This window comes from Channa argus, chromosome 1, assembly GCF_033026475.1.
Source record: "Channa argus isolate prfri chromosome 1, Channa argus male v1.0, whole genome shotgun sequence".
Lineage (NCBI taxonomy): Eukaryota > Metazoa > Chordata > Actinopteri > Anabantiformes > Channidae > Channa > Channa argus.
Window position 1 is genome coordinate 35,721,480 of NC_090197.1, and position 72,089 is coordinate 35,793,568.

Genomic DNA, 72,089 nt, shown 5'->3' on the forward strand with positions numbered 1-72,089 from the left:
AGTAAAAAATAGAGGACACAGGCATGCAGGATGTGTGGAAAGCTCCTTTGAGTAATGGGTTTTTAATTTTCCATTTTATTTGTTTGCGGTCCCAGCAAACATTGTAAGGCTATTAAGGGACTGTCTACACGCTCCAGAGGTGCAGTAGGCAGACCTTGACCTTTCTGACCTCCTTAAAGCAACCTAAATGAGAATGTATTTACAATTGAGTTACTTTTCCTGCAGTGACATTACGATTGAAAGCTTAAACAAACACAGCCTCCCTCTGTTTTTAAACCCACGCTTTTGACGTGACCCCCATCGCTAACACTGCAGTTCACGTTCAGCACGTCACATTAACGCACCAATCACCAGGCTTGTTGTGATTAAGTGAGTTGCCTCTATGACGCGGTGCAGTAATTGGTTGCGCAGTGGAGTTTCTGTTAAATGCATTTCCAGCTGAAGTGACTCCTCTTAGCACTACTGAGCTCTCTCATCCCAAAGCACTGCAAGCAGAGACTGAGCTTTTTCAACTCTTTTAAACTTTCTATTTAAATCTTTAAAACTTTGAATCATGTTGTGGTCAGTGTTGTGCGTAATCACAGCTTTTGCTTTCGCGCCGGCAGATGCACAAATCTCCAGCCGGTTTGTTATCGGATGTCCAGCTCGGTGTGACAAGTCCATGTGTCCCCGGATACCAGCGACCTGCCAGACGGGACAAGTCCTCGACGCCTGCCGCTGCTGCCCGGTGTGCGCCTCCGGGGAGGGCGAATCCTGTGGCGGCAGCGAGAAGCTCGGGGACCCCGTGTGTGGTGAGGGGCTGGAATGCTCTGTCTCCGACGGGGTGGCATATTCCGCCACGGTGAGGAGGAGAAGCAAGAGCGGGATTTGCGCGTGCAAAGCCACCGAGCCCGTTTGTGGAAGTGATGGGGTGTCCTACCGGAACATTTGTGAGCTGAAGCGGGTCAGCCGCCGGGCGCAAAAGCTGCAACAGCCACCTGTGCTTTTCATTCAACGGGGAGCCTGCGGCAAAGGTGAGGCTGGGTTTTTTCATTTAGGACATGATCCACAAAACCCTAAAACAAGCAGAAATGTGGATAAGAAATGGTTTGTGGTTGGGGGGTAATAGCGGATTACAAGATCGTTATGAAGAGTCATTATTACTGTGTTTGAAATGCTCTCTACCGAGTTAAAATAAAAAACACTATTTGGGAAAGCATTGATAAAACAATAACTTTTGGTGATTTAATCTCCATTCTTCACTGATTGATCTTGAGCGTGATCCCTCACTGGACGTTTGTGGCGTAACCTTCAAACAGATGTTGTGACTTAAAGCCGCATTCAGTCGCGCACAATTCCCATGTGTCAGGAAAAACAAGAGCCCCTATTCAAGTGTGATTCCCCCTTCTTCCTGCATTTCAATTAGACTCCACCAGAGAACTGTTTTTACTTTTGTCCAGCTGAATGAAGTCATGAGCTCTGCACTGATGCAAAGCTTTATGTAAAGCTTTGGATCCTCTCTGGCATGCTAAACCAACAATCCCATGGCCTTAATCTGCTGGGTCGTTTTATATACAATTCAGTGTATACCAGGGCAGTCTGGTGAAAATTAGCTGAACAGAGAAGAATGTATAAAGCCAGACAAGTATGAAGAAGCCCGTTATTAACAAGATACGTTTGTAACAATAGGTATGGATGTGTGTTTTAGTACAGTCCAGCGCTTTATCAGTGACATGTGAAAAGTATTTTACCCTAACAGACAGATATCCTTCATTCACAACCCACATGAATGCACACTCTGTACATTTTGATCAGCGAGTGATTCATTATCGTTAGTGTTTATGTGTGTGATGTGTTTCAAAATGGCCAGGTTCTAAATACACTTGCACTCGTGCAGGCCACATGTGGTAAAGACATCTTATTAGTTTTCAGTTTTGGTGTCTGCCTTTGTTTTTACATATGTCCATCTGTAGAGGCTACAGCGTGTGCAAACTACTGAATGAATTCCAACACCTGCTACCTCAAAGACCTATAACTTTGCTCAAGGCTTGGAAACTTACAGTGCACCCCCTCCCACAACCCCCGTCTCCTTCCTTTCCCTTCTTTTTTCTCTCACAAGTGTCTCTCTCCCGCTCTGTGTGTTTCTGTTGTCGCTCATAAATCACACCTAACAGTTACATGAAGGAATGCCTGGCACTGATTCAGAGACACAGATCCTCCTCTGTTGAAGACATTTTAAAACAGACAGTAGACAAAGAGGAAAACACGAAATTAGCAACCCATATTTTGGGGAAATGTTTGCATTTACATCAAAAACCATTGCGGGCAAGATGGTAGGGCAGACTGTATCACCACATTTGTTTGTAAGCAACTCAAATGGTTAAGTCACCCAGGCTGGTAACCATGTCTGAAACGGAGCAAGACTGTGGTAAGAGCTATTGATTTTCCAAGGCACCCAGTGAAAATTTCCACAGCTGCAATAAAATGAGTCACATTTCATTTGGTGCATCCAAAGTTCCCCTGTTTAAGCTGTTGGTGAATAACACTGTCTTCATATAGCATCTCTCCTTTTTTTAAAATAACTTTAGTATGGGATGTGATTAAGGCTGTACACTTAGATTTCCAGGCGCTGACACTGAAAAGAAACTCAACCCCCTCTGTGCGCCTTTAACTACCCTGCAACTTGGCCCCATTTTAAGAAAACACATGCGAGTACTCTTTGCATGATGTAATTTCACGTCTGAACTGTAAATATGGTCATTTTGCAGACTGTTCATTTTGGCAAAGAAAATTTAGATTAAATTTTGCTACAATTTTGATAGTGGAAAGACTGATATGAAACGTGTTGAGACTGGAATTGGACCAAAAGTTTTGCACTCGCATGGCATGTGGACCCCGCAAATTATTAGTTTTTGCACAGAACTGCATTTAGTGGCTGCAGAGAAAAAACTAATTATTATTAATCGAGGTGAATAGAGGTGTGATCATTATTTGTAAATATTTTAATGCAGGTGAAAACGTATTTCCATGTGTAGCTGCTGAGCTTTGGGGCTCTGGCTAGTGGCATTTGCTGAATATGCACATTCTTCCCCGACTTGTCTCAGCCACTCATAATATTGAAACATCATCTTTGTGCATTCGACCTGATTGTTCTATCAGTTGGTCTGTCTGTTTTCCTCATCTAGTCTCCTTCCTATTCACAATGCCTGTGATTCTCATGCTTATACTATAGGCGTCCTGTAGTACATTTATGTGTGTCATCTACCTCGGACGGCAAATCGAAAACATTATGTTTGTGTGTCAGCTTTCCACAAATAACACAGATAAAGCACACAAACCTGGTGGTCACTGGCAGACAATCTTACAAGATGCTGCTTTACATTAGCATTAGGGACAGGTCCTGATACACAGTTCCAAATTGGACCTGGTTTTGTAAAACTCTGCAGTGAAACAAATCTGTTATCAAACCTTTCATTAACTTTTTTTTAAGAGAAAGTGGTTGAAATGACTGTTTCCTCCAGCTAACAGATGTTTTCATTCCCCAAGAATTACTTAAAAAAAAAATTCGTAAGGCATTCAAAAGGACTCGGTCTAAACAGATCTAAAAAGATCTTGTTATATTCAATCAATCTCCATCCCTGACTGGCATCAATATTGGTGAAGTACTCAGCCTAAATCAGTAACCCAACTGGAAATTATTTAAAGCTTAAAATGAGAAAGGAAACATAACAATATGTAATATTAATAGAGGAGCAGAGCTTACCGTATTCCCCTCTAGTTTCTTCAGTCTAGAAGAGAAGTTGCTTCCGCCTGCAGACGCCAATTAAACAGTGGGTACTATGTATGGGGAAAATTGAAAACGAAAAGAAGCTGCGATCTTTAGTTGGGCCCTTGTGGTGAAGGTCAATGTTTAAAGAGAGGAGGGGGTAATGTGTAAATTGGGTGTTGAGAATAGGAAAGCATGTGTGTTTGTCTCTGTGTTTCTCCAGTCAATGGTTAATTTGCTTTCAGAAATAATATTTGAAACATTTGATTATTGTTAGCTGCTGGTCTTTTTTTAACATGACTCACTTTTCCCTATAAGCCACCTCCAGCTACCGGTGTCTCCACTTAAAATGTTTAATTTATTAGACCACAGTACAGTAATGCAAATGTATTACTCTACATATGTAAATATGTCATTCAAACTTTGTGGTTTGTAACAGCGTGTTTTGTCAGTATAAGTCTGCCAAAGCCCACAAGAGACACATTTAGTTATTGCAGAGTAAGGATTTGATAATGTCCCACTATAGATTCTAGTCTTTTGTCATCATTCACCTTCCATGGTGTGGTTTCCTTAAAATGTACCAGCAGTCCATACAGTATTACAAACCTGCAAACACTGACACATTTAGAGTCAACTTTATACCAGCTTCTATTTTCAGTACCATCTCCAAACTATTTTTTAAATTGTACCTTAACAGCTGTTAATTTGTTAATCTTTAGGAAACACAATACTTATTAAATTCCAGCCTGGCATTCACCAGAATCACGGCTCAGCATAAATTATTCTAAATCTAAAGGGAAATTTTGCTGGCTAGTTTGCCTTCTGTTTATTATTATTTATTAGCATTAATTACAGTACATTTCCATTTTGAGTTTACTTTTGCAAGTCTTTTTAGTGGAGTTCCTCAGGGCTCAGTTCTTGGTCCACTGGTTCATCAGCCGTTCTGGTTGCATTTTCTGTTCTTATTTGCTGTGATTAACTGGTTGACGAACAGTCTTCAGGACTCTTTTGCGAATATGCCATAATGTTCATAGAATGTAAAGGTTATGTTTGATCAAAAAATGCTGGCAAAATGTAACTTTTTCGGTTGTTCATGCTGCAACTTCAAATACTGTAGCACTATATCCAAATGATTTCCAAATGTCAGTTATTCATGCCTTGGTCTGTTACTTGTTTACATGCTTAAATAAATCATCAAACTCTAACTGATGAAACACAGCTGGTAAATGCTGAATTGCTGACAGCATAATAGGGCTTTGAAGACCTTTTTGTATGGATGGACCTTTAATACATGTTTCATGTGCTGCCCATGTTAACTTAGTTTTATCATAGTGACGCACTTTGTGATCGTACAATATATGAAAATCTTGAGCTTTATTAACTAAGGTAGCCACAATATTTTTGAACCGGGTGGTCACTAATAGTGATGAATCTCCCTAGAATATAACCATTGTCATAATCAGGAAACTGCTTTAATTTTTGAGTTTATTTCATCAAAATATACTTATCCTTTTCTCTAATTGACCAATATCTCAGTCAGCAAATTATATTCACACTAGCATGTATATCAAGTAGAATCTAGCACATTTTTAGGCCAGTTATACACTAGACATTGGTTTATAATTATAGCTCTCTTGTTATGTCAATAGCAATAAATAATGGGTTGTCAAAGTGCTTGTCCACGGACACTTCAACCTGCGGCCATTTAGAGCCGAGGATCAAGCCACCAATCCTGCAATTAGCTGACGGCCTGCTTTACCTTGTGAGCCTTAGCCTTTCTTAGTTAAAGCTGCATGCTTTGCAAGTGCAGCTGTGCACTCAGAGCAATGACCTACAGCTGGAAGTAACTTTGTACCTTATCTTTCACATTTCAGAACTTTCCATCACCTACACTTTGTGATGTATCTCCTCTTTTGACACCTTATTATAATACATTCATATTGTACTTACAATGGTTGCCAGTTATTTATTTGCTACATTGGCTGCAACTACAGGTTTTCCAATGTAAACCTCAGGCAACAATTACAAGTATAAAAAAATTTCAAAAGCAATATACTGACTGTTACAGTGACTGAAAGCTATTCACTGACAGATTTCACTTTCTCTTCAGAACTTCAAAGTGAAGAATGAGTCAGTTTTTGCACTTACTGTAAAGTGACAGCTGCTTTTCAGTTTGACTTGTAAGTGAACTGAATTCTAAAACAGTAAAGCCTTTCTAAGCTCAGCTCAATAGTGAATTCATCTGCCACAGTAATCAGTCAACAATGGCTTGTTACTGAGCTCTGATTCATGAGTTCCCATCTCCAACAAACTGTCAACAGTGGACCTCTAAGTCCTATAAGTCTACTCTCATATTGTGTCCCTGGCCATGTGAGGAGGCAGAACTCGTCACAGCATGGTGAAGTGGAAGAAAGCGAGAGCCTGTATGAATTGTCCAAAAACAACACAGGTCCCGAACACTGGGCTCGCTTTTTCCAAATGTAATTTTATCAGAGCTGACTACAAACACTCTGGGTGTGAAGCTATAACAGAAAGAAAATGACAACAACCTGTGGTGAGAAACACTACAGTAAGAAAGAGACATTGATCCAATTCTCTATTTGATTTGTAGCTTTTATGTTCACAAGGGAAACACAGTATATGTAGAATGCTTGGACAAAAGTGGTTTAATTTTGTTTATGGCAGGCAGCGTCAATCTCGGGGTGGCAATGTCAGTCCATTTGTTCAGCACAGGGCAAAAAATTCTCAGTAACCTTTTAAAATACATTTTAACATTCATGCTAACCAGAAGCATCCAGGCTGGTGATCTGCGACTTTTTATTCCCTCCAGTTTTCATTTATCCTATAAAATATCTCAGCATTACAACAACATTTACCTAAGGGCCAGAGGAGGCCCCCAGCTTTTACAATTTTCAACTTGTCCAGCACCTATAAATATGATGACAATCCCATCAATCTCTGTACTTTGTGTTTAGTTTCATAACAGTGTAAAATGCCAGCACGCTAAATACATTTGTTAACACATGATAAATACTTATGACCTTATCACATGTATATGCTTGCATGCTATCATTTAGCTAGATGAAGAGATTTCCCCTCTGTGGGTTGCAAATGTCCATTAAAGCAAGATGGTGCTCATTCCCTGCTTGTGTTGTTTCCCTTTTCAATAACCCTTTGCTATGGGTGCCTCTGACTTTTTGCAAAGTCTGCACTCCAGGAGAATGTAATGATGGAAAATTGTCCTTGTGAGACAAAATAGTTGAGGCACGTGGCAAAATAAGGGGTTTGAGAGTACAAGGATTAAAAAGATTCTGAGAGAAAAAGACTGAGGAGTCTTGATTCATAGCTTTGGCTAAACTGTCTTCTGGGTAAGACCTAATTACCAGGTAAAGCTGTCAACATTTCCTGACTTGCCCAGCAGGGCATGAATGGTTGGTGAGATGGGTGATTAAGTGAATTTGGCAGTCCCCACACATTCAGTGTCAGACTGTGCATGAGAGAGTGGGCTTACACTCGAGAGGAACAGTTTGGTCTTGACAGAAGACCTGCTGATGTTTCAAGAATTTAGAGTCTGTGTATAACCTCAAAAACTGGATAAGGTAAAGGTAAAAGGTGAAGCTTAAGTATTTATTTAGATGCTTTATGGCCAAAGTTAAGCACTGCTAAGTGTGTCAGACCAGGCCCAGACAGTCTCAACCGCAGATGAGCTTTGATATTTTATTCTTTGTCCGCACTGTCTTATGATAAAAGACAGTTTCATTTTTTGGGTTTCTATTCTTACACTGCTCGTTTATTTGCTTGCTCTGACATCCTCCGTGTGTGTGTGTTTTTTCCAGCTCAGGACAACCCAGACAGCCCCAGGCACAAATACAACTTCATTGCCGATGTGGTGGAGAGAATTGCACCTTCTGTGGTTCATATTGAACTGTACCGCAAGTAAGAATCATGCATCTGTGTGTGCCCGTGCGTGCGTGCTGTGTGTGTGAGATTGGGACTGTTTGAAACACACTACGATTTAAAGCCCACCTGTGAATTTACCCAGACCGCACCTGTTAGTAGAGCAGCTCACTGTCCTCTTCACTTTCTTCCTCGCCATCTTGTATTCTGTTTTATCTCTGCTTCTCATCCTTCTTCCCTCATCTTTGTCGTCTTCCCTCTGTCTGTCACAATGGTTTATAAAGTGATTCTTTGAATGTCGGCAGCACTCTGATTTCACCTTAATGTCTCAACCTCTTCCATCACTCAGATCTCTCGCTAGTTTTATTTCTTCCTCTATCGTTGCTGCCTCAGGTTTACTTAAAAGGAGTGTTTAAGTGAGGTTGTGTTCTGTATTTATGCTAGAGGGTCTGTGTGTTTCCCCTCTCTTGTTTTTGTTTCATGTTTCCTTATTCTGTCCCGCTCACATTTGAATGCTTACCTTTATAGTTATGTCTTTAAAAAAATATATAAAAATCTTACAGATGCTTTAACGTTGTCTTTCAACTTTCAGCTTTTCAAGTCTTACACGGTGGTTACATCATCCATGCATTTTGGTGTGTTCTTAGTTTGTTTTTCTAAAACAGACTTGTTGAAACAGTGAGGTGAATTCCAATACTCTAATTACCTGCTCCTCCCTCCAACCTCTCCTTACCCCTACAGGATGACATATTCCAAGAGGGAGGTTGCAGTAGCCAGCGGTTCAGGCTTTGTTGTGTCTGAAGATGGCCAAATTGTGACCAATGCCCACGTAGTCGCCAATAAGCACCGTGTGAAAGTGGAGCTGAAGAGCGGTGCTTCCTATGATGCCAAAATCAAAGACGTGGATGAGAAATCAGACATCGCCCTCATTAAGATTGATGTACCGGTCAGTAAAAGTGTTAAATAGTGGGTAGGACAGCAAAGTGTATGATGTGTTTTCTGTTCACTTTAATTTAATGCGATTTACTGTATGTCGGACAGGTGTCTCATGAAGGTAAAGTTCAACTTTCTGGGAAATACACTTATTCACTTTGTTACTGATGAGAAACTCAAAACCATGCATGTGCCCTAATGATAAGCCTGCGATAATTAGTTTGACTTGGCAAAACAGTTTGTGCAGAGACTCCAGGACATCATTGGTGCAATTCTGGTCCAAATAATTTCCTCCAAAATTCATGTTGAATAAATAACCTTTGTGTTGAAGGTTGCCGAACTGCCCTGTTTTTAAAATGAAAAATAAATGAATAAATAATAATAAAATATCTTATTTTTACAAATTATATTTCATATGATGTAGTTTTCTGCTCTCTCAACCAGTGCAATAACATAAAAACTTAATATTTCTTAGTTCAAAAGCTGAAATTTTAAGGTTAGTGATTAATTTCAGAGGTAATTCAGAGTGTAAAGGAAGTGAGAATGCAGGTCTTTAAAAGACCGCTGGACAGCAATCAGTCCAGATAATGTTGGTGTTCAAACACAACAAGCTGCAGTTCAGACAGATGTAACACAATTCTGTGAATTAGAGCTGTGCCAGCTGAAAGCCAGAACTGATATCTAAGGAAAGGGATAAATATGTTTCACCATGCCACTCATTCCCCCATTTACACACATGCACACACACACTCAGACACCAATGGCTGTGTCTGCCATGCAAGGTGCTCTCCCACCGGAAGCAAAATGGGGTTCGCTGCCTAGGGACATGTAGCCAGGAGGGACCGGGAATCGAACCACAGACCCTGTGGACCATGGACGACTGCCCTACCAACTGAACTACAGCCGTTTTCTCCCTTGTCTCTGTCTGTCTGTGTTCATTTGTACTGAAACACTGGACAAGAATAATGAATCTTATATATGTTAATCACAGTCAACAGTCATGTGAAAACAATGTTTGGCAGACAGCCTGAGCCCGTTGATTTGGAGGAAAAGCAGAGTGAATTATGCAGGGCTGGTTATTATAGGCTTAATAGATGATAATGACAAAAATGTCCAATTCTGACCAAAGGCTGAAAGATTCAAGTTTTGATCAGTAGACAATGTGAGCAAAGAAGTGACAGACACTTGTTTGTTGTTGAAGATGTATTAATAATATCTATTCATCCCGGTCAATGTGCAGATGTGGCGCTTGTTTTCCAGCTTTTCATCTAAAAGGTATTTGTACCTGTAGCATCCCTCTGCATGACTTATTTACTTAGTAAACAACAGGCAATTGTAAAGAAGCACGAAATTGTATTCAGATGAGAGTCAGATGTTTCCAGGGTGTCACAATGATAGAAAACACATTCAGCATCATCAGTATTCTTGTTTTGATAGAGTGCCAGTCATTGTGTGAAGCCTGAGCAGGTCACCACGGCCATGAGTCAGTGATGAAGTATCAGAAAACCTGTTTTCCCTTTTGGAATGGCCCCATGATTCGTGTGGAATGGCATTTCTGCTAATGAAGGTGGTTTGGTGTGTGTGTGTGTGTGTGTGTGTGTGTGTGTGTGTGTGTGTGTGTGTGTGTGTGTGTGTGTGTGTGTGTGTGTTTGTGAGAGAGAGTGAGAGCTACTTGGAGCTTGTGAGAGTTAAAACATGAGCAAATTAGAGGAAGACTGGGCGTAATGAGAGGGCAGGAGGGCAAGCAAAGTTGTCATTTTGCATTACATTTAAAAGGTTAAATATAGTCATCCAACCTTCTGCTACAGGATATTTCATCTCGGTACCTAAAGAGTAAATGTGAATTGGTTCTTTACTCAAGGACAGCACTGAAGGTAAAGATAACTCAGTCATGTCATAGCAAATCACGAGTTGGTTGTCTGTAAGTTTTTGGATATCATCACACTGTTTGGTAACTCTTGAACTTGACACTTAATATTTCACCTCACAAACAACACAGTCTTTAATCACGTGCTCATGACTCTCCTAATCTGGATTTTTCAACTGTCAGTCCTGTATGTGAGTTTTTAAAGATTATCTTAGTTTAAAAGTGCCTTTAAAGGAGGCCAGGCACTTCACCTTCAGAATAAACAACGTTTTAGGACAAGTCTTTATATCTCCACTCTATCTCCTTCTGCTCTTCCATCAGTGTTTCTCCCTGCTCTTTGTTCTATTCCTCATAGCGTTGTCTTTATTAAATAAAAGCTGACTGCTGATGAAGTCAGCATTTTCAAAGAAAGCACATATAATCAACAAACAATTGCAGCAGGTTATGAGTGAGAACGTTTAAAAAGTTTCCCAGAAAACAATGACTTGTTTCTTTCTGTTTTCTTTTTCTTTTTACATGTGAAATTGGAGTTTATTGGTAGTAAAGCCCAATCCATTCCTGGGGCTGTGGTCTACCCCTTGCTCTGGGGAATACATTAGTCTGTGCACAGCAGCTAGAACTTCAGAGAGAAAGAGAAGGGGGGGGAAATGCTGTATTCACTTGTTCCTGTGTAGATAGTGTGGAAGGAAAAGAGAAAGCAAGAGGGAGTGATGTGGTCAAGGCCTGGCAAACGGATCCATATGTTTAGAAGACTGCAATTTAATAGGCTAAAAGGAGCACTGTGTGATGTGGCAACAACACAATAAGCTCATCATGTTTCAGGTTTTAAAAGGCCTCTTCTTAACCTCATTAACTTACCCAGAATTTGCACGTGGTCACATTCGCTAGAAATTTGTTTCGGTGAGTTGGACACGCTTGCTATTACCTGGACGTTTTGACTCTGGCCTGAAAGCTTGTTCACTTGGAAAGATGCTTATTTAATTATACAGACTTATGTTGACCCCCACAGATTTGGAGGGAGCCCCATGGTGTTGAAGTGAGTTCAAATGTACAGTTTAGAAAATGTTCCACATTGTTCCACATCATTTTATCACATGGCTCATTCGGTTGATTTGGCTCATTTGTTTTTGTTTTTTTCACTCTACTCTACAAAAAATAATTTTACTGAATTATGGCCCCACTGAAACTGACAATTAACTATTGATTAAGTGCATCGTCTAAACAAGAATAGAGCTTTTTCACCAAATCACGTGATTAGTTGCTGTATTGAATGTGTCACTGACTGGAAGGGAGTGCAGATGTGTCATTGTCTACTGAGTAATTTGGCCTTGGGCAGGGAAATTGTCCCTCAACATACTTGAGTGACAGTATTGGAGTGTTGAGTTTTATGACATTGTTGAAGATCAACAATGCAAACGAGAGCCAGGTTCTAATGTGAACACAGGGCTTCTTCTTCTTCTTCAGTCCTATTTAAAGTGTTAAAGTGTTGCTTCTGGTTAAGTGAAGACACTGTACAAACTAAAGTCCATCTGGCTCTGGTTAGGTTCGGTTCACCAAAGCTTTCTCTTTTGTAAAACGAAATCATAAATCAAACATCTGTTTTGCTTCTCCAGATAGGCTATAGTTAATCAACGATTTACATCTAAATACTGTATTAGCTGTAATAACAAGGATATAACAGTTTGATCTGTCATCGATAGTTGTGATGTCAGTGGGGAAAACTGACATTTACAGACCAAAAATGAGAAACAACGTTTGTCTACTGCAATTTGCAAGCAAGGACTTATTATTTTAAAACTTACAGCAAATGATGAGTGTTGAAACTCCTCATTGTAAAATGCACATATACTGTGTGACCATTGAAAACTTCCTTTTTCAACACCAGACACATACAAACTTTAAAAAAAAAAAAGACTACCCATTAAAGATGCTAGCTGTGACACCAGGAAAAAGTGCTGCAGTGTGACAGGGAAAACTGACTTCATGTTATATGGTCCCATGAATCAATGGCACCATTTGTCTAGTAATAAGATTCTCAAACCTTTCTCTCTGGGAAATTTGCCTGGTGCTGGTTTGGGCTCAGCTATTATTGGAATATGTATGTGTGTCTGAGTTGCAGAAAGAAAAACAGGAATGCACCTCAATGTAGCCATGTGTTTATGCATTTATCTGTCACACCGGTTAAGTATTTACCTATAGGCAGTAACAAATGTGTACAATTTCCAACATGATCACTACCAACAGAAAAAAACAATCATCTCGTCAGTTATTTTAATCGTTAAATCAGCGTGTGTGTGTGTGTGCGGACATCCACACATGAATGGGTTTTTAACTGGCCCATCCCCTTCTAATGGGGGATGTGAAGGACACGCTCATAGCCAGTGGAAAGACACTGAATGTTATTCTTGTGAGACAGGCAGAGGAGAAATGAATCACATCCTCCTCTCTTCCATCCTCTCGTCTTCATCCCTTGCCTCCTTAACTGAAATGGTTCCCATGCTTCAGGATGCAGTTGGGAGGGAGAAAAGCCAAGGAAAATACACACACTCATCTGCCCTGATGCGTCTTGATGCACTTTCTCTTGGCCTACATTTTGTCTGTTTAATTGTTTTCCAAGCCCATTGGACCAGCAACAGCCTTGTTAGAAACTTTTTTCGCCTGCCAGTCAGTGACATTAGTTCAGATGCACCTAAGGCATGATACAGCAGCTTGTGGTTCTGTTACATAAAAACATTATGAGCAACAAGTTTACTCTGCACTGAGCAAACTTTTTTTTATTGGCCACCATGAATACAAATTCTTTTCACCTGTTTGCACGGCTCTGCTTTGACCTGGATAGATCAGTTGGTGCATCCCTTTAATTATAGTTACTGTGTATGAATGTGTGTCTGTCATAAAGGACAAAATGAATGATATGTCTAGGCTTGGTTGTTAACAAATGTGATGCAGCAACATGAACCTAAGGAGACAAAAGAGTATATTGTAACGACCTTAAAAAATTAACCATATGTAAATTTTTGGCATTTTGTGTACTCCAGATCAGAAAAAAAGTTTTTTGTTTTTACCCTATAATTACCCTTTAGCAAGTGGTGCATTTTATTATCAACTAAGTCGTTTATTGCAAGTGTCACAGTCCACAGTTTGGGTGTCGACTTTAGGAAAGTAGTGTACAACACTTACAGGCAGAGGTACAACCGTCTGATTCTGAAACGGGAATCCAGGGACTCTTTGCGTTGCCTGAGTCAATTCCAATGTGCTCCACCAAACATATAAAAGATAGACTAGAGTACACTGCCCTAAACATATAAAACCTATAGGAATTGGTCTTACTTTCATAGGTTTCAGCCTTACCAATCTGATATCTCCATGCAGAGTACAGACAGTGAGTCATTGATCCATTTTTACACCTTTCATCCTTTTTAAGGTCAGTGCTGGAAAATAACCCAGCACACGCAGAGCAAGATGTGGGCTAAATGCTGAAAAGGTGGCTAGACATCACAGTGAAACATTTCTGAGCTGTATGCTGTAACCCCTTGTATAAAAACATGACCTAATACTATTGAAGAAAAGAGAAATGCAGCACATACTGCTGGAAGTTAAAGCACACACAAGACCACATCTCCTCTCGTCACTGGGATTTGTTCAGTTTAAAGTTTTGTGGTGTCTAGCCAGAGTTCTCTGAGCTCTTGTGCAAAACTACACAGAACGTGACATACACACTGAGCTAACAGACATGTGTTTGCTCTTATGCAGACAAAAAAAATAAAACCTAAAACCATATGGAAACCATAGTGGTTTCTGTAGTGGTGTCAGCAAGGATATGGTTTGTGTCATTCGAACGTGTTGATGTTACCTACAGTGTGAGGAATTGCTCAGTGGAGCAAAGACCAACTTGATGTGTTGACTATGGCTTTTGATTACTACCAATGTCTGTGTATAGTCTGTCTTAAAGTTACTGTATTCCCTTATTTGTTTTTAACAAAAGGGCACTAACAATCATTCATTTACACAGTCACTTATATATCATACAGGCACCAGGTCTCTCTCTCACACACCCACCCACACACACACACACACACACACACACACACACACAGTGCCCCCTCTTTCCCACCTCTCACCTTAATCTACTGATCCCCAAACCTGGTTTTACGTACAGTATGTACATGCTAAATCCTGCCCCGTTTTTATTTGCATTAGCAAACCCTAAGGGCTCAGGTTCAGATGTCAGCAGTAAAACTCTATACCTTAGTGTACTTATGAATTTTGTAAAGTAGAACTTATATTAATATGTTCCCTGCTTTGAAAGCAAAAAGGAGCCTAAGTGACTGCAGTTGAGCTTATACACAGCTGGAGTCACATACTGTCCCAACCAGAGCAGCTTCTGTGTCTGAATGTGTGTATTTTTATGTGGTCTGCCTGTATACTGTATCTAAGCAGTGCTGGGTGTGTGGGTTTTACATTCACATTACTAGTGATTTACACACAGCACGAGCAACTTAGGGCTCAGTGTTTTGCCTAAGGACACGTCGATATGTGGACCCTACGGTTAATGGACAAAAGCCTTAACCTCCTGCCACAGAACTGGTTTTAATTTTCAGACTTCAATTTCTGAGAGTTCATGCTCAGGCAACTCTCTCTCTCTCCCTGTCTTTCTCTCTATCTCTCATTTGTTTATATATCTATCTGTATGTTCATGTGCCGCAGACCCTTTCGAACCATAATTCATCCCTTCTTGACTGGAGAATGCACCTGTTCTTCTAGTAACCAGTTTTAAATTAAATGTGTTTATGTCGGAGATTCATTTAAATACCTGTTACTACAACTTATTTGGTCAAGGCAAAAATAGCTTTCCTTCTTTCAATCTGATACCCCACCAACACTCAAGAACCTGGGAAACATGTTTATTTTGTGTTACATGATAGAGAGAAACCTTTGGCACCATGCTGAAGTTCAAAAACAACAATGTGTAATCTGCAGTGAAGTGGTCTCCTGCCTAACAAAACAAGGTTTAATTTGCAGAAAGTAGATGGTGTCCTCCTCGACCACATCAGATCAGGCTTCTTTAGTAAATGCAGTGCGTGTGGTTTATTTTTCTGAGCTTTTCTCAAATTGGTGCTCTTTTGGTTCTCTAAACAAAAATAGCTTTTGGTCATAAGGCTGCAAATGTAATATTAAGCAAAACTGTCTCATTAATCTCAGACTCTCTTCCTGTGGTCTGTGGTGTTTGTTCTTCCCTTCTTTCACCTTTCCTCGTTCCTTTAAGTGTGGCTATAGTGTCTTTGGCCGAGGCACCAGTGCATCTTAACCTTCATCTGAAATAGCAGGGTGAGTCACTTGGGTGGTCAGGAGAGACAGACTCACATGGCAAAATGATTTTCCACAAGTCACTCCAGATTGCTGACTAGTCATGATTAGTAAGTGATATGTAAGCTGGAGCTTTTCACAAAGGTGGGCAGTCTGCATGTTCAGTCTTTGTTCTGTCTTCTCGCATTGGTGCTGTTTGGTTTTCAGCAAACGGATGCATTTTGCACCGTTTGTGATTTTGTGTAGGTGTGTGTGAGATGGGTAGAGACCTCTATAAGCGACTGAGCTGCTGCAAGGCCTGCCTTGCTCTTTAGGAACACACTGGGATTAACTGCAGTTAAAGGTAACATTTTGGACATACATGGTTTTCACATGATAGCAACAGTTGCCATGAAACCACCAGTATCACTGACTGTTATTGCAATCATGCTGGCCAGCAGTGGCCAAGTCCTAAATGGCACTGACTCAAATCCACCTGACGTCCACTCTCTCTCAGCTGTGTGTATGTTTCTCTTGCAACGTCTCCATCTGGTGATACTCTTATCCCACCATGTGAAGGGAGAAGTGGGGGTAATAAAGCTGCTACTCCTATGTCAGGTGTCTGTTCTGTGTGTGTGTGTTGCCCAATGCATGCTTCCTGTTTTGTTTTGTTTTTTGTGCACATTACTGTGGCCAGTGTATGCATGTCTACTTTTACATCCTCATAATGTTCCCTAACAGCCACCAGAACATTTGTGTTAGTGGAGTATGTGTTTGTAGATTACAAGTGTATGTTTATGCATTTGTGCATGTGAGGTAAGGTGGAAACTATCAATGTCATCTTCTAATATTAATACCTTAAGTGTCAAGATGGCTTACAGCAGTGTGTACTAAACAGTATGTTTACCCACAACCCAAATGTTGATGATCATTTAAAGTTTTTTAGGAATCATGTCATCTATTCATTTATTTATTTTACACCTGCAGACTTTTATAAATTCAGAGCAAAATGTGTGCTTCTATGGGAACAACAAACGTGTCACATTCACCTGAATGTGCACATTTCACATTGATCTTTTTGTTTGCATGTGCGAACCTTGTGTTTCTGTCTCAGTTATGTTGTACTCTCCTCTGGCATCTATTTATAACACCGAGTAAACAAAATGGAGCACTTGGGAAGAGACCTTTTTTTCTGACACACTGCTCGCCTGCCGTCAGAATGTTGGGTACAGTGTGTGCACAGACTCAACACGATGTGGCAGCGCGTGGGCTTTGACTGCCGGCTGCCCAGCAGAGATGATGTCATTCACAGAAGGAAACTGTCATTGTGGAGGGATAAATATATCCTTTCTGTGACTGTCTGAAAAGGCAAGCACTCACTAGCCGAGTTTCCATTGGCCAGTGTAGCAGGGAAAACGTAAGGTAGTCATTATTTACTGTATCACTCAGTCTTCCAGTATCAGTGGGTTACTGGCACACATTCATTATTAGGAGGGATTTGTCAGCTGGAGTACACTTTCAGTCCATTAAATAAGCTTTTGATCTTGATTATTAGCTTTTCGAGTTGAGTTGTTTGGGATAAATGTCACTTCCCTCTGTGGTGGTAGCGGAGTAATTGTTTTATATGGGAGCATTGCCATGGTACTGAGTGAATTTTGTTTCAAAGATTTGTGGTTTTACAGCAATTATTTTCCTAGTCTCCACTCACGGAACACATAATATAGAGACGTCATAAAAGCTTTGCAGAGTAAATTAGTTTTAGTTAGATTATATTACCTGCTAATTAAGCTGATTTACAATGTTACAAAACCTACTTTCTTTTTCACATAAAGACTATAGCCAAATATAGCCAGTTTTTACCCTATTCAGAAAACCTCCATGGAGGATCTTGTAAGGATGCAGATCTCTTATCTGTTGCATAGATAAGTAAGCCGATGGCAGAGGGGTTTTCCACCACCTCTCATAAGCAGCCACCATGTTCTGATTAAAGACTCTGACTCTGCGAAAGCCTTTGAAATATATGTGGGGTTTCTTTAATATATAGTCATATTTACCTGCTCGTGCATTCATTATGTTATTTACATTTTTCACTTATCTGTAATTTAAAAAGGCTGACCCTATGTCTTTCTAACATGCAGACCACGCTCCCTGTCCTGTTGTTGGGCCGCTCATCCGATCTGAGACCAGGGGAGTTCGTGGTCGCTATCGGCAGCCCGTTTTCCCTCCAGAATACAGTTACGACAGGAATCGTCAGCACAACTCAGCGAGGGGGGAGAGAGCTGGGCCTGCGCAACTCTGACATGGACTACATTCAGACTGATGCTATTATCAATGTAAGCGGAAGGAGATGCAATGACAATATGCATACACTTTGTTCCTAAAAACAAAAATAATTACTTTTGTACTTTTTTAGTATGGCAACTCTGGTGGGCCTCTTGTGAATCTGGTAAGCTCTTGTTTTTATATTTCCGTAACTTGTAAAATCCACATTGTTATTTGTCTGTCACTAGATGCTAAGCTGAGGTTTTGCTGTTTTAGGACGGCGAAGTGATCGGGATCAACACTTTGAAAGTGACGGCTGGCATCTCGTTTGCGATACCCTCAGATAAAATACGACAGTTCTTGGCAGAGTCCTACGACAGGCAGTCCAGGGGTATGAGCTCTCACTGATGTAGATTATTATGTTTTCATTTTATTGCTTCTGCTTAATCACCAAGACAAATTGTAGGGGGCAACTTTTAAACACTGACTGAAGATTTGGACCCAGACCTGACGTGCATATTTACTTTAGTACATAGAGTACATCATTCAACAAACCCTTTCTGCTGTTATTTTTTAGCTCTGCTGTCTTAAAATGTAGTTACTTTATATTTACTTTAATAAATCTATGCCTAGCATTACCTAACAGTATTATAGCTCTGCAGATAAACTATATTGAAGAAAATGCCAGTATATGTCACGTTGTTGTTGTATTTACTGTTTGTGTGCTTTTTACCTCACATACAGTAGCGTTTTGGAAGAGCACACACATTTATTTTATATCGTTAGTGGCTGCCAACATGGCTTCTCAGTTTAAATTGTCTGTAAGATGATATAATTAAACAACACTTAGGATGAGACACATGGTCTAAAGTAATGTTTCTTTACTCACATTCAGAAAAGGAACACACTGAGGGATTTTATTTATTTATTTATTTTTGGTCTACAAAACAGCCTCCTAAAACTTGGAACCCAGACTTTTGCAGACGTGAGGACTCATGATTGTATTTGTTTTGTGTTGTCCATCTCTAGGGAGAACAGCTGCTAAGAAGAAGTACATTGGTGTGAGGATGATGACCCTCACTCCAGCGTAAGTTGCACAACATCATCATTGTTGGCATAGTTTTAAATGCTGAGAAATGTAATAAATGATCCCCTTCACTGTGATTAGGGCAAAAGCAAATTGCAAAATTCATGTTTCCTATTTTCTGCTACATATAAATGGCGATAATTGACTGAATTGTCTCTCCTATCCTTTACCTCTAGGCTGGCCAAAGAACTGAAGACTCAACACCCTGACTTCCCTGACGTCACCTCTGGGGCTTATGTTATGGAGGTCATTGCAAAGACTCCAGCTGCAACGTAAGGAAGATATCTTGCCCAAAAGGCTCTAAAAGCACAAGTGAACTTAATTGTAACATTATGGTTTTTCGAGAAGCACAAATGCAAGTTGACCCTGACTTACTCTCAGCTATGAAATAATGTATTTGGCAGTTTATGCTACACGCAAATGCTTAATTCCCACAGGATTCACATCACTCACCATAGCTCCAGCTCCATCTCTCAATGCAAACAGACAACATATTTAATTTCTTTCCATTATTTTCTTTCTCTCCTTCAACTGTCAGATCTGCACATAGATACACACTCAAACACATTCTCAGCCTCCTACATAAATGTCTTTGTAGAATTTAAATTCATGCTTCACTTCAGCATGCCTGGCCCTCTGAAATATCCCCCTCCTCCCACAATTGCAGCCCACTGTAATCAGCCACCACCACAGCTCCGGCAGAGTGGGGCTTGGGAGACGCTGAGGTCAGCTATTTCATTTAAACCTCTTGCAGGGAGGTTACTAACTTCGCTGTGGTTTTCCTATGCCTGTTCACCCGGCCCACTCCAGAGTGGTCTCCAGTACAAGACCTTGTGAGAGTTTACCCGTTGCTTAAATCACCCTGCTTTTTGCATAATAGCATTTCTGTGGCTCTGTTTATACACTTTTATGCTTTTCATCTCACTCTGTCTTCTGTTAGTTTATGGCCTTTGGAAAGCTTGACCCTGCTGTAGGGAACCTTCCATTTGCTGTGTTAGGTGTTAGAGCAGCTGAGTGTAATGAGGGGAATACTGAGCGGCAGTTGTGTTAATGAATGCTGTTGCACGTGAATGTGTGGTGCTCTGTGTTTACATGTGGCTGTGATTATGCAGCTGTTGTGAGAGTTTGTTGTTGATATCACTGTTGTTGACTGCTTTAGTCTCTGTGTGATTTCATCTTTACTACTTTGTTTGTTTGTTTGTGTTTTTTTTCCATTATAACTGTATGTTTGTCCAGCGTGTTTTATTTCCTTAGAGCTTGAACCTTGCTGTGCCATCATGCCATCATTTAAGTTTTTACAACAGATGCTGCAATTTTTCAAAATATTCTTACAGACCTGTAAATGAACCCGAGCAAAGTACACATTTTATATAAAGCACTAGGAACATAGAATGTGTAGTTTTTTTTAGCTGGTACATCTGTAGGTCATAAAATTTGCCTGCTTTTAGTATTCTATTCACGTTTAAACAGGAAATGCAAGCAACACTTTATGTAAGGAAATAAAACAGGAAAAAAAGACATTTTATCATTAGAAGCATGAGGATAAAGTTGGCCAGGTTGTACATTTTTGTTATTGTCAACAAATATATTTTTTAATAGTTTATCCGTTAAGTTTTCTAGTGAACATTTTCAGCACTGCGTAGGTGTGCAGGATTGACTCCTTAAATGTGTGTGTATGTATACATATACAGTATTACATATGTAAAACATATGTCATAAGACATAATAAGCCCTCCTCTTTCCTCTTTCCTCCAGTGGTGGGCTGAAAGAGCACGATGTGATCATTTCCATAAATGGACAGAGGATCTTATCAGCAACTGATGTCAGTGCCGCTGTGAAGAAGGATGACACCTTGAGAGTAGTTGTGCGTCGTGGAAATGAGGACGCCATCCTCACCATTGTTCCCATAGAGATTGACCCTTGACCTTCCTTAGATACCACCACAAGAGCTGGAGCTATGTTTTACTTGTCACCAGCGGACCTTATAGTAGAGAAGGACTTTACTCACACAGCCTGTGCCTGTGGCCAAAGGCCTGTGACGTCATGCATCCAGGAAAAGTTTGGCTTTGCCTTGAAAAGAATGACTGTACACATGCTCAAGACAGTGCTGTACTTTGATTTCCATGTGTATTATCACATTTAGTCTTTAATGCTTTGATCGGTGCTTCCACTGTTGGGTCAGCAACATAAGAAGTTGGTTATTTACACTTTGTTTTTGACTGCTTTTATTCTGTTTTGTCAATTTTTTAAAATTGGCTTTTGCTCAGTCAGGCCTTCCAATGCAACTTTAAGTAAGATAGAGACTCACTTTGCAAAACTGACATGTGTAATTGATGTTTTCTAAACTACTTTTTTTTAAGTACTGTAGAACATTTTTTTAATGTGTGTGTATTGTATACTGAGAAGAAAATAAAGGGTTTCCTTTCTTTTGTTTTGACACTCAACATTTCCCATTTCCTTTGCATCTCTCAATTCACTCACTCTGGACTCATATAAAAACACACACATTTGGAGACCCAGGCAGCTGACTCTAAATATTTTCTTTGCATGTGTGCAGCCGTTCTTTACTTGCACACGCACACATGCACACACACCAAAACAGGACATGAAACCAATCGGAATCTGGTTTAAATTTCATTTTTATTGCCTTCATATTGGCATGGTCTGGCGTGATTGTTGGGATAGGGGCTCTGCAGGCTGACCTCAGAGACAGGAGTGCGAGCCAAATGGAGATCCAGCCCACAATGCAGTGGCTACAGATTTGTGTCTTATATAAATACACCTAATATTTTGGTAGAGATATTTGTTTACCACATAAATTTTGAATGAAAATGATGGAGTGGATTTTATGACAACAGCAGACACCATCACACATTACAAACAGCTTCATAATATACAAGAAGTTGACCCTTGACCGAAAACTCTTTTACTACCTTTAAAATCTTCTGTGGAAAACTCTAAACTGCCTTTTTATTTTTGTAATACACAAAAACTCAAATGAAAGGTCAGTTTTGCTGCACTTACTACAGATAAATTAAAAATAATTTGAATGGCTATTCACAGGGACATATAATGTCATTCAACAGTGGAGCTACTCACTTTTTGCATTTCAATAACCAGTAGATGTTTACCCTTTGCCTCGGGGGCAGATTTAGAATTTTTCATACTCAAAATAGGGTGGCCCTCTTGGAAAATAATTTAAAAGGGTTTAAACTGAATTTTAAAAACCTTTAAAGACCTGAAAATAGTACACTGCATATTAATAAGCTAACACTGTGTTTGTAAATGTGTTCATTGTCAGAAATGTCAAATATGTAACGTATCTACCAATTTTTACTCTAAATAATCATAAACAAAAATATTAAGCAGTTCAGAGGTGGTTAAAAATTCATACTTTGCTGAATTAATCTGCCTGGTTGCACTTGCTACAAAATGATATTGTGATATAACATATAAATGTACATAATAATAAAGGGCTATCTTTTTATAATTTAAAAATATAATTCTGGCAGGGGGTGGCACATAAGGTGGCCAATCAAATTTCGGGGGTTGCCAGTGTCACCCCAGGGCCCCCTCTGGCCCTGTCTTCACCCCTTTCCCAAGATGTTGAATAGTTCACAGGCATGAACAATGATCACACATATATAAATCTATTCAAATATTGAGTAGCTCTATAGCATGAGTAAATGGTAATGGCCCATAATTGTAATGGGCCAAAGCCCACAACTTTGAAAATAACACAAAAAAGCCCCAAGACATAAGCACGACAGCAAGTGTTGCTGCCATCTCATGGTTTTGTATCAATGTTGCAGTTTATCATCTTAATTTAACTAACTAAGATGCAAATATTATGAGCATGAGCAATACACACAAATCTAAAATTCTGTCTTTTTTGTATACATATACATGTATGTGTGTGTATGTATAGTAATGTATAGTATAGTAATTTTAGAGTATTTATTTGGCAAGATGCAAATATAACTCAAAAAAGACCTGAACAACACAGTTTCTTCCCATGGGAAATATCTCTCTGTCTCTGAACTTAGACCAGCCATTTCAACAGAAGTGTCCCCAAGGTCCAACTTTATCAAGACTTGCATTCATTGGAGGAGATGTTGTGATCTCTGTCTAGGCTGAATAATGGCCATTTCAATGTTGATACAGTTGGAACAACTTTGCCCTGCAGACCCAGGCTGTTTATAGTGCACACATGAAACCTTCTGTGTCTTGGACCTTTGCTAGTGTTGTCTAAATGCTTTCTGTTTCTAACATTAAGTGTAGTGAGCATGCAACAATTACATTTTATTTATTGCATGTTATAGATTTTTAATTTCACCAAGGTTATAGGTGGTGACTTTATGCGCTTATGTGAACAGTTAAGCTATAATGAAACATCAGAATTTAGTAGGTCATTATATTTTTATAAAAAAAACATATATTAAAACCACCAGATGGTATTAATAATTTGGATGATTGACACATGCTTTTATATATATATATATATATATATATATATATATATATACTTTTTTACATTATTATTATATATAACTAATTATACCAGGTGTATCTTAGCTCTGCCTCCAGGGGGGATTAGCTGGGACTGTGTTCATGAAGAAAGAATGAATATTAAATAAGTGAATTATAAATATTCTTGTCGTTTCCGTGTATTAGAAAAAGAAAGTATTAACCACGTGTTTCACCATTATTTACAATACAATACTCGGTATAGAGAGCTAGTGCTATGGCTCTAATATAAACATTTTTGTTTGCATATAATATTTAATGTCCATACTGTTCTCTTACTAAACGGAGTAAAACACATTCTAAAACAAGGCGACACCATCGGTAAGCTACCGTTCAGATTTGGCACATCCTCAAGTTTACATCAACAAACGTGGTCCTCCAGGGCCCCCTATCGTTTATTATGGTACGGGTTTAGAACCAATCAGAGTGCCGTTAGCTGACAGAGCGTCAAGTGACAGTAAAACATCGCTGCTGCTGATTGGTCAGCTCGTGTCTAGCAGCGCACTAGTTGAGGGCTCTTGCCAGGGAACGAGGAGGGAGGGGATATTTTAATGGCCGTCAGTAGCAGTGACTAGAACATGCAAAAAGTCCGGATTATGAGCTAGTATTTAGATCATACTAACTACGGAGCAGCTTAGGTCGCTTTCATTTGGCAACAAGCACTGCTGTGGGGGCTGTTAGGTTTAGAAATGTCTTTCTAGTGTTGTTTCTCCTGCTCCGGACGGACTTTACCCGCTTGATTTGTGCGCGAGTGAGAGATCAGGCCTAGCCGGTCGGCTAAAAAACAAGCGGTTAGCTAGTCGCTGGAGTTGGAAGGTAACCGTTTGCTGCTAATGTTTTGTTCTCGTGTCTGTTTTTAAACACCCATCTATATATTCAAATGTATATTTAAATTTGCACATCGTGTTTAAAACTCAAAATTTCCGACATTTGTTACAGTCAAGTGTGAAATATAAGCAGGGATTAGCATAATTTAGCAACGTTAAAGCTAACGGCTAAAGGCTAACTTTATAAAAACTTTACAAGCAGAAGAAGGTTTAGCTAGAGTTAATAAACATAGTTAGCTTAACTGTCTTTTTGCTGTGGCGTTTGTTGGTGTAATTAAAACTAAGATTCATAAAAGAACATTGAAAATGTTGTGGCTTCCGATAATTTTGTTTGTAAGATATGCTACTTGAGCTAGCGAGTTAGCCATGCTTACCAGTTGCCGTTAGTTGACTCTGTTAATGTTAGGTATGCGCTAACGGCAATTAAATCGTCCCGTCCTTACCAGCGAGATTGAACGAAACGTTTTATTTTTTAATTTCACGTCATAAGTGACGCTAATATTTTATTTTAAAATGCTGGCTCACAATAGTAGAGATGTACAGTATGTGGATTACTTGATTCGTGTTTAAGAGGGATGTTAAACATTTATTGTTCTGCCTCTGTTAACAGGGAATATGTAACATAAAGCAATCGACATGACATCCAGATTTGGCAAAACGTACAACCGCAAGGGAGGGCAGGCTAATTCAAAATTTGAAGAAGTCTTCTCCAATAAAAAGCCCACACTGACCACCAAATGGGGGGAGACCACCTACAAGGCTCAGTTAGGGGGTAAGAGGCCCCTTTTAAAATCTGATGGCTCTGAGCTTTCCAAGAGACCCAGGCTTGAGGACAGCGACAGTGAAGAAGATCCATTTGGGTTTGACAGTGATGATGAGTCTAAAACTGTAACCTCTCACAGCGTGTCCGAATTGACAGTTAATGAAATGGTTGCTGAAAGGACAACAGCAGTGCAGGGTGGTGGGACAGCAACTGGTGTAACATCTGCACAGGTTTCTGCAGTGTCAACACCCACTTTCACAAGTACGTAGTTACCACACAGACTATGTAATTTCATTATTTTTCTTTGCCTATTCATTTTATATGTAATTTCTGCGAAACAATAAGCTCCAGTGTAATTTTATTTTAATCTGACCATCTGTTATTTTCTTCTCTATTCATAGGCAAGCAAATGTCTGATGAGAGTGTTGTTAAAAATAACCAGCCCTGGTACAAAAGTATATCAGATAGTAACCAAAAACCTGCATATGTGGCCTCTTTCTCAGACACCTTTTCTTCTGATGAGCAGACCTTCTTAGCCTCCCAGAGGCCAACCTCTTCCTCTCTAAATACAGACACCCAATTTACATTGTCAACTGATTCGCCCGGTGGTAGCAGAGACTTCCAGATCTCATCTTCTTATGATGGACTGCCATCAGAAGAGATGGCAAATGTGGACCTGTTGCCTCAGACAGAGCCTCCACAAGAACCAGTGGACAACATTCCCCCTTCCCCATTTACTTTAAGGGCCTCCAACTGCAAGAAATACCTGCGGCCCAACCGGCCCAACAAAACATCCTCTGATCCTACCGAAAACAACAGCAACAAGCCCACTGAAACGGCGAATGCTCAAGATAAAACCAACAGTGTCCTTTCTGCTAGTACAAGTAGTATTGTTGCCAATGCTAAAACAGCAGCCAAGCCTGCTGGAAGAGGCGGTGGGAGAGTACGGGACTACACAGTTCTGCACCCTTCCTGTCTGTCAGTGTGCAATGTGACCATCCAGGACTCAATTGAGCGAAGCATTGATGAACTGGTCACCCCAGCGACTCCTGCTGACGTTGGAGAAGCCGGCCAGATGAAGAAGAAATCCGATGCTCCCCCTCCCAAACCAACTAGGTAAATATTTTTCTACATTTAACAAATAGTGCTGTGGAAAACGTGATTAAAAACCTGTCTTCAGATATTTGTATACAGAATCTGTTTAGTTACATGTGAATAATTCAGGATTTTACAATGATCATCACCTCTTTAGAATTGGATGCTATTAGATATAATTTCTTTCAAATGCTGAAGAGCAAAAGGCTCATTGTATTATAGTTATTATTGGTATGGGTCATGTATGTATCTGTGTCTGGTACTGGAGTCAAAATCAAAGTATAATACATGTATAATGCGCCTTGCTGAAAATTACTATTTAAAATGCTGTATTATGAGGTTTTGCTCAATAATAGTTTTTTGGACACTTGCTTACTTGTCGGGCAGATGTGCATGAAATATCATAAGAAAGGGAAAGACTTGAATACAGATTGGATAGAGTGCTGTAGACAAGTAAGCCTCTGGATGAATGTGGATTTCTGTGACCGAAATCTAAATCTAGAGCAAAGCTCACTACATCAGCATTAATACATACTTTGCACACTGAGATGGGATAATTTAATAGCATGCCATATGATATCATGGTCTTTGGAGACACTGACCTTAGTGTGACCTTAGTATTTGTGGCCCATTTATAGGCCTATTGTGTATCATGTTTAAGTAGGGGGGCCCCAGTGGATCAGTGGTAGAGCATTGGGTTGGGATGTGGAAGACCACAGGTTTGAATCCCATCTCACCAGGTCTCTCCCCACCCATCCTCCAAGAGCCGCCTTGTTGGCGGTCCCAAGCCCGGATAAAATGGGGCGATTGCGGCAGGAAGGGCATTCGCCTTAAAAACTCATGCCAAATCAACATGCGGAACACATTGTGCTGTGGCACCCCCTGAAGGGATGCTCTTTGTTTTGTTTTGTTGTCTTGCCCTGCTTCAGTTGTTTGCTCTTTCTCACCAACAGAAAAAAAACAACAATCAGAATATTCAAAACAAACCCTCTTATTCTCTTTATAGGTTTAGACCCACGCAGACAAAGACCAAGAAGACAAAGACTGAGACCAAGCTGGAGTTCTTTGGCTTTGAGGATAAAGAGGACCAGGAGGGTGAGGATGGTTCAGAAGGCGGTATGACAGGAAAGAGTAGCTACAAGATCAAGTACTTTGGTTTTGATGACTTGAGTGAGAGTGACAGTGATGACGAGAGCGCTCAGGCCAAAGAGAAGAAGGTCAAGAAGGCAGCTGCAGCATTGGCTGCTCTGAGTTCCAGTGTGGACAGTCCTCATACCAGTGATTCTCAGGACAGTCAGGCCAGCAGCAATACAGGTGAGCTGTCCTTTACAGTTTGGAGAGGGGTCATAGTTTACTTTGCACCACTGCTTTTTATTTACTTTAGGTATTTGCTCTAACAATCTGTCTCGAACAGATGCTTTTGACTTTGCTGATGACTCAAGTCCTGGCATCCCCGAGGGGCAAAAAGGCCGCTCAGGGAAGACAAGTGACAAATCCAAGGACGTTGGCAGTGGACTTAAAAAGATATTCAGTGGACCAAAAAAGGTATAATGAACATAGCATGCTAGAAATTTCTTAGCATGTCCTTGTCTGCTTTTACTCAAAAGTAGTACTACTAGTAGTACTAGTACTTGACTTTGAACAGACATTTCTTTTAATGGCATTGATGTTTAAATGACAATTACACAATACTCAGCTTATCTAAAAAATAGAATAAGGCTATGTTAAAGAGATGACTATCAGGAAGAATGGAGCAAATAGGTGGGGGAAAAAAACACAATTGATGCTGTTGTTATTTTATGTAATGTAATTCAGTGATTCAGCAGTAATATGTAGTAGAACTATAGTTGCAGACTTAAGGCTCTGTATGATACCCAGTAATTAATCTGTGACAGCAGTGTCACATGTTCAGTTGCACAAAATATATTGGTTTTTCAGTATGAAAAAGATTTCAATGTGTGTCTGTATCATGTTTTTCAGTTGCTTTTGGGTTATTTGTGGTTTGGCTTCCTAATCCTGTGTGTTTACTGTTTCTACATCATCAACCAAACTTTGAACTTTTTTTGTAATGTATAATTGAGTTGCACAGTGTCATTTTCAGGAAATGTTTTGTGCTGCTTGGGGACTATTATCCTCCACACTTATGTTGTGGTTGTCTCAGTCTATCATCCTTATTGAATTATGCAGTGTTTGTGTCCAGTCATGTTATTTCACAACAATAACGTAAGCTTTGTGCTACGTTGGCTTATAGAGATTACAGTTGAAGTGTTTCTATGTAAGTGTAAGTGGTTCCAGCTACATGACGTGCTTTGAACTTTGGATGTCTCAAGGTTTTTGCAGTGATGAGTTATCCATTGAGAAGTTAAATAATCACATACACACATGTATAAATGGTACACGAATATCATACCATATTTTATGGCGTGTCTTGTTTAGCTAACTAAACCTCACTGTGTTCCAGTCCCCTGCCAAAGCTGTGTATAATGCTCGCCACTGGAACCAGCCTGAGCCTGAAGAGATGTCTGTGCCTCCACTTTCTCGATCCCAAACTGCTCCGGTAAAATATTCATCTTATAGTGGACTGTCAATGTGCGACGAGAGTAAATTGTTTTGGGAAATCTGTGCATTAATTTTACACACAAAACAGGTGACTATTAAGACCATGAAATGTATACAAATCAGCCGCAACATTGGAATCAGCATAGGTAGTCTGGCCATTTTGCAGCTGAGGAACCTTAAGATGCAGTAAGGGGTGAGTATGTGTGAGACCACACCTGTTGGTCATTCCCAGTGTTTGGTTTTCCCACGATGATACCTGTGCACTACTACATTAAAACCGGCAGGTGGTATTAATGTTCTGGCTGATCATTGTATAATTCAAATAGTTAATAGTACATTTATTTAAAGACTTTCCTATTCACTACTACCCACAGTCCAGGATTTAATTTATTAATCTTAATAGTTAACAGTTCTGTATTAATTGCTCTAATTAGTCACTTTATGTTAATATGGTCTTAATTTCCTAGCCAAGTGAAAGTTTGTAATACTAAGTTGTATATTCTGCATAGAATGTGCCCCCATGGAAATAAATGTTTATTCAGAGATGAGCTAAGCAGAGCCTAGCAACTGGGATTTAAAAGTTGTTGTTAACTTCTCACTACCTCATCTGACATCTGTTAACATCACTTATTAAAGGCTTGTGTGCTTAACAAACTGTTCAGCTGTGGTAAATCTTGTGGACATGCCATTAAACAGATTTTGTTGCATTGGTATGAGCCCCATTTCTCCACCTCTTTGCTCCTCAGGCCATTTTATCGAGCAGCAGTAAGGACAGCAACTCCCATAAAGATGATGGCTTGTTCAAAGCCCCTCCGCCGCCCAAAGTCATTAAGTCAGAGACCATCCCTACTCGACCCAACCAGGATATTGTCACCACACTCAAATGCAGGAAGGAGGACAAAGAGGTGAGTCCAGAGCTCATTAATCTTTTTCGATGTCCGCTAAAGAACATAGGGAAAACAAGGCATTTCAGCTAAATACCTAATTGTGTTTATTTACTATAATGCTCTGCATTCTGTTAGAAATGGATGGTTTCCTTTTATACTCATCCAAGAAGCCTTTTACCCATTTCATTCAAGTTATAGAGTATAGGAATACTACTCATTTTATGTGTTTCAAGGTAACTGTTTATTTAAAACCTACAGTGGATTTGAGGTAGCAGTGATAAATGTTGCTGTTAATTTGAACTCCCCTGCAAGTTGTGTTGTTTACAGATGGGCCTTCTGCCCTCAGGTTAGGCTGTTAGCCACAGTTCCCCTGAGGTAATAAGGCTTCAGTTAAGCTGTTGCTAGTCACTTGTGTTGTCTTAGGTCCTCCATTCTGTCATGCTGAGGGTGCACACAGCATGCCCGTTGATACTGGCAACATACATAGTTGACTGCTGATCTGGACGGAACTCCACATGCCAAGCTACAATTAATGAGCTATTTCCAATAACAATGAGACCTTTTCTCTTGCTCTGTAGGTGTGTTTGTGTGAGGTGTTTGTGTGAGTTGTCTCTGGACAATTGCACTGCTGCCTAGTTAGTTGTTGTTAACCAAATTTTCTTTCCACCAGCTATATACGGTGGTGCAGCATGTGAAGCACTTCAATGATGTGGTGGAGTTTGGGGAGAATCAAGAGTTCACAGATGACTTTGAGTACCTGGAGACAGGGCTGAAAAGCAGTCAGCCACTCAACACAAGATGCCTTAGGTAAGTGGGGAAACTATTTTGCGCTGACTTTTTTGTTTTTGTTTATAGAGCAGAACTCATATGCTCTATTTTGACAGATCTTTTTCCCAGTGATACGTTCATGAAATTATTTCAATACTAAGTATCTCACAAAAGTGATGGGATGGGACATGGTAATATTTGTTCACTTTAGAAACAGTTGCTATAGGTGATCAGAGCTTTATCATTTGTGCAACGATACTTATTAATACTAATTAATGTAAACAAGAATAATTACAGTACTGTTTATGAACAGCAGGGAGTAGAGACACAAAATAAATTTAAATGTGTTTTTGTTTTACTCTGGTCTTCAATACAGTATGTCAATGACTGAAGCTTTTTAGTGAAAAATCCCCTCAGTACCTTTATTCAAAACAAATACCACATCAAAATCTAAATTAAAAATAGCACTGTTTGTACACATTGTTTGCCTTTCTCTTTGGCCTCTTTTGGCTTCTCTTTGGCCTTTTATTCATCATGTTGATTTTGTTCATATCTTGGTGTATTACGCTGAGATAAAGATGAGCTTTTCTGAGCTGAGCTTTTTTGATGAGCTGAGCTCATCACTGAAAATGGATCCACTCAGAAAGGCAACCTTGATTTCCAAAAAGCTGCAGGACGTCCAGCCTCCTTTTAGTGTGATTTTTAGACAGTTAAAATACAAACAAAATGTGAATCACAAGTGGTGATCCTGAATGAGAAGTAGACTGTTCACTCTCATTTATCTTAGTTTCTTGGACAAGGATGATTAAATATTTGACCCAACATTTGTCAGCTTTTGTTTATTTTTTTCCCTGTCACACTGTTACAGTATAATCAGCCTGGCCACACGGTGTGCCATGCCCAGTTTCAGGATGCACCTGCGAGCCAGAGGGAAAGTGGCACAGGTCTTCAAAATACTCAGTGATGCTCCACAACACCCGGTCAGTGAAATTCTGTCACCTACTTGCCAAGTTTTATCTTTATAGTTTGTCACTACTTTGTCTAATGTTTTTCATTTCTGAATAACTCCACCTTTTATGGTTTACTTTGTCCTAGGTTGTAATATTGTAGCAGTGTATTATCTTTGGTCCCAATCCTCAGTAATCCCCAATATATTCATTACATTGTTTTTACTTCTATTAATTTTACAGTTTTACATTTGCAAATGATTTTCCTGTAAGCCTTCAAACTTGGGCAATACTCTTCAAATAACAGATGTCACCACTTTGTAAAATGCAGCAGCTATTTGTTGTCCTTTCAGAACCTTGCTTTGTGCACTGCTGCCCTGATGTACATTCTGAGTCGGGACCGTCTGAATATGGATCTGGACAGGGCATGTCTGGAGCTAATGATCAAGCTGTTGGAGCTGGATCAGGACTACTCAGCCCACCAAGATCAGCTCACTGCAAAGGAGGTAGCTAAGGTCAAGGAGAAGATCAGGAAGCTGTGTGAGACTGTGCACAACAAGCACCTTGACTTGGAAAACATCACGGTGGGTTGTCTCTAATGAAAAAAACATGCAAACAAAAACCTTCACCTCTGAATGTGCAATAGTATAAACAAGTGTGAGTTAAGCAAATGTTCATGACTATGCTACATACTTCATTGGAAGTGTTATTACATGCCCAGCCTGTTACATTGAGCAAAAATGACCAATCAGCATGTAATGCAACTAACATTTTTGTGCCATTTTCCTGTTGCCAAGCTGTCTTAAATAACTTGTTTAACAGCTTTTTGTGATCCTTTTTACCTTTACAATGTAAATGTGCGTATCCTAGGGGGTTTTAATCCTAGGGGGTTTTAATCCATAATCCTTAAATTTTATTAACAAAATTACTATTAAGTAAGCAAATTAATTTTGAGTGCCAAGTGTTCCAATGAAGAATATTCTGTTGACATATGTAAGAATAAGGATATTGCTGTGTTTAACGTGATGATTTTTCTGTTTTAGACGGGCCACCTTGCCATGGAAGCATTGCTCTCTCTTACCTCCAAGAGAGCTGGTGATTGGTTCAAAGAGGAACTGAGGCTATTGGGAGGTTTGGACCATATTGTAGATAAAGGTGGGTAGCTGGATATAAACACCAGTCACCTGATTTGATTTTGAAGTTAACTTCAAAAGCAGATAATCTTAGTGTTTATCTTAGAACTTACATTTTTTTCTACCTTCAATGAGTGAGCACCACTGTTCCATAAATATTAAATTAAATATAGGTGCACACAATAAATTAATTAATAAAGCTAAAAAAATTAAAACACATATTCTTAAATGTATATTATTATAAATGATATTTATGAACATTTAGGCCTGATATGTCCAAAACAGGTGACCTAGAATAATATAAAATCTGTAACAATTGCAGGGGTGTCATTATTATAATGGTTAAAAAAATAAATAAATCAGTCTTATATGTACTTCTTTACAATAACTGTGTAGGATATAAGCTCATATTGAAACAAAGCAAAAGTATGCCTACTAATTAATCTTCACTGTTTGTGTTGACATGACACAAATTTGATATCTGCAGACAGATGGTTAGCTCCCTGGTAGGTACAGCTGGAGTAATGTAGAATACAGTGTTGCTAAATATTTGTTCAGCAAACGCAAACTGCGAGCTCAGATCAATGTGCAAAATCTTGTTTCAGTTTGTCCCTCTCATAGATGCAGTTTTCTAGCAACATAGCCAGAGCCAACCAACCCTCCCCACTCACAACTGTTAGAAGTCACAACTTGCATAACACATTTGTGCCTTTTTTCTCAGCAAATATTTACACTACAAAAAAAGAAAACCTCTATGATTGAATATTTTGTATTTTTCCGATTTAATCATAGTTTTCTTTTAAATTCTTTTCCCCTATTATCAGACCCTAAAGGTTTCTGGGATGATGTGCTTGTGTTGAATTACATAAGCGGTGGTTGGAATCTCTGTGCTCATATGTTTAAAGACCTGATTGTTGAATTTCATGTGGATGTCAGAATGTGTTAGTCATGTGGCTTGTGTGTTTTGTTACCACAGTTAAAGAGTGTGTGCAGAACCTGAGCCAAGAGGATGACAAGGAGAACCTTGTAGAGTTTTTATGGGGGGCTGAGAGATGTCTAAGAGTGCTTGAAAGTGTAAGTACTGCTCTGTTGTTGTCTTTCAACAAAGTTACACACTCAAGAATAAGAGTAGTCGATCTATGCATTCCTTGGAAACTTTTGTCACTCGATTACTGGGTTTGTTATAAACTCTCTCCTCAACTATTCTACTTAATATGTCATTGATCAAAACTCTCAACCAAACGTTTCTCCCTTCATTTTTATTTTCATATCTCCTTTTCAGGGCTTTTACTGTACCTTCCCCTCTATTGATTTTTATTTCTCTTTCAGGTGACAGTGCAGAACCCAGAAAACCAGGGTTACTTGATTGCATACAAAGACTCTCAACTCATTGTCTCCTCAGCCAGGTGAGCCAGATATAGCTTGGAGCTATTATTGACTGGATATCTATTGACACACTGACTATTATATTCACTTTACCTTTGTATTTTTTGTAACACCCCTGTACCCTTAACATGAAACTGTCTTGAAAGACCTGTTGTCTTTTACAGTTACTTACATGTCAGATACAAACGTCTTCACCTTACAGAAGCAGAGGAATATCGGGTGTAGCATAGAATGTAGGTCAAAGAAAATTTTATTATAACTAGCTCTTCTGTTACTATGGCAGTTGGCATTGGATTTCCCTTCTATGTAGCATGGATGCTTTATTGTTATAGCTGAGCACATATTACATGTTACACATACATGTGACAATGATTTTGACCGGTAGCAATGGTCAGCCACAGGTGGCTGGGAACCTAGCGCTGAGTTTCCTGCTCAACACACATATTTAGTAGTCTAGGATTTTATCTGAAAGTCTTCCATATCACAGCCTGATGCCTTTCCCATTAAGCCACCACACTGCTGGGAATTATAGGCATATATGCCTGCTCTTCTTTCCCCACTTCTTCAAGCTTATTTTCTTGAAAATGTGCCTCTTCACTTTATTTCATTCATCTTTTTCTTTTCTCAGAGCTTTGCGGTACTGTGAGGATATGATCCAGAGATACAGTAGGGAATTAAACAACAGCTCTTTGTCATCGTCGAGTGCAGCGCTGCCCCACTGCAGCTTCAGTAATGTGGGCAAGGCAGTGGAGGACTGCATGAGGGCTGTCATTGGAGTGCTTCTCAACCTTACCCATGACAATGGTATTCCCAATTCCAAATTATATGTTTTGCACTTGAATTTGAATCACTTGGTACATCTACAGATTTTACCAGGAAATGTGTCAAAGTTGACAAAGTGTTTAGCAGGGAGTATGAAGAGAGGGGAGTCTCAGTGTTGCTTTTGTCTGCAGAATGGGGAAGCACTAAGACAGGTGAGCAGGAGCAGCTAATAGTTACTGCTCTGAATTGTGTCCTTCGTGTCCCACGATACATCCCCCAGGAGCAGCGCTTTGACGTGAGAGTACTGGTAAGATGGTCCTGAAGACTACAAAAAACACCATGTAAATGTTAAAAAGAGATTATGCCAAACTGTGTTTTGAATGCATGTATGTGTGTGTGTCTAATGGCTGTATTCTGATGTGTGTTCCAGGGCTTGGGACTACTAATTAACCTTGTGGAGTACAGCTCTAGAAACCGCCACTCTCTGGTTGATATGGAATATGTCCTCGATGACACCTGTCTAGAAGACAGCTTGACACAGCCTGCTGACCCAACAAACACAGAAGTAGAGACAGCTCTGCCAAGCAAAGCTGAGACTCAGGGAGACAGTGCGGACAAGCCCAAAACCTCTGGTGCTTTAGCTGCACTGGTGAAGGTAGGAATTGCACCTCAATAGAGCAGTTATTGTCTGTGTAGTCTTAGCTACTGCTTAGTTGTTGAGGATTTCTTTCTCCCCTTTTTATGTATTCAAAAGCTAAAAGCAAAAAGTTAGGTAAATATATATGGTTTTAGTGGTCAAAAAAGCAAGTTGTATTTTATTTTCTCAGGAAAACATTACTTTTGGCAAGTTTGTAAAAATGAATGATGCTTTGTTGCTGTATCATCATTCCAAGTTCCCTTAAGTACACACAATCGAAAGCTCCATCTTTCAGTGCATCTTAAGTAAATGCACAACTCTAAAGTTGCGTACATTTGACATTCATTTTTGAACACTTAAGTAATAAGCAAGTGTAAATTGATGCAGACTCATTTGTGGATTTAAATTTCAAGATAGCATTTTAATAATGTTTTGCTTTATAATTGATATTACTTAAAACCAATGCTTTGCCCAAATGACTCATTAGTGAAAAGTTTTCTGAAAGCCTGAAAAGAGCCTTTGAGAATAAATTAATGATAGACTTTAAAATTACTTTTACTGTCAAGACGTAAAGGCTTGTTGTGGAGTATTTGGTATACCTTGCCACGAAGAAATCTCTTGGCTGCCATGCTTGGCTGTTAATCCTTCATTCCCTTTGAATAATTAAAAAAAAAAAAAAATCAGCTTTCACTTGCATTTAGTGTAAGCTTATGTGGTGGTGTTCTGATCTGTTTATTTCTCTCTACATCCCTAGCTCTTCCTGGAAAGGGAGCGCGCTGCCATTCTGGCTGAGGCTAAGACTGATGACCTCATCAGTGAGGCACCTAAGCCTGTGCTGGACCAAAGTGGAGAGTGGCAGGAGACTTCGGGGGAGATCCAGTGGGTGGCAGCTGAAACTGACAACAGTCAAACTGAAAACGCATCTGATAAGAAAGAGGAAGAGGATGAAGAACTGGACTTAAATAAAGGTAGGTAGTTGTGTTTTGTATGAAAGTAAAAACAGATAAAGTGGTTAATGTGGACATTAGTTTTGTAACATAAATAAGTAGTAAATCTGACTTAGACATGGATGGTTAAAAGGTTTGCTAAGAAATGCAAACATATTTTAACATAACATACATTTTTGCTCTGTTTGGATGTGGTCATCAATACACAGAGTGAGACAGTTTGCACTCATTTTGCTTCTAGGAACATTTTTTGTTTTTGTTTTACTACAATACAGACAGTAGGCTACTTGATGCTTCCAGACAAAATTTGTGTGGTTTCATCAGCCCTTTAATTAAGAATTTAAAACAATCGTCTCCATAAAAAGCAAATTTGTAATTGTGAATCATTTCGTTTTCTCTTATGTTTGCTGTAGCTTTACAGCATGCAGGCAAGCATATGGAGGACAGTATTGTTGCCTCCTACACTGCACTGCTGCTGGGATGCCTCTGCCAGGGCAGCCAGGTGAGAGTAACATGCACACACAAACACACAAATTATAATTGGATGTATTTATTTTTTTCCTATTTAAGTACAAACATGTTCTTGATCACCAACCTTTCTGTTTTTCTCAGATGAATGTGACTACTGTGAGAGAGCATCTACCTAAAGGAGATTTCTCCATCATGACAGAAATGCTGAAGAAGTTCTTGAGTTTCATGAACCTCACTGTAAGTATAACTCTGAGGGTAAACCAATTGCCACTAGTATTGCATGGGAATAAATCAAAATTATTTCTAGCCTGAATCACGAGCCATCATTTTCAGGCCATTAAATGGTGAAACTGACACCAGAGGTATTTTTGTACACTTAAATTCACGAGATCCTTGGTTACAGGCAAATTGTATTGAAGCCGTTTAATTTGGCCCATTGAGTGCTTTTGTGCATTGAAGTGGCTTTGATCAAATAAACATTTTAGAGCATTAGTGATTTCTGTACACTGCCACATTCATTACCCTTTAGCTTTAAATAATTGCAGCCTTTGCACTTTTCCCTCGCACCCTCATTCAGCGTTGATAAAAATGCTGGAATGGATGAAAAGCAAAGCTTTTATTTGGGTTTTTTCATTAACGAAAAGGCCGTCTGATTGCAGCTTATCTGAAATGTCTTAGTAGCCTCTTAGCTGCTTTAAAATCACTTGCACAGCCTCTTGTGGTACTTATATAAAATACTAAGGCAGTTCGATTATAATACAGAATGTGATCAGAAACTTAACAAATAATAATTCTTGTTTGTCCAAGGAGTGCAATTCATGTAGTGGTGTAAATGTTTGATAATAATTCAAGCAATAATATTACTAATGTAACTAAACATTTACAGTCTGAGCTATGCATTTTGCAGCAGCTTTTACTGTGACTCATCTTGTCAGAAGTGGAGATGTGAAACAAACGTTTGATAAATATCAGCAAGAAAACAGAAGCTGAAAGAGGTTCCTTAATCCTCAGTCTGCCTAAAGACCTCACAAGTCTAGTTGTTCATAGCACCTTCACACTGCTGTTTTTGTTGTCTACACAGTGTGCGATGGGCACCACAGGACAGAAGTCCATCTCGCGGGTCATCGACTACCTGGAGCACTGTTAACAGACAGCAAACCCACATTCGAACTGCACAATAAAGGGATCCAGGCTGTTCTCTGCCCCTAACCTGACTGGAGCAACAAGGGGTCATTGGAGTCTCAGCAGTATTCCCTTGACTTAACCGGATCACCCAATGCTGTGATCATTCAGAATTTTGACCGTTGAAGGCAAACGCTGATATGCGCTTAAAGAGACAGAAAGTTTCCCCCTCTCTCTGGAGCACAGCCTGAACCAAAGCCCTGCTAGTTGACAAGATGTGCAGATACCTTCAGTTCCACTCAACTATTGCCACAGTTAGTCAGATAAAGCTTGGAAAGTTCAAGATTCGTCCTCAGGTAACTGGGAAATAGGCAGAAGGTATGCTTAGATTTCTACTTTGTGGAATGTCATATTTAAAGTTTGACTCAAAGTAGAACTGAAATGTCAAAAGGTCCAACAGTAATGGGCCACTAAGGTGGAGTCTCCTGTCTGCTGTGTGGTCTCCCGACTACTAAGCTAGAGTGTGAACCTCCGAACTAAATTTTAGGGATCATTAATTTTAATCTCTGCTTATCCATGTCAAAGCCAAGGGTGAAATCATTGATTAGCATGAGAAACAATAATTTTCATGGATGTTACAATGACATTTCTGTGTGTATACTTGTGTGGAATGATTTTAAATGCATACATCCATTTATGTCCATGTATTAGTTTGCTTGAATGTTTGATGGAAAGTGTATTTTCAAGATTAGCATTTTCAGTTCTCATTGTGCCTGTTAACTTTTTTTTTTTTTTTGTAAACTGTGAGTTAGAAAGGGACATAGATGCGCTTTTTTCTTTTTACCCAAATTATGAAATGCTGACAAAATCAGGACTACATGATACGCAAATCTGTTAGGATGTCATTTTTTTTATTATTTTTTTATTTTTGACTGATAATGGCACTTGGATCTTAGACACTATTATGAATTTAAAAAATCCTTCTCACCCATTATCACTTTAGTTGTTTGTTTTTTAGATTATTTTAATTTCAGTTAATTTAACAGTATGTAATGAGAGTATGCATTTTGACTCACAGGTGTAACAGATATAATGAATTACTTCAATTATGGTTTTACTTTTAAAAAAAAAATTTTTTTACATTTATTTAATTTAATGCTTTCTCCTCTTTTGTAAATGCAAAGTCTTTACCCAGTGAGTTACCATTTGCTTAAAAATTCCACATCGTGTTTCATTATAATGTACCCATGTGACACAGCTCAGTGGCTGGACATAGCACAATTAAGGACAGATTGAGCTGCATTGCAGTATTTGACATCAAATTACATGAGATTTCAATAAAATGAAAATAGATATTGATGAGCATAATTTTTATGCTCATCGATTGATGTGGATTTCCTGATTGTTTCTTTATGTCCAGTCACATGGAGCTTTGTTTTTACTCCCGTTGTATCATGATGTGTCTGTATTGAACAAACACGCATTAAGCTCCCATTTATTTATTTTGTAGTGAGATTTGTCACATAATGATGATGCACCTGAACTTTCAAAATGCCTCTGTCTTGTACTGCTCACATGTATGATCACTGATTTGAATGACAGCCATACCTGTAAAAGCAGATTAGTTTTATCTGGTTTGTAGGGCTGCAGTGAACATCACTGCAACAATTTACTGTTTATTACTTTGCAAATTCTGGTATGAATGGAATTTTAAAATGTAAATACTCCTGTACATAGCAGTTAATGGACATTTAAAATGCTTAGACTACTTTTTTCCCTGAAGCTGATATTTTTATTTTATACAATATTTCTCAGTTGTCATTTGGAAAAACAAAAGTTGCAGGAAGAGGAAAAAAAAAATGTTTGTACTTGTTTCAAGGACATAGTCTTTGGTTACCTGTAAATAGTTGTATCTTAAATGAAAAAGTTGCTACTTTCAGTACACGCCCTATGTGTTTTCTTCTTTGAATTATTTCAACTGTATGTGTTTTTAAAATCCATTTCCAGACCTTTTACGTTCAGAGCTAAAGTAGATGAACTTCACATTGAGGTGTAGTGATATTTAGTTTCATTTTGGTATTCATGCATGTACAGTAACAGCCTGTGATTGGTTAACTTTCTTTTCTGGCTTATCATTGTGCCTCTAACCCTACAAGGATTTAAGTGAAAGGGTGGGGGTGGAGCCCGTCACAGCAAACGTCCAAAGTGAGCATGGTCGGTATACTTAACAGCACTCAGCTGTGACAGTTTGTGGACACAGTCACTTTGACTGACTGCTGCATAATTGGGGGGGGAAAAAGATTCTTGTTGCAGTTTCTAGCCAAGAGTCAAACTTACAAATAGTTTGAAGAGTCTGGGGAATGTGGTAAAATACTAGGTGGTGAAAGGGTAATAAGTTTAGCAAACTATGCACAAGTTAACATGAAGTTATGTCTGTCTTGTGGCTCATCATTGTAATAAATGACTGGACTTGGGTGATAATGCTGATACAAGATTCAGAGCAGAATCATTTGTCCTTTATCTGCCTTTACGTTATACAGTAGAATGCTAAACTTTTTATCCCTTTACTTGAAATTACAAAAAGAGGAAAAGACTTAAACTTAGCTTAATATTTAATGGGCATTCAGCTAGTACAAATGTTTTCGTCAGAAGTAACAAGGTCAAGGAGCTTTGAATAAAAGTTATAGTAAAATAATGAAAATTGTATTATTGCAGAAGTTTGCATCAGTTTATGAAATACTTTGTATGTCCTCCTTTTGCCTTTTATAAGCTCATTTAGCCTCTTGGGTACCCTCTGAGATTGTGTATCTTTTCAGGTGTGTAGCTCAGATAGTGGGGTTGTCTGCCATTTACAACCTTCTACAAATCTATCCAGAGGTTTTTAATGATATTTTAAGTCTCGAGACTAGGGGGGGAGGCATGGTAAAACATTCAAATATTGAGTTGACTTTATTTGGATGGCTGTCTTGTTAAATGATCAACTGGCTCTTCTTTATTAGTGTTGTGGACTGGTGGCAGGAGGCTTTGCTTTAAAATCTAATTTTGGGCTGCATTCATCCTTCCTTCTACTTTATGCAGAGCTCCAGTGTTTGCATAAACCAAAAACATCAGTGAGCCTCCTCTATGTTTGACTGTAGGAACGTTTCTTACCACAGATAGATTATGACCAAATAATTCAACTGTGGACTCATCAGGCCACTAAATTTAATCTCAAAACTCTAACAGATGCTCCTTATCATATAGTCCAAGTGTGCTGCCTTATGTCTAGAAGTAAGCAAAGGCTTCCTGCATGCTTTTCTCCCAAACATCCCAGACTGTGCAGACTACCCTTGACTGACAGTTTTGTTTTGTTTTTTGTTCTTCTTGGTAGAGTCTTATTTTGTTTATGTTTCTTACATATAGTCTTCACAGTTGGTTCTGGTATTCTTAAAATTTAATATACCTTTTCTCCAGCTTTTTAAAGGTTTGCCAATTTTATTGTGATATCCCATGAAAGCTGTTTTCCTGTTTTTGTTGCTCTCTGCAAAATCCTTGAGACTGCTCCTGGAGATCTGACTTCTTGCAAATGCAAGGTGCACGTCTCATCAAGCAGTAAGTGTTGACAGTCCTGTTTAAAGATCAGACATCTGTATTTACATATTAAATGTAATTACCTTGGATGGTTTAATTAGAGGGATGCAAATGTTTGGACTAATATCATTTTCATTAATTTACTTTTTAGTCCATTTTGTTTTTTCTGATAATGAAGGATCATTTGTACTAGGTAAATGTGCATCAAATGTTATGTTTATATTTTGATTTGTTTTTTGTTTTTTTGCCATATCAGTATAAAGGGATGCAAACCCACCTGTGCTGGTGGCAAATTTAAGGAGGTTGAAAGGCAGCAGTTACCTACACGTTAATGAAGCTAAGTTGGCCCAGACATAATGTGAGAGAGAGCAGAGAGAAGAATGAGGGAAACAGATGCAGAACGCAGGGATTAAAGTTTCCCCTGTCAGTCAGAAGTCTCCAATTGAAGCTGAACTGCCTAGGGGGCAGAACTGCACTGAACTATACTTCCCACCATTTATCTGTCTATCTCACTCCATCTTTGGCCATGTTTTTACCCTGGCAAAGCTCATTTGTCTTTTCAGCTGTGCCTCTCCCCTGTGCACATGCTGTTTTACTTTTCATAACCTGCTGTCCTCTTGTTTCTGTGGTTGTGTTTATCGTGAGATTTACTCCAGCAAAGGTGATCTTTTAATTCCACGAGACTCCCATTTGCAGCTTTATTTCTCACTTACTTTGTAGTGAATGGAAATGCTGAATGTGTGATTATGCTACAGGTGTAAAAACTGTTTTGTTTGTCTTTTCATCTTCCTGCTGTTTCCCTCTGTAGGCAAAAATACAAGGCCTGAAATGCCACTAGGTGGTGTGAGTACTCAGCCTCTGACCGCAGTACTTGAAGCACACACACCCACGCATACTTTTTGTGCATTAGCTCACCCATGTCGACACACAAGTATCGTCTCATCAGTGGTGTTGCCTACTGATTTCCCCTCAAGCTGTAGGAACTCTGCTGTCTTTGTGGAGATAAACGCCTTCGCCTTGCTGATGCAGTCATACGCGCGCACGCTCATACACATCCTGGAGAGTGGTAAAGCATTTATCAAGAGGCTCCATACTTAACTGTACTGGCCATCAACGCTGTTATTCAGTAAATTTAAATCAAGCTGTCACATGAGGGAAACATTTTAGTGCCTGTGTACACATGAAACACAGATGGGAGCATGCAGACCCATTCATCTCTTAAATCTGCTGAGCTCTAAGTGCTTTTGGGGTGTGGGTGAAGATTTAAAAAAGACCCCTGCAATCTGCCTTTTTGTTTTCATAGAGGTTTTATTCATATCACAGCACTTTAATATGTCTTTAACAATGTTATTCTTCGAGGATACACACCCACTCACCCTGCTTCTGTTAGAGGATAAAGTGAGGCTTTCAGCAATACAGAAAAACACATTTTACTGGAAGAACAGTACTATTGAGATATGTCACTTAAGTAACAGGAGCAATGTCAAAATGTAAATGCAATATAAAAATGCCCCTTTTAAAAGAAAAAGAAGTATTGAAATTTTGCATAAAACGTGGATAAAGGATGGTTCTTGGGTTACTGCAAAAATAGTCGTGTGTGAGCTGACAGCTAGGCATTAACAATACAAAACGTTACTGTTTATTTACACTAAATGAGGTGTTTGGCTGATGTTTGCTCAATGTCAGGCACCATATTATTATGAAGTTCCTGGTCACATATTGAAGCTCTAAGAAAAATAGAGATTCACTCTAGTCATTATGGCTTTACTTACACACATCATTTTAATAAATCGGATGTGAGCCCCATTCAAGCCTGTTGGTTTAACCTGGGTACTTGCAGTAAACACTCATATTTCAGTAAGTATTTTTAGTTCTTTTGCAAATGTTACTCAAACGTAGTATTTTAAGATTGCAGTTGTTGGTAGTAGTGGAGCTAATTAAGCAAATAATTTACAAGTTTAGAGTAACAATTAAAATATAGCTGTCAAAACCTCCAAATTGCAGCAAAAAAGTGAAATTTAGGTATAACAGAGTCACATCAGCACGCATGGCAAAGTGGCTCTGATTTGTGCTTATTTTAATTAATAGTGTTTGAGTAAATGTATTTAGTTACTTTCCACTTCTGCTGAACCACTGCTTTATCCTCGAACTCCTGCTCCTCAGTTTTTATGTCAAGACAGATTAAGAAGAGGGAAAACAGTGAAGCTGAACTGAGCGTATTATCACAAAACTGCAGCAGAACCTAGAACCAACCCCAAACATCACACTGTCAGTTGAATGGAGAACTTTGCACTTCTGCACACTGCCGAGCAGTGATAGAGGCAGCGCCCACCGTCTTGTGTTGATTATTTCGCTTTTCCCACAAAGGATTTATTCAAACAGTTTGTCCACCGGTGCTGCCTTATTCTGCTGCCACAGCACACAGTGCTTTGCACACTAAATGGATGCTTTCACTGGTGTCTTGTTTGCTCACACACAAATACACATTCGCAGGTATATGCGGGGTAAGCCGAGCGTACACAAAAATACACACAGGTCTGTAAACACATCGCCATAAAAGCAGTGAACAATGGGCCCAACAGAAGGTATCTGTGCACCACATTAAATAACACTGTCACAAATACCTTCATATCTTAACAAAACGAAACCAGTGGACACATCCCTTCTGCTCATACACATGTAGGTAGGTCCTCTTATTTAATCTCACCCTTTAAATCATTGAGTGGCAGGACAGAAAGTCTTGCCAGCCCATCTGTATTTCTGGGGTGTGCGTGACCTGCACTCTAACGGTTGGGCTTTGTCCATAGGCGAGCCAGATGAGGAGCAGAGCAGAGTGGTAGTATTACCACCTCATACTGCCTTTGCCTCTTGCTATTCTCCACCTCCAGGCTCAGTCAGCCTTCTTTCTGTCTGTGGCAGCATGGTAGAGACTGATGAGCGTTGTGTAGGGTCAGCGGGGTTGCAGTTTACGTGTGTGTGTTTACATTCATCTGTCTGTGTGTCTGCATTACAGCTGGAAGCAGTGTGTGTGTGTATGTAAAGGGAACAGGAGGTTGTTTATTTAGGATGGACATCATTTCAGGCTCCTCAGATGGTCCCGAGTGGAGGTTCCTGGGTCAATTGCAATAAGATTGTTTCATTTCAATTCATTGCACAAATCAGACACCCACATCTATTTATGCATTAACACAGATGCTGCATACATTCACAAGGAAATTCCCACAGTGCACCGAAACAGCCGCAGTATAAAAATCTCTAAATTTTCTTTTGTGTTTTGAATGTCCTCTTTTTACACAACTGATTCTGTGGCTGGTTGCTGTGAAAGAAGGTAAGTGTGTGGGTTGGGTTATAAGAACGTTATGAGGAGCTCAGGGACTCTGGCTAATTCACAGCGTGTGTGTGTGTGTGTGTGTGTGTATGTATGTGTGTGTGTGTCAGTCCCGACATCACAAGATCAAGGAAGAGAGAGAGACAAATTCATGCAACAGAAGGAATATGTTAATAGTTATTAATAGTATGTAAAGACTTCTCCTGCTGTGTACAACCTTAATTGTTCTTCACTGTTCTGCAAAACAGGGCCCAACCATGCACACTCCACACAGCCAATGCCTGTAGTTATGTGCTTTTATTTGAAGGGTGACTGGAAAGATAAGAGGCAAAAAAGATCCCTGCTGCTCGGATTTGAATCAGAAACATTTCACTGTATCTTAGATGTCATTATCTTAGAAGTGTCTTAGATCCCCAGCCCTCCAAGTTGCTTCGCCTGTCCTTTTAATTCATCCTGTCACGTTTAACTACTGTTTTCACTGTAGATAGTAGATAATAGGCTGCGCCACAGTTCCACGTTTTTTTGCAGTAGAAGATTATTTCTGTCTACTGGAGCTATCATTTTTAAAAAGGGATACTCCAGTGATACTGTATTGGCTCCTATAAAGTTGAGGGATTCACAAGAGACATATTGTTTTTTCAAAATCAATGCAGCAGAAGAGTCCTTAGTCTCTTTTTAAAGCAACTAGTAGCAAGTCCAAGATGAGATGGAGGGAAAGTCTCTTGATTTTCCAGCTACTCAGTTTGTGAGTAAAACTAACAATTAATACAGTGAAGGTATCTGTCTGCAGTCACCACATATCACGCCATTTTTTCTCTTTATCACTCTTTCTGCACTGGAAAAAAGTGAGCGATTTCTCTCTCTCTCTCTCTGACTGTCAGTCTCATGTTCTCTCCCCTCTCTCTTATATATTTCTTTCTCCCGTTGGCCTGGCTGGTTTTGTTGCTGGAGATCTAAGTGATTAACTGCCAGTGTGAAGCATTTGAGGGCATGCCAGCCCAACTAGCAGAGACCCCTGTGGCTCCGGAAAGGCAAACCAAAACATCAGCGGCAAAAGCCTCTAAATGGAGTTTGAAGACCTCCTTTTTTTCCGACCTAATGGTCCCTGTGATACTTCCCCGGAGGCTGGCGCTCAGCTAGGCAAAACTTTCAATGGCAGTGAGAGATGACAAGGCGAAGAGGGCTTTCAATACTGAAGCTGTATTTGACGGTAAAGTCTTAGTTGTATTATACATTAGCAGTGGCAAAGCTCCCAGATGTTATTACCTTTATACACTGAGAAAGCTCACTCACCAAAGCTGCACATGACTAGAAAAGAGAAAATGACTGTATCAGACAATGCTTTTTTTTTTGGTATTGTGTGTGTGTAGGAAGTAAAACAGACCTGGAAGACTTTGTATTTGCATTATCTTGCATAATTGAATCGCTGAGTAATTTGGAAGGAATTAATATTAATCCTTTCCTGTGGCAGGGTTCCCTGTAAGGGTGTAGTGCCTGGGGGAGAACAGAGAGAAGCGCTGGAGAGAACATGCCGAAATCCCCTTTGAGTAAAAACATTCACCGTCATAGGGAGGGTGGCTAAATGGTGTTTTCTAAGGTCTGACTTAAAAGGCCTTCAGAGCATATATTTCGTGAGTGGGGGAGGTGTAATAAAGCAGAACTTCACGCCGTCCTCTAATTCCAGGGCATTGTTGGGTTATATTCACACACTGGACTGTTTTACAGCAGCTCAGAAAAACAGTAAGTCTAAGTTGCCTCAAGATGGGGGAGGTTTGAAAATGTGCACAGTGAAATATAGTGCACAGATTTAGTTGAAGTTATCACATTGGATAGAGCCAATTTTGTAAACACAACTCTCCCGAGATACAATGGGACTTCACAGTCGCCTGCAGACAGAATAAGAACTTCTGGAGGATTTGCTGAATCATTTTAATGTGAAATGTGTAAAGGAAGTGCTGCAGGCCTATGGGCTTGGGCCAAATTAATTTCTATACTTATCACTTGATAAAGCTTTTTTCGTTAACACTTTGACCCCATTATTCAGCACCAGTAAGAACAACCTTTATTGTCATTGAGCACATGTACATGTTGCAATGAAATGGTTTCCCTGCATTTAACCCATCCCCCTGGGGGGAGCAGCGGCAACCACGGGGGTCGTTGTGTCTGTGTCTCGCTCAGCGACACACCTGGTGGGTAGGGTGGGATTTAATCCCGCTGCTCTACCCATTGAGCTACTACGCCACCAGCAAGTAAGCACTAAGAAGCATTAAGACACACTTGTGTATGACAGACAGTAATGATGTGCACAGATAAAAAGTCAAGTGTTTAATGGCCTTCAACAGCATCATCATTTGCTCAGTTGTCACAGAGCGGGAAGAATGAGTATTTCTAAATAAATTGTGTATGAAATAATATACTTCAGATTTAATATTCATATTTTATTTATTTTAAAAAATGGGTTACTTTATTAATGATTTATCAACGTATTATAGAGCAGATGCTTCACAAGAGCACTGACAAATTCCTTTAACACACGAAAATCTGCCAACTGCTGAGGAAAACATTCGGCTTCTTAGCGGGTAAATATTTCACTTTGGTGCTGGACAGGTAGTGCACACTAGGGTTTTGGAAACACTTTCCTGCTGCAGCTACAAATCCAAAACAGTAAAGTTTCTGTAAAGGTAAAGGGTAAATAGTCGCTTATATAGCGCCTTTATCCAAAGTGCTTTACAATGTTGCTTCCCATTCACCCATTCACACACTGATGGCAGAGGCTGCCATGCAAGATGCTCACCTGACCCACCGGGAGCAACTTGGGATTCAGCGTCTTGCCCAAAGACACTTCGACATGTAGCCAGGAGCGGGGATCGAACCACTGACCCTATGGTCCATGGTCGACTGCCTTACCAACTGAGGTACAGCCGCCAGGTCCTGAAAGAAGAATATGTAGTTATGTGATGTGTAGTTATAAAACATACTAATTACTGCCACTGTAAATGCAGGATTGCACCAAAAGAGCACAATGGATGGCTGGCAGTATATTTCTTAAGATTCTGAAAAATAGGTGAGCCTGTTCTGTGGAAATAGAACAGGACAGTGATATTCCTGAGGGGCATCTTTTCTGCTACAAAGGTAGATGAACAATGAGGGGGAAAGAAAAGAGCTGTGAAACTCTTTCGTAGTCAAAAAATAAAATAAAAAGTGCTCAGTCCCCGAGGATGAGGAAATGTTTGTGGTTATGCTTTTAACAAAGGAAAGTAATCGATCTGGGAATGTTTTGTCTCCTCTGTTAGTATGGAATATGTTTTGCATTTTATTTTGCCCGAATGGATTTGCTGCCGGACTGTTTGGGATTTTCTTAACACACTAAACTGAACCAACCTGCTAAGAGCTTTTTCTCATAGAAACTTCTTACAGTAGCATGTTTTGGATTTTGGATTTTCCTTTAAGCAGATGACACTTACACACATGCAGATAATTCCCAGTGAGAGTGTGAACACTTTAGAGTGAGGCAAACTTTCAGGCCAGCATCTCCCAAGTGCAGTCTTTTGCTTCTAGCCAAACTGATTACAACTTCTAGCTGCATGACAGCACTAGAACTTATTCAGATTTCTTCAGTGTGTGAGTATTCCTAACCAAAGTCCTTACAGCTGTGTATGAAGTCCCACAAACAACTTCTATCTCTTTGCATTCATCATCAAAATCCAAACGTCTTTCAGGTGTATAATAAGGAATCCGGGGAGAAGGTGCAATGTTTTTTTTAATTAGCATAAACTCGTCTCTGTGCATATCATACACTGAAACTTGCACAAAGTAAAATGAGTTGGAGTTCACCAGAGCCTGAATGGAGTAAAGAGATGATGAACAGCCTCTAGGCATGTTATACTCCTCAGTTCAGCGCTGTTACCTTCTGTATCTTCAGGTAACTCATTTTCCAGTCTTTGCTGCATGGTCAGGAGCACATTACCAGGATGTTTAAAATTCAGAGCTCTCCCGCAATAAAAATTAGAACACCGATTCATTATAAATAAGAATGGCTCATGTTTATTTTATAACCTTGGGCAGCTCTAATTCAAATTTGTAAACATGACTTTCCTCACAGCTACAAATCGCAGATTCTGGATCTTATTGTGTGATGTAATTTGCAGGCAGCGAGAGCCAACATCATGAATGTCCACAATTCATAAAGTAACAGGCTGATTTTGTGTAGATGTGTTCTAGGACCCAGTTACTGATGTTTTTAAGCCACAGTGGTGAGGTAGTTAAACTGGAAACTTTTTAGAGACGGTATTACCAAAATAATTGGCACAAAATCATTTTATTGTGTGTCAAATTAAATGCAAGATGTGTGACATTTATAGTGACATAATAGCAAGGTAGTAGGGTGATTAAACACCGATCCCTTTTTAGACTCCACATTTTCAATCATACAAGGTGAAATCTATCATAAGCAAGAACTGTATATACTAGATCATAACAGAAGCAGAAATGACAGTTTCTCCTCCAGCAGCAGCATCTTTAATAGACCATGATGCAACTGTGAAGACACGCAGTGTTTTTGATAGGGGAAAAAAAACTGTCGCTGTCTTGGTCTCATTATACCCTCGCAATACCTGTCAGCATCGCTTGTTCTCTCGCCACTGTTTCCCAGCTAAATTCCACAATTTCACACCTTTTTTTAAATGCAAGTAGTAGAAACTAATTCTATGATATGTTGGAAGTCACTTTTTGAAGCAAATGTAGACAAGAAAATTATTTAGGCAAAGCGAGGCTTTAAAAAAATAGTAAGCACCCGAGTTTTGTGGCATGTGAAGCTTTCAGCACATTGTCATCTTCTGCAGTACGGAGACATATTAAATCATGTTCACACTGCACCAAAATGGCGTAGCTGTGGTCGATGGTTCCCAAAGTACATCTACACGGTGAAAGTTGTTATTTATAGTTTATTGGTTGTTCACAACAGACCTTATTGGCTTCATAAGAATGATGTTTTAATACTTTTTCATACTAATGAATTTATAATAACTAAAAACAGACTCCAGAACATCCAAAGGTGATTTTCCTTGGATATAGTACAGTTGCGGCACTTTTTTATGATGCAGTAATTAGCACTAAAAACTACATACAGCTGAGGTTGATGGAATATGTTTTGTCTTCCAAGTTTCCAGGTAGAAAAAGTAGAAATTTTGACCTGTTATTGTTACAGTTCAATTGAGACAGTGCTGCTGGTGTGTTTTCTTCCCCCTGGTCTAAAGTCACAGTTCAGAAGTGCCCATTATGTTTGTTGGCCTGAATCCCATTGTGAGTTGATGAATGAATGGATTAAAATAAGCATGGCTTATCTCAGACTTTGAAAAGATGAGTGTTCATGCTCACAAAACAAAGCACAATGTTTTTCTTATGTGCAGCAGCAGGCGGTGAAACAAATGTTCTTGGAAAAGCTGACAAATAATGTGGGTTGAAATACACGGTGGTTTTTTTGTACATAGAGATGAGCAACCAACCAACCAAACAACTGCAACTCTGTCATACACTGTCCTCTCTTTTGAAACTGTGATGCAGAAATGATCATTTCTATCATATTTACATGGTTACTGTGTTACATCTTCAAATAACTTTGGTCATTTGAGATTTTGTTTTCACAAATCACAAATGTACATAAAAAGGAGCCTGGAACACTAAGCGTGTCCTCCAATTAAGCTCGGTGGGGACTTTCACCTTATGGCAAAAAAGGAACATGAAAAGCATGAACTTGCTCTGCTCCACTGATACATCACTTGGTACCTTCAGCAGCTCCGGGGATCATGAACTTTTGAACTGAACTTGTTAATTGGTATGAACTGGGTCTGAGCCATAAGAACTTGAGGGGCAAAGGGAATGACAAGTTAGTCTACTCAACATCCTAATCACACCTCTGGATAAAAGTACAAGGGAAAACATGATCTTCAGTCAGTCAGGAAGTCGTTAATAGGGAGGCAAGCAGTTATTATTCTGCACAATAAATATCCACTAGGAGGAGGTCTTTGCTGCTTTGAAGACGGACCTATCCATCCATCTTCAGTGTGTTCCCATTACTGATCAATTCAGGGCAAGATAATCATTGCTGGCACCCACTTTTCTGTAGCCTTTTAGAAGTCGAAGCGAGCCTGCCAGGCATGAAAACCTTTTAAACTGAGGTTTCTGGTGTTAAGGTGGCTTTGTTGTTCTAAATCCACGCGTGGCTAAAAACATTTGCATGGTAATTCCACAACAACAATGTGTGCCTCCCTTGCTTTCCCTAAGCTACTGCTTGTATTGAGTGAGCTTGGTAGACTTTGAAAAGTTCACCTAGAGTTTCTGCATCTCTGCTCTGATTATCCTCACTTGTCCGGATAGAGCTACACCTGAACCAGAAAAAAATATTATTTTGCACCACAGGAAGAATATATATATAGATTTCTTTTTACATCATAACTCCTCTGTCTTTCTACCTGCACCTTTCTGTTTCTGACTCCTTCACCCATTCATTCCCACAATCACACTGTCCGCAGTGGCTCCAATCTCTTTTTTCTCATATACCAGTCTTGGTAAAACTCTGACAGCACATGGACGGAGTAAGGTTTGCCACGGCTGCTGTAACAAGAATCCATGTAAAATACTGGACAGGGAAAATAGCTGCAAACACTTGTTGCCTGCTGTGTTTCCATTCACAGTCGCACTGTTGATGTGAGCTGCTTTTGTTGTCTATCATCTGTTTTTTTCTCTCCCTTGTCATACAAATGCACTCCATGTTTTTAAGTGTGCATGTCTCAACGTGTGTGTTTCTGTGTGTCTCACTGCTTATTTGTGGTAGCCATGGCAGCAGAGTGGAGGATAATAATGTAAGATGAACACCCCTACATGTTCCTCTGACCTGTTGTTCATGTGTGTGGTCTGTGAATGGTTGTGCGAGTGTGCTTCAAAGTTTACTGAGCTGAAGCCTTTTGTGTCTTCTTACAGTTAGACGGAGTTGGAGAGAAAGTGTGTATGAGACCCAGATCAACGTCATAGCTTCCTGCCATCCCCTTAGCTTTATCTCCATGCACATGAATGCCTACACACACACACACAGTCACATGCACTATTAATGCTCTCATCTCTTTTAATTACCCTCCTCATCAGAGCCTCAGCTCAGCAATCAACCAGGGGACCATGTTCCTCCGGGGATCACTGCTGAGTTGCTGCCTCTAATTCTAGGCCTGCCAGGCTGCTCAGTTATTGGGGCACGGCAATCAGGCCTGTGCACAGTGCATAAACTCACACTGGATCAGGGTTAGGACGAGGGTTTAATGACAGCATTAATGAAAGAAATACTGTTGACCAATGAATGGTAGTGTGAGCCCTGCAAATTAGACTTCTGAGGTTTTGTTATGGCGTGAAGGGCAAAACTGATTTGGAATTTACATATGGGGGTAACACCTGGGGAGGATATGCATGAGCCCTCCTGTTTGGTGCAGCAGTCGATTCATTATCCCGTTTAACAAGACAAAAATAGAATGTAAACAGCGCTGCATGAAATCACTAATTAAAACTTAATTTCATTAAGATTGCTCAAGCAATTTTTTACCATTCCTGTGACAAAAATTTTTTGATTTTGTGAAAATTTGTGTGCACTAATGGACTGAAGTGATAGCCAAGATTTAAAATGAGAATTATGCAAAGCTTTCAGGTGAAACTTGGGTTTCACTTTCATAAAAAACAAATGTGTTGGTTAGGCCAAATCAATAAACCCCCATGCATTTTTAATGCAGCACAATGCATAAAGATTTTCTCTGACAGAAACAACATTTTCTTTAAAGGTGTTTTCCAGGATGTGACGCTAATTGTCTTAAAGGTAGATATTGTACCACAGAAGTGGTTTTGAGGAACCAAAAGGCAGGTTAATGTGTATTTTCTACGATATATAACTTAAACAACTTAACCTGATTCACTGAAGTTCCACAAAGTTTTAACTGAAGAAGTGGTGTGTGTCATCCTTCTGTCATACTTAGTAGTTTCTGCCAAAAGAATAAAGCAAGGATTAGGTCAATTTGATTGAAATCAGGTGGGCAGTGAAGGATGTCAAATCCAAAAGGGGAGCAGAAATCGTTTAGCAGAATGGAGAGAAACAACTACTGTATATGTACCGTAGCTAAACAGGGAATGTGACAAGGGACGAGTGTTTGTGTTCAGATATACATACAGTACTAGGGCGCTGTTGAGATAACTGGGAGCAGGTGTGAGGCAGGTTGTGATCGGGTGCATTGAATTTCTGAGGATAACTGCTGAGATTAATGATGGGGTCCAAAATAAAAATAATTTTTAGAAACTGGCAGGAATGAGAACTGAGCCTGTTGCTATGACAAACCAAACATTTTTGGTAGCAACTCACTCAAATTCAGAGCAAACCAAAAACCTTTTCCTGGAACCAAGAGAAATATTGTCAGTTGGTTGCCTCCGGGTTTTCTAGTTTTCCCCTATAGTCCAGTTGCTTATGGTTTTAAGTATTTGTTTGAATCATTTTATTGATGTTGGCCATACTGACCAATAACAGAATTTCAGAATGTTAAGTCTTTTTGTTTTAGTTTGGATTTGTGTCGTGTGATTCGCGTTTTCTCTGTGTCACTACATCCAGGTTGTAAAGCCATTATTTCCGCTCCTGGGGAAAATATCAGGCTTTTTATCTTCCACATGTTTGACAATGTTTATTGGATTTTGTACTAAGAGCAGATATTGCTGGGGTTGGAAACAACGATACGGAACGATACAACGACGGAGATAATTCTACATAGTTCATCACAACAAACAGCTCTTTGAAACTTTTACTAATATTTAGTTACGTTTATATATATTTATGGATAGATAGATAGATAGATAGATAGATAGATAGATAGATAGATAGATAGATAGATAGATATTATAAACTATATATATTCAATAAATAATTTATTTATGCAGCAATAAACAGTAGACTGTGTTATGAAGCAAATCTGAAATAATCTTTACAAATTTGTGTACTGACCACTTTCTTAATTATTAATCCTAATTAGCTTTAAATCAATGTGTTGTTTATGGCACATAAATATTAAATGTCACTATTATGCACCTGCTAATTATATCATGGTGCCTCTTCAAATTAGACAAAGCAACATGGTGGGCTTTTTAGGAATGCACCATTCTCTGACGCTTACCTCACCATAAGGAAGATTTCTGTATTCCCTCAATGGTGCATCATCCATTCAAACTGACAAATTAATTCCTGTTTGGTTGTATTTACCACTGACAGCCCAGTTGTTTGTGTATATTGTTGTATTTGTTTGATCTGTTGCATTTTCTTTTTTCATGTTTTTGATTTAATTTTCAGCAGCTTAATATTTTCCATATGATTCCATGTTCACTCTCCCCCCGCGTGTCCTCCTGCTTTACCGGTGTGCTTAGAATGCCAGTCACACAACCATTGCTGAGTCTGAGCCTCACCTGAAGTAATTTTACAATAAGACCAAAATAGTGTTCAACTGCACGGGGTCTTGGAAAAATATTGTGTTCACAGAGAAAAAAAAATCCTTTGGCCACCATGATGAAAAAAAAAATCAGCTTTCATGTTGATGCTTCAGAAGCAGTGATGATAATTTCCACCCTGAAGAAATGTGGGAATTGATTGAGGTGAGAGAGAGAGAGGGAGAAAGAGAGAGAGAGGGAAATACCCCATGTTGTGTCAGAGTAAAGAATCAGGTTCTAGAACCATCCAGTGATCAAGAAGCTTTAGGACATTCGATCAGACACACCGACTCAACTCTGATGAATCCATCATGAAATTGGCCTGGATGTGTGGGATGCTTTGATCATGTGATAGCAGTTATCAGTGCAGAGTTAAACACAGCCCTTTGCCTCATCACTACAATATCTAAACCCTTACTTTATGAATTAGAGCTTCATCTGATATTCTAAACTTGCAAAAGAATTTTAGGACCAAAAGATGAAAATTTGTTAAAAACAACAAAAAAGCATTTTCTGTTATTTCAAAATGATTTTACAAACTTCATCTTCTTTATTATTGTTTTCAATATATTACAATAGTAAATAGAGGGATTTATTTGCAGTTACCACCATTATAACTTGTGGTTTTTCAAAATCACTTCTCGTAATATGCTGAAATATATTGCTTTATTTTTGGGCCATGGTCTTAGATTAATTAACACATAGTGGCTGGTTGAACATTTAAAGTTAAGTGACAATTTTTACTGACTGACAATTACACTTCTTCTGAGGCTTGGAGCACATTTGTAAAGTAGAGTTTGTATTTGATTCTACGAGTAGATATTCACTTGTTTACTGCAACCAAAATGATCTTTTAATGAGTAGAGCTGCACTAATTAGACAACAAATCAACCATGGTGTTTCTCTAAATCTAACAAAATTATGGAGCATAAAATTAACAAAGCTAGAAGGCCAGGAGTTGATCAGGAGCTACTGATGGAGGCAAGGCAGGTTCACTAACCGGTGAACAGTAGGTGGCGATATCACCTAAATACATTGCAACCCACAACAGCGAAGAAGAAGAATTAGTAGTAGGTGTGGTAAAAGAAGAAGAAGAAGAACTAATTAGCTAGTTAGGATGACACAAAGGCTAAGTATATTTGGAGGTAATTAGTCTAATATTTATGGAGGAAAGGAAACTGCTTTATTTTGTATCAACCACAGAAATGTCATAGGAGACAATGACAACAAAAACTGATTTAACACGTTAGTCAGAGAAAAGCTTTACTGAACTACTCCAAAGACATGCCACACATAGGTAAGACCTTAAAATGTCTTTCTTTACAATTTTTCATGTTTGTATCATGTATCGTGTTTCAAACAACATTTTTAATGTAATTAATTTAATAGCGTGTACTTGATAATGCACACAAAAACAAATTTGCACATGTGAAATGTTTTTAATAAGTAATGTATTATTTGTTGAGCAATGTATTGTTATGCATTTCCCATATTTGTACAGTTGGTATTTATCTGTGACATTTCAAGTTTCTGGACACACACTGGTATTTTCATATACCTTCATTCATTAGGTCTCTCAGGTTAAGTAATTTCAGGTCAAATAAAAACATTTGAGCGGTTTTCCCGTGTGTATACTGGCAACTGATGATCTTTAAATATGTTACAAAAGGGAGCTGGTGTCACCCAGAATATCTGACAAAGCATAGTAAAAAAGAGGGATTTTTTTAAATCTACTGTAGATGTGCTTCGTGCAGGTGCCTTGCGTGGTCTTCAGAGCTCGTCTTTGAAACCAAGATTGATACTGTCGAACTCTTCCACATCTTTGTGTGCCATTTGGACAGCAGCGCTGCCACTGCAGAGTGTTGTTGGCTTCAACAACAGCTTAACTGCCTTGATTAAGCTCATTTTTCTCCATAGGTATCTCCTAACCCATTGATTTGTTGAGCTAGGTGGTCTCTAGCTTACATCCCAGCATCCTTGTGAACCCACTTACAAATACTCCCATGCAGCATTTGCAAGTATAATGTGAAGATGGTATACGCTGTCTGTGTTAACTGCAAACACTTACAAACAGAGAAATCCCAGTGAAGCTCTCTTATTTACACATCTTACTATATTTAAAATAGTTTTTCGCCTTTGCTGCTACTGTATTGTGCGTAGATAAAGTGCTGTATTGCTGGTGTTGTTGAATACACAACAGGGGCTAGTGAGATGTAGAAGCAGCCAGCCATATCCTCCACCAAAACATCTGTTTGTTTTACTTCTCATTCCAAGGCACTGTGGCTTTGCCCCTCAACTCTCACCCTCAGATCTAGAGCTCCTAGAGTGAAAGAGGCACGGCAATCTCTAGGCTCATTGACTGTTGGGCCTGAGGGGCTTTGTGGTGGAAGTCTAGGCACGTATTAGCTCTGCAGTGCTGGCCGACCCAGACTGATCCCTGGACACGTAACCACCATCTCATGCCTACTCAAAGGGGCTCTGTGTTGGAACGCATCGCCACGGAGCCTGGCCCCTCTGGAACATCCTTCGAGGGATATGTAGAGCTGGCAGGTTGACAGGCAGGTATGTAGGCACAGAGGGGCTGGAAGGCTGCCCCACAGCCTTCTCAGTTCATGTTTAAGGGGCCTTTGTGGTTTTTTATTCTCTCCCATCATGCCCTCAATCTTGTTTCATTGTTGGTCTTTTTATGTGCAAATTTTGCTATCCAATTTCTTTTTGTCCAATCTATCAATGCGCAAATCTACAAATCCTTGTGATTTCTCACTGTGTGTCTGTTCTACTCAACGTCCCCTCATATCACTGTGACTTCTCTGCTGCAGTCTGTTCCTTAGACCGTCTCTAGCTTCTGTTGCATTATAATTAATTGATAAGTCCCCAGTCTTCCGTCATCCTCCACTGTTTTCTCCTTCCGTCTTCCCATTTTTCTACCCTCTTTCCCTTTTCTCCCACCTCTCTCTTGTTACTTACTTCCCCTCTCTCCATTCCCCAATCAGTCCCCTCCACACTTCCTCACGTATCCTTCCATCTTCTAGTCGCAGTGTTGCACTGTTTCCTTACCTAATTAGAAATCCCCTGTAGGTTTTGCTAACAAAGCAGAATATTTACTGTTACTAGTTCAGCCATAGGTTTCTGGGCCATGTAAGGGGAAAGAGATACTGATCAGCCTGAATACTGAGGCTTACCATAAGTAATTTATGACTCAATCAGAAATTAATGTTATTATATTACTCTCCTTACAAATAAAGTAGTGCAGTGCATAAAAGTTTAATTTTATGTACTCATTTTAAATGGGTTTTACACAAAGAATTTCAACAGAACTGTTCTGTGACACTTCATTTAATAGTCGATTCATTGTCCACTGAATATTGTTTCGGAACAAAAACTTAATATGTACATGCAGGCGTGTTGTTACCTAGCAACAGCTGCTGTAAGTGGGTGAAGACAGATGAGTGCTGAGAGGCCAGGCACTGGAGTTAGCAAATTTAAGAATGCCAGGGGAGATTAGATGCCTCCAGATCTGGAGAGATACTCATTATTTGGAAATGACGTCCTAGAAAGAGAGGAATTTTACCAGGAAGTTGTACCATGTTATTTCCCAGTCAGAAATGAACATTTTAATATTATGTGGTGTTTCTTGGCCACAAACTCTGATATAATCCATAGTTTATATCTTAGTTTGAGACAGTTTGTTCTGTACAGTAGCAGTTGCATATACTATTTCTACCAGCTGACTCTCAACTTTCTGGGAAGGTTTAGATATATATTTCAGTTGTTCTTTCTTACCTTTGGAAACAGTTTATTTATACATTCTCACCATGAGGTCATTTTTTTAGACATTCTGGACATTATATTATATCACATGCTTTTCCTAATTCTATAGAGTTCAGTGTTCAACTTCCAAATATGCATTGTTATGCATTCATTGTTTCTGAGCTCTTTAGAGACTTCACATCCAAACCTGAAGTACAGTATGTGCGGTGAGGAAAACATCTGTTCCCTTTTCTGTTGGTTTTAAAACAGTTTTAAAAGTAATTATAGTGCAGAAATATGTGCAATTGTGTGAAGATCACATTTTGGCAGTTGAAGGTGCTTTAAAATTATGTAATGGACTAAATAAACCAAAGTATGTAAACTTTACTTGTCTTGATATATAGTAAGTCAACAGAGGAGTCACCTTGGATGTATACCTGTAAATCTGCCAAGTTGTTTTGACCAATCAAACTTCTACAGTGTATTGATCTTGCATGCATGTTTTCAAATAATCACAGTAGCATGTCAAAGGTAAAACTGGTGAGAATGCAACACGTCATAGTCAACCTTTACTGAAAATCATTACATCAGGCCCATTGCAGCAAGTTTCCCTATTGGCAATTCTCATTACACGCCGTGTTTAATCAGATGAGTGACAGGTGACAGAGGTTAAACACAGCAAATTTGATTGACACAAGAGGAACACTCATCTTCCCGAGAGGATCAGAGTGTGTCGTGATTGCCGAGCGATGCAATTAAAGAATTCCCAGCGAAGGACTTAACTGCTGTGCTGGAGGCACTTTACAGGAGCTGTTTCAGGAGCAGCGTTTTGAAGGAAATGGATGTCTTCCAGCATCCCTCTAATACCTCAAAATAGACATGGAAATGTTATTGGCATGGATAATGGTTCACTGTTTATTGCAGTTAAAAGAATATGATTGGCACACATACTGTAATGCTAAATCTCCTAAATGTGGTTTAGAAAAAGTACCTTCAATTAATTAAATTATTTAATAGCATAAACAGCGGTGTCAGACTTCAGTAGTTACCATTGACAGTCTAGTTAAAGATGCAGCAATGTCAACAGACAGCATTTAATATTTTGCAGGTTCAGTTTACTCAACTCAAGCTCAAGTTTTAGGTTTGCCTTAAAGAAAAGTTTTAATGCTTTTTCCTTTTGGTTTTGGAAAGAGGTTTGTTAATTCCAGTAGGCAAAATTACTTGGCTAAATAAGTGTTAAATATAATTACAGCCACACTTTGTCATGACAGCTCTGAATAATAAGGACCTATTGTTAAACTTCTCCTTATTTTTTTACCTTTTACTATATGGTTTTCCAAACTTTATTTGTTTTCTTAGCCATTTTATGTTGAAAGTACTCTTGCCAGATTGCAGTTTGAAAATATATGGCCATATATACAGCTTGGAGCAATGCTCAGGTTGTGTCCTCAAAATTTTCAGATGCTGTTGAATTCTGAAAGGTGGTGATAATGACTTACTAGCTCTCACAACACAGGCAGGGCCAAGTTAAAGGTAATTACCACAAAAATAATAAGTATTATTTGTTATAATGTTCAGCTTGCATAATATAATACTTTGCTTGTTGCCCATAAAAAGTAGAAATGTTCTCAGTGCCTGAGGTGACTTCTTTGAAGTGGTTGTTTTGTCTGACCAAAGACAGCAACTTTACAATGCAATTCTTAAATGATGGCAAACCTTTTAAAATGAAAAAGCTGTAAATGCAGATGTTTGGCATATTTAGCTTCGTAAATGCTATACAGTATATCATGCTTTGGATATAGTTAGAGTTCTAATTTACTTTGTGATATGAGCAACAGTGGGGATCTGTGCAGTTGTTCATGTTCTATCATTCACAATGATAGAGAGCAGTGACCATGGTCCACAGTGGAGATGGCTTTGATAGACTGTGTACTTGGGGGGAGAGGAGGAAAAAAATGCCTTGTTCAACTTACCTTGTATTGTCTCTACTCACAACAGTCCCCACTAGACTTGTAGGAGAACAAATATAAATCAAGTTATACAGCCAGGGTAAGTTTGAGACAAAATTGTCTGCACAAAAGCAAAGGTTGTACTTATAAAAAAAAAAAAAAAACGTGTTTATACCAGGGCTGGGTGAAAAGGTTGTGACACCATAAGTCCACGGGTGGATAATGGTGCACTTTTAGACAGCTTAGACATTCAGGGTGTTGCAGTTGTTTGTACACAAAAAGTGACAGAGGATGTTGCACGAATAAAAAGATGTGGACACTTGGCACTGATTGGCATACTACCCCCTCACATTTGTGTTTGGACAACAGTATCTGTCACAATATATTGAAAAGTCTTGTAAGAACTGCTCCTGTTGTTCCCTGGTGCAGCGTGTTCAGTAACTGGTTTCTTGTAGACAGTCATGAAAACATGGCTCTTTGATTTATTTCAGATATATGACCCTTCCTATCACATCTCTATTGAGAGCACTGGTATTGTGTTTAGCAGTATATACTGTAGAGCCTTTCTTTCACACTGGCGCACTTCTTTTTTAAACCAAGTACAATTTTCGTTGCACTATAAAAACTGCCATGCTGACTAAAAGGAAAAAATAAACAGCGCTAGAGTGTAATTTCTGAAAATACCCTGTCATTTCCATTGCCTTTAAAGCATGCTTTGTGTTTTATTAAACACAATGGGCATATTTTCTTTGGATTTTCATGCTCAACACAATGGCCTCTCCTGTTCTATACAGTGAAAAACAAGCATTTTATAAATTTCAGTATTTGTGTGTTAATGCTGTAAACATTTGGACTTGCTTTCCCAACATTGCTTGAGAAAAGTGAACGTGTTTTCTTTACAGAAAAGAGCAAATGGACCTGAGGGATAAATGTAGGTTATCATGTCATATTTATACCTTGTCTATCAGGGATGGGTTGGTGTTTTCTTGCTGTTCACCAAAAACCCACAGCAGCAAAACCTCATGAATAATGCAGTGCCTGAGGTGGAAATACAGCCTTTGGCATTTTTCCCTTGCAGTGTGAGTATCCAGGGAATTTGCATATCGGGCATATTTCATCTGGATCGTGAGTAATATTACAAATTGTAGTACTCAAGTGTGCTTGGTTAGGTGTCCTATAATGGCTGTCATAGTTCTAGATTGCAGAAATTATTCTTGCAATGCACAGCTGAATAGTGATGGAAAATTCAGACGTTCAAGGTGCAGAATAAAGTGACACACAGACACGCAGAAATAAAGTTTGGTCAAGGCAAGACAACATTTAGCCCGTAAAAGGCTTTGGCCCTGCTGTAAATTGTTCAATCAGAATTCTACAAAGAGAGGCTGGATTCAAATAAAAGGACCTTGAAGTCCTCTCATCTTTTGTGTACTGGCCAGCTGTATCTGAGCTTGCATCTAAAAAAAAATCATTTTTTCCTTCTCCTCTGATGCAGTGAAGAACATGCCTTCAGCGCTTCCTTGGAATTCAGAGGAGATTTCCGCTGAGTAGCTCGACCTCACAGCCTAATCACCAGATCTAAAACTCCAGCAGAGCTCCAGGCAGCACCGAGAGGAATAAAACCTCCTCCTGCTGTTGCTTCCTCCGGCCCCACATGCCAGGACACAATTAATTCACACGGCTGGCAGCCTTGGACCGTCCCAATAGAACAACTCTCATCCCTTGCGCTCATTTTCTAACCATATTAGCATAATATCAATTTGGTTTGTAATAGCCTATTGAGGAGCACAGTCTGCAAGTTTGCATAAATAAGAGGAGAAAGAATGCATATGCCAAATTCGAGTCATGTTTATAGTCAAAGCTAAAACTTCTCCTTGGAAGTGGAAATGGTGAGGGATATAGTGTGTGCTTAAATGGCTAAAGTTTTACTGAACTTGATGTAAAGTTGTGTGTGTGTGTGTGTGTGTGTAAAACTATTTCTAACCGAGACCTCTGATGGCAAATGTATGTGTAAAAGAAAAAGAAAGTATTGATGAATTTAATCATAGATAGGCAAACTGGCCGTGGGCTGAATGAGTGAGTGAGTGAATGAGTGGAAAGTGCTCTCTGCCTTTCTCCTGATGAATAATCATAGTCCTCACACACTCCTCCACTAGCTGCTTCTGAGAACACACACACAATAAAGAGAGGGAGTCACAGTCAGAGAAACAGAGAGACAAGCAGCAAGAGAGAGATGAAGAGAAATAGAGCGAGAATGATGATGATATGGGAAGAAACAGTGCAACAGCACAGAGGAGAAGATTAGGTGAGGGCCGGACTAAATCTAGAAAGCAATCCCCTGGCAGGCACCTACATTGGAGCCTGAATCTGTATTAACAAAGCTTGTAGGGAAGAGCACTGCTAAGATCATAGTACATTGCATGACTAAATATAAATCGGCAGCTCAGTTCAAATACATCCCCTACCATAAGACAGACAAGAGATTTGTTTGATTCTCTCTTGCATCTTCTCTATTTTCTTTTTAAAAAAGGGTACTCGGACATCTGTGAGCCAAGTCAAGTGAGTGGAGGTGTGGATGGTGTGCATGAGTCATGATGAAACTGGTTCCCCCTGGGACTCTCCCTGCAGGCAGAATAATTAAACAGGCGGTGTGTGACTGATGTGCGCAGAGCACATTTATAGACATTACACGAGGACAGGGTGTGTTTCTGCGAGTGTGTGGTGACACCCTAAAGAGAGAATTCTCTTTACACTTGTCCCTCCACCATGGGAAGGTCAGGGCTTCAGAGGATCATCCCAGCAGCTGATGGAATTCTCTTTATTGTTCACTTCAGAAGCTTGTTGACTCTGTTTTTTTGTTTTTTTGATTACTTTATTTATTCCATTAGTGGTTTCCAGCCTTTGTTGTCTGATGTCCTCCCACATCTCTGTACCCCTTCATATATTGTACCAACATCAAATCATCAGATGTCCTCTTTTAAAGTGTAAGCAATGAAACGTTTTAAACTGAAACATTATGAAAATGTAATCTTGTCAGCATTATAGTATACTTTAAAACATGTTTGTTGCTGCATGTTGGTTAAATGTGGTTGCTCTGTCATAAAATGAGATTTGCTGAGAAACCCGGATCCTGTTTAGCATAGAAGAAACAGCAAATTTATAAATGTGAGCACCTGAATAGGATAAAATAAAACAGCCATCTCAGGGAATTCGCAATGATTTTTACTTAAAGCTACAATATGCAATTTTAAGCTAGCATTAGACTTGAACAAAAATGCGCTTTTAAAATGTAACAATGCAGTAGTCACTGGATGGACGGAAATTACAGGTACACTTTGTTTAAACTGGGCATAATGACTCTGACAGAGTAAAATGTTAAATCTTTGAAGTGAACTTTTGTACTGAGCTGTAGTATAAGCTACCTCAAATCCCTATTGTATGTTTGACAGTGGACACCAATTTCCTAATCAAACATTTGTAGCAGCTCACCAATGCAATTACCAAAAGATCAGATGAAGGTGTTGCTTGCATATTCTAATTATGCAAATAAGAGCAGTGTGGTGTTGAATTTTAATGTGAGAATTTGTCTTAGCCAGTTTAAACTTGTGTCTGCATTGTAAATGATACAGCTAAAACTCTAAACATTTAAAAATATGCTATTTTTACAATAATATATGCTATTGGTTTCTTACTTACTGAAATCTAACAATATGTTTTAAAACACCTTTATAGTTAACTGTTGCTCAATAAGGAAACGATGTGCACAAATAAGATCATTTCTATCTGTTTGCCCAGATCTTTTCTATAGTTTTGGATACTGCTGTTTAGAGCATATAGTTTAATATTTTATTTGTAAACCAGCATTCACAAAATACTAGTATTTGATAAGAATTCACATTGGAAAAAGACATCCAGCAGTGATAAAATTTTAATGAGAAATTAAATTTTCTGACTTTTGTAGTGAACTATTACTTGTAAATCTGCTTTGTGGAGTTTGAAATGTCGAATCAAATAGAGAAACAAAGTTGTGCAGAGATTAGAGGCTTCAGACATATTGATATTTTTACAAAGTGAAAATCTGAATGAATAAAGCTCGTCAACACATAAAAGCAGGACTGTGGGGGAAACTCAGGCGAATGCCGATAACACAAGTCTAACTGAAATTATGCTCCAAATATTTAGACACGTTTGTGTGAATGCATTTAAGTAAACAATTGCACACTGATTTGTAAAACACATCTGTTTTATGTTGATAATGCTGTTTTTACTTATGCTACTGCTATATGGATGGTAACACTAGTCTGTCAGTCTGTCCAACACTTTGATCCAGTCTGAAACTCTTCAACAACTATTTGGCAGGGGAAACATTAAGTTTTAGGGTCACATTTGTGGTTTCGAGCAGACGGTGGCTAGTGTGATCCTATCGCTCCAGTGTCACCCAGAGGTGGATAGTTTTTGTGAAATGTCTTGACAACTATTGAATGGTTGACATGGATTAGTTTGTTTTTGTTTTTTTTTACAGACACTCATGAAGTCCCACAGTTTAAATCCCCTGACTTTTCCTCTTGTGCTGACATGAGTTTTAAAGTTTTCCTTTATATTTTTCCATGACAATTGAATGGATTGTTCTCAAATCCGGTATAAATCTGGCATCCCAGTGTACACTCTGGCAATACCAATCACTCTTTAGCAACTAATTTTGTTTCCCTATCAGCTATAACACAACATACACACAACAGCATATTAAGTGTGAGCATGGTGCATTTCTGCACCGTGAGTTACAGTAATACATGATTGTCTCATATCTTGTAAGAGTGTGCATCATTACAGAAAATCTTACAAAAACAAACTATCTGGGACTGTTGTAGCATCTGGAAGGGACTGTGTGTAAACTCAGTGGTCACTTTCCTGACCACAACACTGCCTGGTGACATGATTTTGTAAAAGCCATTAACTTTTAACATCATTCTGCTGCACCAAGAGACTGGTTTGTCACATTGTCCATGCAATAGTGCTGCCAACAGGAGTGACTGTGACACACTTTTCTGATTTTCTGCATCACACCTGCTGAGCATCCTGAAGTCAGCAATTCAGTCAGGAATATTCCACAAACATTTCCTACACACACACACACACACACACACAAACACACAAACACACACACACACACACACACACACACACACACACACACACACACACGGGAACAGTTTTATTTAGTACAGATCCTTGTCCTCTGGCACCCCTTTTGTCAAATCCTCTTGTCATGCTCTTGCTTTTGAAGATCTAATTTCTAACCAGGAGTGATGATGATGTTAATAATAACCCCATGTAGTGTTATTATAACCCTGAATAGAACACTTAAGGCCACACTCCCTCTGCTCCTGTCTTATTTCTTTGGTGTTCTTAAGCAATTTGCTACAGGGACTCGGCAAAGCAGCACACTAGAGAAGACAGGCAACAAAATGGGCATAATGACTGGCCTTAGGGGGGAGACAGAGACAAAGAGCACGGAAACTGTTGGATAGTTTTAACCTCATCAAGAGTGGGGCCACGTCGAAGAGCAGCGAGGTGACTTGCAGACTGATTAAAAGATAAAGGTTACTGAACAACTTTAGTCCCATGTGACACTTGATTGTCGAAACAAAGTGGAGAAAACACACCTTAATTGAGATAAGCAAAGTATCTTGGTACAGATTGTGGAAGGGAAAAGCTAGTGAGGCATTTTTCTTCTAATTTGATTAGTGTCTGAAATATGGCATATGGCAATAGTGGCTGAATAGGCATAATATCATTCTAAAGTACACAAAAATGCACTGAGGCAGACAAATACATCAGAACATATTGAACATGTTTTATATTACTATCATTAACTTACAGTAAAATCATATTTTTCTACCAGCTAAACCTGGCCTAAAAGCTTTTAAATAACCCCTAATCCCGAACCGAGTCCCAGTACAGGCTTTTGGGTTAGGTGTCATCCAGGCAGATAAAGTAAGATGCTGGTAACGGAAATAGTCTGCTTAACAAACCTACAGGGAGGAAATTAATTTCTGTGTACTTGCATAGTACATTACAGTAGCTGAAGTGACAAAATGACTTATTGTATTTACCTTTGGTCCATTAGTGATATTTTCAACATGTACACCCACACACCAGAATAAATGGACACATAGAACACATAGTGCACCATTGATATACAGTAGTACATGCAAGAATACCCATCTGTTTTACCTGCACATTTGCTAGATGATGTAAATAAATGTGTCATTTCGTATATAAATAAATTCTCATAGCTCACATGCATATATTATGTCTTATTATGCACATCAGCTTACTAAGGCGCACACATACGTGTGCTTGTGCAAACAAACATCTTGAAGTGAAGATAAGTTGTGACAGTATGGCTCTGGATTCAAAGCATTAACTTAAAAGGCCAAAGGCAGCAGTGTGCAGTCAGCGGCGATAAGGAGGAACAGGGCAGTGTATTCTTCTCACAGTTCTATCTACCTGCACTGTCAACTTCACTCACCCACGTGTTTAACCTATAAAAAAACGCTGTGGCAATACAAGTTAATTTTCTTTCAGTCTTTTTCAGTGGTTATATGGAGAGCAGTGAAAGAGAACGTGTAGAACTGGAGGAAGGCCAAGAACAAGATTAAAGAGTCTGTAACCATGTTCACATCTCCTTGAGGCTGTAATGTGCATTAAAACTCAGGATAGCATTGTTGGAAGGATGAAAGCTGGATAGGCAACTTTGCTATTGTTAGATCTCTAAAACTAGATGGGCGAAAATGCAAAGTTTGGCTTAAGGGTGGTACTAAGAGAAAAGTCCAAACTATTACCTGAATAACATCTTATATAACAATTATGTAAGTAAGACATCACAAACTCAGCTTACGCGACCCAACAAGGCCCAGTAGAGCTGTAATTTGAAAGTAACTTGAATTCACTCTCATTTCTGCCAAAGTTAAATGTGAAAAAGCATACTAGTAATAGTAACTATTATATGTTAATAAGCTCATGTGTAAATTAAGGCCTACATTTTCAAACGTTTGCATGCTACATGCATTGTAAGGTGATCTTCTTTGTTAAGGGTGCTCCATCAGTTTCATACTCTGTGATTTTATTCAGCCTGTGAATAATTTTCTGACTAATTTACAAACATCCTCAAATAGTTATTAATTTTTTTCTAAAATGTTGCACTATAGGAAGTGTATCTCTTGCAAAACTTGCAGAGGGAACTTAAGTTGTCTTACTCTGAAGATGGAATAAGCATGACATTTTTGCCTCTCCCATCTCATCCTGAAACATCCTGCATTAGTACAATTTAGCCAATTAAGCTTCATGTCTTTTTTAGAATAATGCCAGCCCTCTGCGCTACTTTTGACAAAACAGCTTTTCTTCCATCAATACATGTTCCGTTTGTTTAAGTTTACGCCACCTTCAGTTTTCCTCAACACGCAGCTCTTGCAGAAATTACATTATATTTAGGAAGCTATAATTTATAGCATGTGAGTCCATGACTCTCTTATACTACCTCAAAGATTCAACAAAATCAAATCAATTTATACCTAGGAGTTTTAAGAAGTCAGAGTAAGGACCCCCAGCAGAGATGTTATTTTTACAATGTAAACTGCACTTTCCAATAACCTGTTTTATTTTGTTTTTGAAGACTAATAGATACTGAGCTAGTCACAATGGTTATTACCCCGAGTCGGCTCTTTGCAATAATGTGACCAAATGAAATAACTCAAAGCTCAAAAATGTGGTCCTGTGCTGCAACATACACTGTTGGCACAGAACAGCGGGCAGCAGCTAATGGGTCCTCTTTGTTGGACAAAAGTTGAAAATGAAGGTTATTGGTTCTAGCTCCTTTCTTTAGTTATAGCAGTAATAAATATCACCTAAGCAGATATGTTACATGAGCAGGAGTAGCTCAATAACTGGCTGTCCTCTAGGGAGGCATTGTCTCAGTCAGGTCTTGCTTTAGGCTTTATGTCTGGCATGAGAAAAAGGCAACATATGCGTAGTTTGGCACCCATCATTAGACTCTCCTACATTGCTTTCCCTACGGCAGTTAGCATCTGGCAGAGATGGATAGTGGTTTCTGGAATGTACAGTGGTCAGATCAAGGATCAATTATTCCAATAAACACAGCTTTCTCATCAAAACATTTGGTGTAATACACTTTGGCGAGTTCCGCTTTTCAGCGCCAGTGTTTTTTGCCACCTGGGTGCCCTGCTAAAAGAGATTTTAAATCACCATTTGGTTGACTGTGCTAAAACCATTTAGTGTTTAGGGTTTATCGGGATATTTCATAGTCCTGAAACTTACAGTACACTTTTGTACTACAGAAACTACCCCACCAAAAACAACAAAAGAAGTGGAATGAAATATGTGAATAAACAGTGAACCGTCAAATTACCATGACTAAGACAAAGAAAATACAGAGAGCATTAATGTTTCACATACAGTAGAACCTGTCAATCCTGCTTGGTGTTTGTACACCACCATACTGCGTGTCACCTACGTCCCTATTGTAGCAGTTAAAATTTGATAAAAACCTTTTGATGCTATGCACTAATTCACTTTAGATGGAGGAAAGATCAGTGTGATCAGAGTTCAAATGAATTTGAGTCACCATGGCTTTAAGTATGAGACAGGACATGTTCGCTTTATTTTAGTAAATTTAACCAAAACCATGACCTTTCTCTAACTTTAAACTTGCTGCAATGTGTTGCTAAATGTGACAATGTGGAAAGAGACACTCATAGCGATAAACACTGGCATTTATTGTCTAGATTTGCAGCTCACCTCAGGTTTACAGGGATTTATAGTGAGTTGCAGTTTGTTGTTTATCTGTCCAGCCCACACTGACTGTTTAAGTCAGTTCCCACCGCTCTCACCACTTTCAAGGAGGAGCAAGTATAGCTGTTTACGGAATAAAGGTGCTCCTGCTCGGCGCCAAATGGTAAACAGACACTGTTAATGTCTATCTGGTGATGATAATGAAGCATTTAGAAAATGAAGTGCCAGATAGTTTTGGTAACAGTGAATACTGGATTTTGCAATTGCCAGGTGGCCAGAAACATAACTGCAAATGAATGATCATGCTGCTTCATAAAAAAATCAGCTGTTTGCCCACAAGTGCTTTTTTCGCTTGGACCCACATACAGGATGTGCACCTGGTCTCCAGTGCCAGAATTCTGCACTTCACTTCCTGTGAACATAATTCAGGTGGCATAAGTGTAGCTGTAATTTTTTGAAAGTGTTGGTCCCTACATTACTGTATCCCTGTTAAAGTGAAATGTTAATTTAAGGAACATTTTGGTGTCCTTTTATCCATCTGTGGCAGTAACCAGATGACAGTCACAGCCATTGGTTGCTGGATATTGTAAAATCTTGTTTCTGAATGAGATAGTAATTGTCTATTTACTCAGAGAGAGATGTGAGCACTGCCCAACAGCAGACCAAAAGTTTTTCCCTCTACTTCTTTAAAAATCTCTTTTCTGGATTGTAGCCCATGTGAAAAAAAAATTGCTTTTCTAGCATTTGTAGTTTTATTCTCTCAATCAAATATTATTCATCTTGTCTGGCATAACGTGTTAACGCTATAGATGGTTCTTAGGGATCTACTAATAGTTTGCTGTCAGTCATTTATTAGCTTTGTTATTTTTAAATATGCTTTCAAATAGGAAAGTGGAGCAGAGATGATGTTTGGTCTACTTAGATAAGTTCAAAATGAAAATAGATCTGAAATAAAGAATCTCTCTCCCTCTGTCACAGGCACACACACCCACACACACTTACTCTATTGTGATAAAGCACTTAGTAGCTGTGTGAACATTTTTAAAAGACAAATGTGAAATGTGAAACGAATGTGAAATCAATGAACCTGCTACACAATGTGTTCATTGGTCACACACAGCTTGTAACTAACACTAATGTAGTTTTCCGTTTGTTTGTTTTCCTTTTATTAGAAATGTGTGTTTTATATATATATATTTTTTTTAAAAATAGTCATGTCAATAATAAAATGACGCTTGCAGCTAATATCGCAAAATGAATCATTGTCTCAATGTAATACTTTTTATTCGAGGCTGCATTTCAAGACTGACAGAAAATCAATAGGATATTAGTCTTTATGTAGTGTGCTGGGTAATAATCTAAAATATTTAACACTGCATTTATAGTATTGTTTGACAGGTGTTTAACTGCAGAACAAATTGTGCATCCAGAAAGTGACTCACTCACTGTAATTTTACTTGACTTGAATGCTGCCTTATGGCAGAGCATACAACAGGCCTTTTAATGAGCTTGTGGGATCTGGCTCCCCTAATGGCTTTTCTTACCCCCCCCCCACCCATCATACGAGTATCAATCAGATTAGACAAAACAGACCAAAACTTTAGAACACGGTGTGTCCATCTGGTCTGAATTAGAATAAATTAGGTCCACTGAGTAACAGTAAGCATTTATGGCTGTAATTAATTCCAATGGTCTCAGATTATACTAGCCCTTTCTTTTCCACATTGCAGTCGACGTTGTCGTGGAGACGGGTTACCACAGTTCAACCATCCAATAGACCCCATTAGGAACAACAAATGAGAGGTCAAAGCAGCCTGGGTTTGGCGTACCTGCACATAATTAAAATGTTGTTTTTCCCAGATTGAGATGCTTAAGTCAGAAATATTTTGATTTTTTTACTTAATAGACCAATACAGCAGCTTCTTTGTAGAAGCCATGTCATGTCATGAACAGAACATTCTGCTGGGAAATATATAAAATCTGTACGAATGGAATCATAATGACTGAAATCAAATGTCTGGTTCACTCAATAATAGATATTACGAAGGTTGCATCCAAAAGCTTATCATAAATTCTGTTTTCAGCCAGTGGCTACTGGCCTTGTGTTAGAGGATAATAGAGAACACAGAGAACATGTGGACTTTTAATCCAGACCTATTATCACTAATGCTAAGGCTATGGGTGTCAATGGGCCTAAGCTGAGGTGAGGGTTAAAGTTCTTCATTTAAAAACTGCAAACATATGAAACTTTTATTTAAATCCCCCGTTTTTCCAGCTTGTTTGTTTGTTATAACTGTAAATCTTTCCTAACCTTGCACTGTTTCTCTGCAGTTTGTTCGGAGCTCTCTCCTAGTCGATATTTTCGCTATCTCTTGGCTTCTTTTCAGTCCCTCCAATTTTTTCTCACTAGCACTGGAAGCATCTTTTTTTATGTTAAAGAGGTAGCCTGTGGAAAAATGGCAAAGCATTTATATGAAAATTGTAATGCCCTTCACTGTCCTTTCTGCTGGCCACAGCTGGTCCACCTCCTTTTTTCCTTTCACTTAAGATGCCTGTAGAGCCACCATAAGCTTCTTAAATCTCATTTTAAGGCTTTGTCCCCACTAATATTAATAAGTTCAGATCTCAATAGTGCCCTGTTCATTCTGCTGTTTTAGAATTGTTTAATCTGAATGTAATTTAAAACACTTAGCTGTGCAAAATTTATGTCATAGAATCAAATGATTAGCACAGTATGTGAAATAGTATTTTGATCAGTATTTTTTGCTTGTTGCCAGTTGGAGTAAGCTGGCATATTAACACTTATGCTGCTGTATGTCAATTAGTAATTGAACATATATTAGTGTTGTGTTTTAACCTTTTTTGTTGAATGGCGGTTAATGGTTCCTAGACTGAAGGCCTACAAGTTTTTAAAACGGTAGTCGGTATATCTCTAGTCAAGAGCAGCTAGATGTGGTAAGAAAATGTAGACAAAATATGGACTGTCATAAAGTTGCCACTAAAATATTGGAATAGTATCATGTTTCCTCAGTGTAAGGGGTAAAGTTCTTCATTGTGAGAGCTTGTATGAGTGGCTTGTATGATCTTAATATTTTTTATATACTGTGAATACAGTATGTTTAAAAGCATATAGGTGAAATGTTTTTACAAATATAGCTTATGGTCTCTTGGGGTTGTATGATTTCTCAGACTGATGAAAACCTAACCCATTGTACTTGTTCTGAAGATAGACTTTGTATCACACAAAGCCTCAGGCAACACTTTTAAGAAGAGCAGTTCCC

General features: G+C 39.1%; 2 protein-coding genes across 3 annotated transcripts; both read left to right on the forward strand.

Moving 5' to 3' along the window:
* Positions 1–403: 403 nt before the first annotated feature.
* LOC137133106 (serine protease HTRA1A-like) lies at positions 404–21,521 on the forward strand. The gene is made up of 9 exons (XM_067516324.1): positions 404–1,013; positions 7,582–7,681; positions 8,384–8,588; positions 17,867–18,061; positions 18,142–18,174; positions 18,267–18,381; positions 19,020–19,077; positions 19,254–19,349; positions 20,833–21,521. Exons 1-9 carry the CDS (start codon positions 554–556, stop codon positions 20,999–21,001), a joined length of 1,431 nt encoding a protein of 476 aa, XP_067372425.1. The 5' UTR covers positions 404–553; the 3' UTR covers positions 21,002–21,521.
* A 2,608-nt stretch (positions 21,522–24,129) lies between these two features.
* Positions 24,130–40,198, forward strand: wapla (WAPL cohesin release factor a). 2 transcript variants are annotated; one of them, XM_067516439.1, is made up of 20 exons: positions 24,130–24,420; positions 25,042–25,455; positions 25,596–26,310; positions 27,296–27,603; positions 27,704–27,834; positions 28,751–28,846; positions 29,595–29,753; positions 30,406–30,542; positions 31,372–31,483; positions 31,804–32,034; positions 32,494–32,605; positions 33,560–33,657; positions 33,913–33,989; positions 34,598–34,773; positions 34,923–35,038; positions 35,162–35,386; positions 36,123–36,336; positions 36,729–36,817; positions 36,928–37,023; positions 37,868–40,198. In XM_067516439.1, exons 2-20 carry the CDS (start codon positions 25,068–25,070, stop codon positions 37,931–37,933), a joined length of 3,546 nt encoding a protein of 1,181 aa, XP_067372540.1. In that variant the 5' UTR covers positions 24,130–24,420; positions 25,042–25,067; the 3' UTR covers positions 37,934–40,198. The 2 variants fall into 2 exon arrangements, with proteins under 2 accessions (XP_067372540.1, XP_067372549.1); XM_067516448.1 differs by having other exon boundaries at positions 25,698–26,310.
* Positions 40,199–72,089: the final 31,891 nt, after the last annotated feature.

Excerpts from the sequence above, each read along its gene's own strand:
- LOC137133106 (XM_067516324.1), top strand. The coding sequence starts at position 554 with ATGTTGTGGTCAGTGTTGTGCGTAATCACAGCTTTTGCTTTCGCGCCG. Across the intron at positions 7,682-8,383 it reads CATATTGAACTGTACCGCAA|GATGACATATTCCAAGAGGG; the intron begins GTAAGAATCATG and ends TTACCCCTACAG. Across the intron at positions 19,350-20,832 it reads GCAAAGACTCCAGCTGCAAC|TGGTGGGCTGAAAGAGCACG; the intron begins GTAAGGAAGATA and ends TCTTTCCTCCAG.
- wapla (XM_067516439.1), top strand. The coding sequence starts at position 25,068 with ATGACATCCAGATTTGGCAAAACGTACAACCGCAAGGGAGGGCAGGCT. Across the intron at positions 28,847-29,594 it reads CTCGATCCCAAACTGCTCCG|GCCATTTTATCGAGCAGCAG; the intron begins GTAAAATATTCA and ends TTTGCTCCTCAG. Across the intron at positions 31,484-31,803 it reads GTGATGCTCCACAACACCCG|AACCTTGCTTTGTGCACTGC; the intron begins GTCAGTGAAATT and ends TTGTCCTTTCAG.